The sequence below is a fragment of the Medicago sativa genome, chromosome 2 (assembly GCF_051527215.1).
Source record: "Medicago sativa cultivar Bolivia chromosome 2, Bolivia_mono, whole genome shotgun sequence".
In the NCBI taxonomy this organism is placed as follows: Eukaryota; Viridiplantae; Streptophyta; class Magnoliopsida; order Fabales; family Fabaceae; genus Medicago; species Medicago sativa.
The window spans coordinates 22,900,999-22,973,087 of NC_140750.1; the positions used below are offsets into that span (position 1 = coordinate 22,900,999).

Here is a 72,089-nt window from a genome sequence, read left to right on the forward strand (position 1 = left end):
GAATATATTTTACCATTTCATGTTAATGAAAATTAGACATATTTTCTTTTTTTGTCTTCAAATCCTCTCACTAAATGACAAAGAAGAAACAAATTTCTTTTTGTCCAATACAAAGAAAATTCAGAATTAGAGATAGAGAAGTCTCATCACAAAAAAAAAAAAAGAAAAAAAATTACTATAAAATAAAGAGGCCAAAACTAATGATGAATAGTTTTCAAGTTATTACTATACAATGTAGATAGATCGTAATCTCCATTTTTTTTAATTGGGTTGTGTACATTTTTTTTAATTCCCATTTTTTTTTAATTTGTAGTGAACAAAACACTAGTGCAAAATTGACATAAGAATTATTCATATTATACCTATTTTATTAAAAAAAGGTGTGAAATATAAATAAGGTGGCAATTTTGTAAATATATTTTAAATTTTGTTTTAGTGAGTAAGTTTCGAAACCTGATTTTAAGAATAAATGGGGTCAAATATGAAATAAAAACAAGGTGGCAAATTTGTAAATGTTATTTTATATATGATTTTAAGAAAAAAGGTGTGAAATATTATTATATTAACTGTTATGTTATTGTTTTTATTTCTTTGCCAGGATTCGAACCCTCGACCTCTAACTTTTCAATCTTTAGATTATATTTAACAAACTTAGCTACTTATACTCTTAAATATCATTGCAAACCTGATTTTAAGAAAAAAAGGTGTGATATCTTTTCTCCATGTTTTTTTTTTGACAAAATCTGCATATGTTTTTTTTAAAAACAAACAAAACAATCTTTTCCCCATATCACTCCCACTCTAACTAAAAAAGAAACAAAATATATCACAAAAAAACAATCTTTTCCACATATCACTCCCACTCTAACTAAAAAAGAAACAAAATATATCACAAAAAAAATAAAATAATTATTCTCATTATATACGTAAAAAAAAAAAGAAACTAAATAATGTTTTTCATCGTATATGTTTCTGTTTTTCTTCAATATCCATGAGACGATGACTGCTTCCCTTCAGTCTCTCAAACCCCCCTCAATTGAACCTCACCATTCCTCAATCGAATTCTACACTCTCTAGATACACAATTGAACTCTCCCGTCCCCAAGCGATTCGGTTCTGAAAACCTCGCCCAAACCTTCCTATTCATAAACCCTCGAACTGCCTTTCAGTTCTGAACTCACAAACCTCCCATCGCCAAGGGATTCATATTAATGGTTTGAAAAGGGTCTGATTTCAATTCGAATTGCCATTCTTCTTTTTCATCTCTGAGTCTTTGATATTTTCTCTAAGGTATTGTCTCTTACCCTTCTGATTACTGCTTTGTATTAGATGTATTTGTTATTTGGTTAAGAATCATGAAAATCTGAATGTTTGATGAATTTCATTAATTTATTGATGACAATCTTTGATTTTTTTTTTTCATGTTATAATTTTTTAATTCACATATATTTGAATTTAAGTTAACAAATAGAATGCTCCTGAAATTATTGTTATAGTTATTGTTTGAAACTTTGTGATGAGGAGGATAAATATTATTTTTATTCTTTTTGTTTAAATGTTTATCTTTTAGTGTTTTTTTTTTCCTCTTTTGATGTCAGAGAGGGTAGTCACTCAATTATCTCTCCAAAAAAAATATTCTCACTTATTTGCACGAGGGAGGAAGAAAACAAATGTTGCAACACGAGGGAGGAAGTTGTTAATTAATATACTATCACGTGTAGTATCTACACCTCCGATCACATTTCATGATCACTTATTTACTCATTAGATAAGGCTTGGGTTAATTGTTGATTCAAAATGTTGGTGATCTGGTCTTGTTAAGTATTCTACTTGTTGATTAATTTTTTTTTAAAAAATGTGTATATGTATTGCTATTTGGTGATTTATTTTGAGATCAATTCTAGTCTATATTTTTGAATATTTCCGTCTATATTGAACTTGTACTGGAATTGATAAAAAAAAAAATAGAGTATGAATAATCTACTAGCAACTTCAGAACATACACTTGCGCTAATGTTATAATTTATTCATTTTATTTTTCTGAAGGATTTGAGTGAATGCAGAGTTTAGTTATTTATTTTTCTGATAAATAACTATGTTGTGTGAATTCCTTTTACTATCATATTTGCCTTTGTATTCCACCTAGTAGGGATGGTGAGTTTATTTCTCACAAAATATCTGATTGTTAAGGGTCATGTTTTCTTGTGTTTTTTCGTGTTCCTTCATGGTTACTAAATTTAAATTTGTTATTAGGCTTTGGTTGGGAATCATATGTGGACTTTGGTGAAGATATACTGCAAGATATTGGATCCTAGAGATTACAAGAAATTAGGTGTCAAGATTGAGGTACTAGATAACTAGCTTTATTTGACTTCTTGTAGTTTTCCTCTTTTTATCTTTTTGCTGGACCCAAATAATTTTGATACTTGTACTATATAAATGTTAATAGCAAAAAGTCTAAGTAGATGAAGCCTACATGTTGGTTAGAGGGGAGTATACAAATTTTACTTTTTTAGGCTTGTGGGTTAAAAACAATTATCCTTCTACTACATGAATGTTTTCATGAATTAGGATATATTTTGGTTATGCTATTGTTGTAGTCTAACACATGTTATTCTTATTTCTTTTCTAATCATAGAAAGATTGCATTATGTGCAGGTAGCTTGGAATGAGGAACAAGAGGATCATCTAGTTCTAGGAATGTTTCATGTTTTTATTTGTTCCTTTTAGTATAAAAATATGAAATTTTGTGGTACAAGCAAGAAGTTTTTGCCTATTGTGTCACTGTTTGTATGTGAGGAATTATGCGGTGTGAATTTACTGCCGTAGGTGTTGTTCTGCTATAGGCCGTAAGTTAAGGAAGGTGTTATCGAGTCAATTTTAATTTATGTTTGATCAGATTTGTTGTATTTTATTGTAAACTTGTCTTGAACAGTTTTTACCATAAATTTGTTGTTACGATTATATTTTGGACCATAAATATATATTTTTTTTACCAAAAAATGTGCAATTATGGTAGTTGAAACTGCCATAATTTACTTTTTTTTTATAAAAAAAATCCGCATTTCACACCGGTTTTTTGCTTAAAAATAGGGGTTATATGATAGTTTTCACACCCGTTTATTTGTTAAAGAGGTGTGATATATATACAGATTACACCTTTTTTTTTTTCTAAAAAAGGTTAGGAAAGGTTCTTTTCACACCGGATAGAAAACAGGTGTTGTTTGTCAAACTTACAACACCTGGTGATATAACCCCGGTAAAAAATAGGTCTTAAATCTCTAAAAAACAGGTCTTGTATCCCCGATTTGCACTAGTGAAAACCTTAGAGATAGAGGCCAAAACTACAAAGAATCAAATTATTACGGCTCAATTTAATGAAAAATTCAGAAAACCCAATTTGGCTTGTTAAAAAAAGATAGATGATTCTATAAGTGTAGCTCAGTTGGTAGCTACCAGTGATATTATGTGCATGGATCAGGGTTCAAACTCCGGATTCCCCACTTCTTCACACATAATGTGTGTGAATATAACCACTAGGCTACCTGACAAAAAAAATAGAGAAATCTATAAACATGACAAATACGTCTAATGAACTTGTAGAATGTAGAGGAAAAAGTTTTTTTTTTTTTAAATAAAGAATATAGAGCCACCATTCTACAAGTTCTACATTCTACATGTTTCAGACGTTGATAGTCTACCTTGCACAATTTTAGACAGTGTCACGAAATATCTTAAACATAGTGACATAATCGTGACTCAACTCAGTAATAACTTCGATAGATGAAAATTCTTTTTCAAAATAGACTTTGGAAATCCGAATATAGCAGTTTGAAAATCCAAAAACCAACAACTCTAAGATTGAGCAATTGCAATTCCAACAATTTTAAGACGTTTCCTTTTGCCATGTCTAGCAAAGAAATTATTGGCTTAGGCTCTATTGTCTCTGAATACAACAAGGATAAAAAAGGCTATAGAAATATATCTTTCGATAGAACACAATGAATTGATTGTTGTTTCAAACAATAACACTAAGAAATTCACATACGCCACTCTGAATCCATTTGAAATTTGTTTTCAAAATCAGAACTGCATTGTGAATAATAACTTCAACTGGCAAGACAATAGTAACCCCCAAAAGGATCTTATAATAGAACTCAATAGCCACCATCAAGAAATGGAACTGGGTCACAATTTACATACTACAATTGTGAGAAACCAGGTCATATGTCCTGCAAGTATAAGAGCAGGTCAAGTGCCACTTCGCAGCCTAACTTGACTGGAGAAAAAAAAATTCACTTCTATGATTAGTAAAATCAACCTGGTTGGTGGATCAAGTGAATGGTGGATAAACATTAGTGCCTCACGCCATGTTTGATATGATTATGTTATGTACAAAACATATGCTACTTTCGAAAATAAGAAAGTGTTATAATATTCTTACACCATTAAAGTTGTTGGCATTCGAGATATGGAGTTACAATTCATGTCCGAAAAGGAAATTATACTCTAGGACGTGATGTATGTTCCAAAGATAAGAAAAAATCTGCATTTCAGATTTTGATTAAATAAGACTAAGTTTACTCAGACTTAAAGAGAGACTTGTCACCATGTATTCTTGTTGGGAAAGACTATGTCGTTGATGGTATGTTCAAAATTAAAATTCTCCTTTTGTGTTATAAGTTGTGTGATTGTAATATTTGATATGTTAAAATTTATCATGTGAATAAGCGTTTAAGTTTAAACTTGAGTAACTTTAATTTAATTCCAAAGATATATGTAAATGATTCTCGAAAAAAAAATTGTGATTTATGAAGTAGTCAAGCTAAAAGAACCAAAAAGTTCATATAAATCGGTGTTTAGAGAATTTGAATTGATAGACATAAAAATTCTTATATATGTGAACTTGATCACAAATTAACAAGAAATGGTAAAATATATTTTCTCATATTTATTTATGATTTCAATTTTGAAAAATAAGGATTTTTAACATTTTGGATGATGGAGATGAAAATGCTCTGGCGATTTTTTAGGTGATTTTTTCACTGTTTACCTTTACCAAACCCACCTACTAAGCAACACTGTTCACCATCTCACCGCCTTACTTTCACCATGACCACCGCTCAAAACACCACCCAACACCCACCAAAATTTCTTGTTCCTTGGCCTTGTCTCCTCTCAGATGATGTTCCACCAACCAAACCAATCTTCAAACCACCTACCACCAATCTACAACAGAAAACCTTTGCTCAAGCTCTTAGCAATGTGTGCGATATACCCCTCAATCAGCTTCCTCAGCCTTGCATGAAAGGGGATCAGCGTGCTATAGAGATACCTGAAGATGAATATCTTGCTGGAATAGAGGAATGTAAGTTCAGCTTGCAGGGACGCATCATTTGGCCAAAAGGGTCAACACCGGTATCTATTGAGGTATTGCGCTCTAAGCTGTCTGTCTTGTGGAAATCTTTAAGGAAATGGGGGATTACATCTATTGGAAGAGGATTTTTTGAATTCACATTCTCATCCCTAAAAGATATGAAAAGGGTCAGATCGGTTGGATCTTGGACTTTGAATCCTGGTGTCCTCAAGCTTTTTGCATGGTCCAAAGAATTCAACTCTAGCATGCAACAACAGACAACTTCTCAGGTATGGTTACGTATCTATGGCTTATCGCAAGAATACTGGAGGAAAAAAAATTTATTTGCTATTGCTTCTAGTGTTGGGACACCAATATGCACTGATGCCATTACAAACAAACCTAGAATGGAAAGATCATTTGGTCATTTTGCATGTATTTTGGTTGATATGGACCTGACTCAAGAATTGAGATACAGGTGCTGGTTGAAAGGAAAGGATACGCTTTTTTTTTTTGTAGATTTTGAGTATGAAAACTTACCTGAATTCTGTTCACACTGCAATCTACCTGGTCATTCTTTGGAGAATTGTAAAAGATTGAAAGAGAGTAAGGGAAAACAGCCCTCTGTTCCTAACCCTAAACCTATCCCTAAACCTAACTCTCAACCTAGACAGGTGTTTGTGCAGAAAAACAATGCTCCTGAGGTTGTTCATGTGGATGCTAGCCCGAACAGATGCAAGGAAGATGTTGAATTAGAGGATGAAATCAATCAAGAGATTGAGGCTCAAGTGGCTCGTGATATGGAAACTGTTGGAAATAACAACTTTGAAACATTTGCAGATGATGAGGAAATTCATAGTAATGATGGCTCTGAATTTGTTGCAGCTACTCAACTAGTTTCTAATGATGAGGGTAATACAAGCTCCAGCACTAAACAACCTGTAGATTTGGTTCAACAGGACATGGATTTTTAAAAAAAATCTTGGGCGAACTTGGCAGACATGGAAGAAAACAGTGTCGGATCTGAACCTTCACCAAATATCAGGCAAGTTTCTAACCCTTTACTGTATCACAATGTCGAAAATCCAGCTCTCCCTGTTGAAGATATGGGACTGAAGAATATTGATCAGGATGGTTTCCAACCAGTTTTATCCAGAAGTGCCAAAAAACAACAAAAATCTGTTGCACCCAAGAGCAATTACCCTATTAGATCAAGGGCTGGTACATCCAAATCCTTGAAATGAAGTGTGTTTTTTGGAACTTGAGGGGAATAGCCAACTCCCCCACTAAGTTGGCCCTTAAGAAGTTGTTAACTACTAACAAACCTGATTTTCTGTTTATTACTGAACCCTGGACCGATATTTCAAAATATTCCACATTTTGGCTTCATAAGCTTGGCTATAAATCGTTTTGTGTTAATAATAGAGGAACCCTCCTTCCAAACCTTTGGTGTTTTTGTACCAGCAACCTTAACCCTGTTATCCTTCACACTGATGACCAACTTGTTGCGCTCCAAACCATTTACAATGGTAAACCATTTTCTCTAACTGCTGTATACGCTTCCACCTGTCACATAAAAAGAAGAATTCTATAGGAAACCCTATCTCAGCACCTATCTAACCACCAGCTCCCTTGGTGTATGATTGGTGATTTCAACTCTATCTTAGGCGCACATGAACAAAGAAGCAATTATAGGCCTCAAGCTGCTCCTATTTTGGATTTCCAAGCTTGGTCAAACAACAATAACCTCATTCATATTCCAACTAGAGGTGCTGCCTACACATGGTCAAATGGCAGAAGAAGCAGATACCATGTTCAAAGAAGGTTGGACAGGGCCGTGTGCAATCAAGAGTGGTTCAATTCTTGCAATTTTGTAACCTGTTCCACCCTTACAAAAGTCAGGTCTGATCATTTCCCACTGCTTTTTGAATTCAAAAATGAGGACATACACTTTGTTTCGCAATTTAAATTCTTAAAAATGTGGGTAGCTCATGAAGATTGCATCAATGTTGTGAAAAATAGCTGGAATACCCCTTTTATAGGCTGCCCTATGTATGTTCTGAACCAAAAACTTAAACACCTCAAGTCAGCCCTGAAACTTTGGAACTCTGATGTGTTTGGTAATGTCCACGACCAAGTAAAAGAAGCAAAGCTGAAAGTTGATCAAATTCAAGCAGAAATTGATAATCAGGGGCATTCTGACATCCTGATGCAACAAGAAAAAAATGCTCAACTGATTTTGGAGCAGGCCCTGAACATTGAAGAACTTTTTTGGCAACAGAAATCAAGAACTCAATGGCATTGTGAGGGGGACAGAAATACAACCTTTTTTCATAGAGTAGCCAAAATTAAACAAGCTTCCAACCTGATAACCTCCCTGAACCATGGTGATACAGTGTTAAATGATCCTAAAGATATCTCAGAGCATATAGTCAATCACTTTACTTCCACATTCAACTCTAGCTCTCCAACATTTGATAATGGTTTTATTGATGAGACGATTCCCTCTCTCATTACTGATAGAATAAACAACCTGCTTACCACTCTTCCTACTGATGATGAGATATATCAAGCTGTTTTTTCTTTAAACAAAGATAGTGCCCCAGGTCCTGATGGATTTGGAGCAATATTTTATCAAACTTTTTGGGATATCATCAAGAGTGATGTCTCAAAAGCTGTTTTACAATTTTTCACTTCTGGTTGGATACTGCCCAATTATAACTCTAATAATATTGTGCTTATTCCCAAGACTAACCATGCAGCTTCAATAGGTGACTACAGACCAATTGCCATAGCCAACTTCAAGTTCAAAGTCATCTCCAAAATTCTTGCAGATAGGCTTGCTAAGATCATGCCAACTATCACTTCTGTTCAGCAGAGATGCTTCATCAAAGGAAGAAGTATCAAAGATTGCATTTGTCTCACCTCAGAAGCAATAAATTTACTCAACAAGAAGACATTTGGAGGAAACTTGGCCCTAAAAGTGGACATAGCAAAAGCTTTTGACACTCTTGACTGGACTTTTCTTCTTAAGGTTCTGAAGAAGTTTGGTTTCAATGATTTATTTTGCAAATGGATCCATACCATTCTTATGTCTGCAAAGCTATCCGTCTCCATCAATGGCAAATCACATGGCTACTTTTCTTGTTCAAGAGGAGTCAGACAAGGAGATCCATTATCTCCCCTTCTATTCTGCCTTGCTGACGAAGTTATCAGTAGAAGCTTGACAAAGAATGTTATCAATGGAAAGCTCAAACTTATTCAAGGCACTAGAGACACTGCAATCTGATGTAGATTTTCTACATGTCATATAACTATGTACACGTGAGTATATATAGGATCGTTTTCCGCAGGGAGTTGCGTTAAATTATAAGCGTTTTCGCAATCTTTCACATTAAGGTATCCTTTATAAAATGTTTGTTTGTAACACTATATCCAAAGATGACAAAAAAGTAAAAACGAGAGTAGATCGAACTATTTCGCTTGCGGTATAAGATAACGAGCAAGCATAACAGCAGCAATCTCTCGATCGATTAACAGACTATAGCTTTATAACCAATATTATTACAATCATTTCTACAACATCCTTTGTGTCCAAAGCGACATCGTTATTTCTAAGTTAGCGTTTAAACATTAGTGTCCAAATCCCTTAAACGATAACAAATTCGATCGGATAACTTAATTGACCGTGTCCAGCCTGATTAAGTATCCGAAAGCATTAAATTCTTGATTAAAAGTAATTATCAAAGGTTTACAAACTTGTCAAGAGTGATATAACATAAGATAGATTGTTATTCTAGTTCTAGATTCAAGAGTTCGTGTCCAAATCATCTTGAATCTCATTGAAAGCATTAAACATAAGAATAACAACAATATTGAATCATTAAGCTAGAACCTTATATACTAAAAGATCAAAAGATTACATAATAGCTTGTTTGTTACCTCAATACTACAAAGAAGATGATAGCTACACATAGACATGTATACTATGCAGCTCTTAGTAACAATGGAATGGCATCTTGTGGGGGTCTATTTCAAAATTCTAGCTCTAATTTTCTAGGAGCTTTTGCTATTAACCTTGGAAGAACTTCTGCTTTATGCGCTGAGCACATTGGTGCTATGGTGGCCATTGAAATTGCTCATCACAAAAACTGGACTAGCCTTTGGTTGGAAACGGATTCAATGTTGGTTTTCTCAGCTTTCAAATCTCGTAAAATTGTGCCCTGGCATCTTCAAAACAGATGGAGCAATTTCTTACACTTGATCTCTTCTATGCTTTTTTTTATTTCTCATGTATATAGAGAAGGAAATCACTGCGCGGATATTCTCGCGAATCTTGGTTTAAATCTGCAATCTCACTGTTGGTATACTCAGCCTCCTCCTTCTATTAGGGCAGACTTAGTCACCAACAGATTAGGTTTACCTAATTTTAGAATTTCCTAACTTTTGAGGGTTTGGTTTTATGTCCCCCCTCTCTTTTGCTTTGTATATTCTCATTTTCATATATATATATATATTTGAGGCCTGAGCCATAATGGCTGCAGCCTCCTTTTTGTTTAAAACAAAAATTTCAAAAATAAAATTGATAAGCTTGACATATTCAATTTTTGTAACAAAAATTGAAATTTATGTTAAATAGAGTACTCAAGTGTAAGAACAAAATTTCTACTTATAAAATTTTGAAAAAATGACATCCCAACTTATCTTATTTTCGAACTTAGGGGTTGTCTGGTCTATGTTCGGATTCCGGATCCCAAGAGAGTTAAACTCTCTAGTAGAGCCTATTAATGTGTGGCCATTTTTGTACTCCCTCCGGTCCTATATATAAGATTTTTTTTTAAAAAAAACAAATTGGTCATATTTATAAGAAAATGTCATAACTTTTAAGGTGTAGTTATTGTTTAAAAGATTTTTCTACCCCATGTTTGTCTTTTTAATATTAGTTGGTGTATTAATTAATGCTTCACAATTTTTTATGAGGGTATATTTGTAAAAATATTCAAAAGGTTACACTTATTAATAATTGCATTATTGGTTTTGATGTTTTTTGATTTTTCTTCTTATAATAAGGACCGGAGGGCGTATATTATATATGTTTTATGACCTAAATGCTAAAGTGATCATATAATCAAAGGTTGCAGATTTCAATGAATTATGGCAAGAAGGTAAAAACGTTGAAATGAATTCTCTTGAGTCTAACTGAAAATGACACTTAGTATAATTGCCTCCTAGTCGAAAACCAATCGGTTGTACTTCGATGTTTAAAAAGAAACTAAAACATGATGGTTATGTTGCTAAATGCAAGGCTCGCCATGTAGCAAAAGATTTTAGCCAAAGAGAAAAATATAGATTTCCTTGACACTTATTCACCAGTCCCTATAATCACATTCGTAAGGGTACTAATTTTTCTAGTTTCCATTCATAACACGACAGAAAACCAAATGAATGTGAAAACTTCGTTTTTAAACGGTGAACTAAAAGATAAATCTATACAGAACAACCAGAAGGTTTTGTGATTCATGGACAATAAAACAAGATCTGTAAGTTAGATAAATCTTTTTATAGTCTAAAGCAAACTCTTAAGCAATGAGATGGAAAATTTGACAACCTAAAGATATCGAATGAGTATAAAGTGAATGAAAGTGACAAAGTGTATTTACTACAAATATGGAAACAACATTTGCACGATCATATGTCTATGTACACGATTTGCTCATAGTTGGTTCAAACATTCATGTCATAAAAGTTGTGAAATCATTGTTTAACAACATCATTGATATGAAACATTGGAGAAACTAATGTAATTCTTGATATCAAGATTACTAGAGCAGAAAAAAGAGATTTTCCTTGGATAAATCTCTATATTTTCAGAAGATCAAGGAAATATAATTATTTTGATTGTAAACATGCAAGCACATTTTATAATCCAAGTGAAACTCTTCAAGAACACTGGATATGGTGTTAAATAAACAAAATATGTGAGAATCATAAGAAGCCTCTGGTATGCAACTTGATGTACTAGACCCGACATTGCCTACATCATGGGCCTCTTGTGCAACTTTGCCTGTAGATCGAGTGAGAAACATTGAATGCTACTGGAAGAGTCATAAGATGCCTTAAAAAGACTATGACTATAAGATTATATTATTAGTGGCATCCTATTGTACTTGAAGGGTACAATGATGCAAATAGAAACACCTTATCAGATGATTCCTAAGCTACCAGTGGATACACACTGAGTATCACTGGAGGAGATGTTTCTTGGAAAAATAAAGAAACAGACGATATTGACTCAATCCAATATTGAATGAACATGAGATGAGAGCACTACAGAAAACTAGTGAAGAATCAAGTTGATAAGATGTTTGCTAGTTGAGAACCCCTTGTCGGAAAACCTTGCCACCTGGGTTAATTCTTTGTGATAGTACTGTAGCTATTACAAAATTAAGAATCATTACTACAATGGTAAGAGAATATAATAAAGGAATGAACATGTTAATATTAGAGAGCTAGCTCCTATCTCAAGGAACAATTAATGTATATCATTTACGTACTGATGACAATTTAGTTGATTCTTTGACTAAACACATCCAATAGGATGAGACTAATGACTGAAGATCCCAAGAAATAGGTTCAATGAGTAACAACAAGTCATGGAGTAATAGAATATGTTATGATAAAAGTAGAGAAGCATGATTCTTGCATCAATAAGAGGATGAGATAATAAAAACTCATAATGTGATGTATACTTTATGTAGAGTGGATTACATAGTTACAAGAGTTCTGTTGATAGACTCACATATATGAATGAACTGAGGTCGGTTCCTATATGATTTTGAGGAAGAATACCTAGAGCGTTAGTCAAATTGGGATAAACGTGCATGGTTATAAACGCACAGGATTTTAGAATATATACACCTTAGGAAAAAGGTTGTCAACGGGTTCTATGTCGAAGATTGAGGTCATTGCTACCAGCAACTCTTGTATATCGGAATTTTACTCGCTATACAAAGGTTCAAGTTATTGACGACACCTTTGATTATTAGCAAACTTAAAGAAACATTTTGATGTTAATCTTAAAACCATTTTTTAAATTCAAGTGGGGGATTGTTGGAACATTGATGTGAAGTTGAACAAAATAGGAAGATTGAAAAATTAAACACAAAGTAATAAAACTTCGAGTTAGTGTAATGTGAATTGAAAAAATACAGTGTGTGAGTCCCACATAAAATAGAACGCAGTTCAAAATCTTTTGTGTGTTAGTTTCCTTTTATCATTAGAAAAATACTTGTTTATGTGTGTGTGACCAAACACTATTTGTTTGGTTTTGTGACCATGTTAGAATTTCTCTTCCAACTGTACAAAGTTTGCTCGCATTTTTCTACCAATTTATTTTTTTATGAGAACTTTTATTTATAGAGAACTGAAACCAAATAACTTCGAATTCAATGACATTGAGTCTTATTTATACACCCATAACATAAGCTGAATTAACATCACAATACAACAGTAACCAAAAAAAAAAAAAACATCACAATACAACAATGACAAATAAACTGTGAATCCTTAACAAATTAAACAAATTTTTAACAAAAGCTGAAATAATATTACAACACGACTCCTACAAACAATCAGTGAATCTGTAACAAACAATAGAATCTGCTGCTGTAAATTTCCTTCCCATGTCAAATTTCCAAAAGCAGAAGATCCTGAAAATTTTAAACAAAAATGATGAATGTGTCCATCCAAAATATAAGGGTTTAATAATTAAATAAATTTTCAAACAAAAATACATCATGAGTGAATCTTTGAATCTTGTAAAAATGTATAGTCGAGCCTTTGGGAAAAAAATATATAATTACATTTGGTTTAAACCAATCAAATTAGGCCGTTTATTTAAAGATTTTTTTTATCCTTTAATTATATTTGTAGGTATTTTTTGTTTTTTTTTACTTTATTGTTAAAATATGATTTTTATCCTAAAACTATTTTAATTATATTTGTAGGTATTTTTTGTTTTTTTACTTTTTTGTTAAAATATGATTTTTATCCTAAAACTATTTTAATAAAGTTTTTGAAGAAAATCATTTTTAATAATAAAAAAAGACAAATAAATCCATCTTTTGAAGTTTTTGTGTTGCGTCTTACCCACCTCTTAATTATTTTGAATATTAGTGAGACTTCTAATTGATTTAACAAAATTATTTCTAAAAATTATTAGAGGCAACTTTACAGTAATTAATTTGTCAGGGGTAATGAGATTTGTTAATAGCAAATCGAAACACAGATGTCACCACTTCGTTAAGGACTCATTTTCAAAACATTATAATATTGTGAGATTTTTAAATTCAAACTTTTAATATAAAAAAATAAAACATGAAAAAAAAAATCTATATAAATATTATGGTAATAAATCATGTATCATTAGATCAATAAATCATTTTATTGGATCGAATGAGATATGATAAGACTTATTAATTCGACGGTAAAAAATGTATTATGCATGATGAATACTATTTTATTTGTGCACATTAAACAAAACCTCGAAATGTATATATAGGAGAGAAAAATCATATACATGTTGGCCATATCAAGTGCTATAAGACTGATTTGTAGCACTTGGTGTCTGAGTTCTCTTAGAAGTAGATTTTTTCTCAGGAGGAGCATCCGAATAGCTCATTCCTTTCTGGTTTGAGACTGGGTTTTCCTTAGTATCCTTAGTTTTCGTATTTGCTGGCGCAGGAGCCGAATAGCCCATACCTATCATCTGGGCTGAGATTTGGTTTTTCTTTGCATCATTGGACTTCATTTTTGTATGCTAATACAAAAAATATGTTCAAGCAAAAGTGCTAGATAATGGTTTATGTTTTCTATTTCGTTCATCTTGGGTGGTATTTATAACACCCTTGCGATGCTGGCTGCATTATATACAGGCAATGTACCATGTAATTCATGGTGATTTAAGCTGTGACTGGGTTGTATGCCAATACAAATATTAGGTTCAAGCAAAATTACTAGATAATAAATGTATGTTTTCTATGTCTTTCATGTATTTCTGGGTGGTATTTATAAAACCTTGCAATGCTGGCTGCATTACGCAGGTAATGTACCATGTAATTCATAGTAATTTAAGCTGTGACTGGGTTGTATATACACAGGTTATGTTCAAGCAAAAGTGCTAGACAGTACTATATTTTTTCTATGTCTTTCATGTAATGCTAGGTGTGTACTTATAAACCCTTACGATGCTGGCAATATTATACAGGTAATGTACACCATGCAATTGATGGTTATTTAAGGTTTTACTAGGTTATAGGACAGTTCACATATCATATAATGAATGACCCGTGTGTACTTTAAACAAAAACGAGGGGTATTTTATATATATGCAATCCAGCATATTTATTCAGGTGTAAAATTGTGGTCCATGTTTTAAGTTTGACAGTTGTTATAAATTCATGCATATTGCAGAAATAGGTTGAAGATTTGGAGTTATTTTTTAAGATATGGTAGAAGTAGAACTAGCTAGACAGGGGAAAAAGTTATGGATCGCCAGAATTTCACAGCTTGCTCTTATGTTCCTTCATGCAAGGCTGGCTGCGGTATTCATATGTTACTGGAGATTGAAATCTGTGCACAATTTATTTAAGATATACCTCTACTTGTTACTCAAGAAATATATGTGAAGATATTTTGTTTTTTTGTGGGGATAGAAGAGGGAACGTATGTACAGGAAGCTGGGGGGTGTTGAGTTTTGAAGGAGCCAGCTCGATTTGGGAGATGGAAGAGAGAAGGTGGGCCTGGCTCACGTGGGTGGCAAAGGTAAGGCTTGTTGTGGAAGATTGTGTGGATTTTTTGGGAGGTCTAGATAGCAAGGGGGCACAACTTTTGGTAGACCGGGTTACTGGTTAAATAACACTAATGGGCCTCTTCAGCATTTAAATAGTGAAGCAACGGTTCAGAATGTTACAGGGGGTGAATAGCAAACAGGGAGGAGGTTCTAATTTAAGGAATTCGCAGGAGGGGAGAGTAGCTGTTGATTCCTAGAATGTAGAATGGGTGGTGAAGGGTAAGAGTAAAAATAAGAAGAAACAGTCGAAGAGGAAAACCAATACGTTGGGTTTCCAAGGTGTGTTCGAATGATGGAAGTGGCACGTGAAGGAAAGGGAGGTAAAGGGGGATGTAAAACAAAAGGTGGCGAGTGAGGTGCAGAATGTTGTGTGTGGCAGTGATTTGGTTATACAGGATGTTAGTGGGGGAGATAACCTAGTTTCATTTTGGTGGTGGTTTTGCCAAATTGTCCGGTAACTACACTATCGGGTCAAAGGTTGCTCGTGGATGATAATGGGTCATTTGTGCAAGACACACCACTCGAAATTGAGTGATCGACTAGAAATGAGTTAGATGCATCAAGGATTTTTAGTTTGCAAAAGAATTCCGACTACTCCTTTAAAATAGAGGACAACGATTTACTTAAGGAATTGGTTGAAGTTGCAGGGCGTTAAATGGTGGTTAGTGCAAGAAGGGAAGAGTCGAGGCTTGATCAATGATTATGTCCTCTTTTATTGTTAGAGGCTTGCGGAGTAAGGTGAAAAGAAGAAAGATTAATGAGTTGGTGTCTCAACAAAGGATTGATTTTCGGGCAATATAAGAAACTAAGATAGAGATTATTTCAGAGTCGTTGTGTCATAATTTATGGGATGGTGATGATTGCAATTGGACAAACATACCTTCAGTAGGTAATAGTAGAGGTATTCTCTCTTTGTGGCGGAAGTCCAACTCTAAACTTATTTTTTCGGTAGTACGTGATATGTAATGTATTTTTCTAAATAGAAGGCAACCCATTAGTTATTTTTGTTACATTGGCCGGTTTCAAGACATAAACAAGCGTTGAATGAAAGACAATCCATAATGTTTAGATTTCATGTCAGAAACAGTTACTTCTTTTTTTCTGCTACTCCTCATTATTATTTTTAAATTTAAATCTTTGCATTACACATATAACCTTTTCATTTCAAGCTTAAAATTGTTTTAATTTCATAGAGTTGTTTCAAAACATTTGCAGCTGATGGCTAGCTTACCCCTAAAGTTGAAGAGCACAATAAATATTGGAGCTTTCTGTGGAAGATACTCATCACAATCACCACCTCTTTTTGTATAGCATAATCAGTGAGACATTAAGTCAAATATTCAATCGAATCTTCTACTATAATTTTTTTTTATATTGAGTGTTTCATACGAATGCTATTTTTGCTCGAATTTGCGGTCGTTCTCTATGAACTATCGATCATGTTATATTACACATGAGGCAATTTTTTTGGTACCTTGAGCCTTTGTAGCCATTATTATTGTTGATATCATCATCATCATCGTCGTCGTCGTCGTCGTTGTCGTTATTCTTTGCTAAACCCTTTGAGCCTTCGTGCAATAAATTCTTCTGTTGTTACTAAGTGATGAGCCATGTCACTAGTTTTCAACCCTAAATGTCATCTATTTGATTTCTTTTGGAGTTAGATAGAATATTTTTAATAACTTGGTATGATTTGAAACTATGTTTGAGGTTGCTATTTGGAATTTGTAGCATCTTAAATTTGAGGTGGGGTACCAGTAGAACTTATTCATCAAAAATGAAAAAAGAAATATAGGTAAAACCTTATAAAAATTTGGGTCTACACAAAAACAAATATACAACAACAACAACAATCAAGCCTTATTCCACTAAGTGGGGTCGGATCAAATGATGTCATAGTGTTATATCAAAAACCATATTTGGATCCAACTCATTGACCTCTAAATCCTTTCTAATGGTTTCTCTAATGGTTTTCTTAGGTCTTCCTCTACCTCTTTTAACCTGACTCTCCTCCATTTGATCTACTCTTCTAACAACGACATCTATGGGTCTTCTCTCTACATGTCCAAACCATCAAAGCCTGTTTTCTACCAACTTTTCTACTATAGGTGCTACCCCCACTCTCTCTCTAATGGTGTCATTTGTAATCCTATCATGTCTAGTCTTACCACTCATCCAGCGCAACATGCTCATCTCCGCTACACTTACTTTACTCTTGTGTTAGCTCTTAACCGCCCAGCACTCCGTACCATACAAGATTGTCGGTCTGATTGTCGTCCGATAGAACTTTTCCTTTCAGATTAAGTGGTACTTTCTTATCGCACAAAACACCTGAGGCCAGGGGCGGACCTGAGCAGGGCAGGGTGTGGCAATAGCCACACCAGCCCAGGCCCAGCCCATATTTTTTTTTATTACAAAGCCTAATTTAAATAATATATATCTTCTATTTCATATCATAAACAACTCTATGGTTGTAGCTTGGTGGCATGAGTTTTGTGTACAAACTTGAATGTCCTAGGTTCAACTCTCACCTAGGTTCAACTCTCACTTTTTGCATTTTTGCTTAATTTTTTTCAAGTTCAGCTTTCCTCTCGTTTGCAATTTTCTTAATTTTTTCAGATAATAATATAAACAATATAAATTGTATATGAATATATATTAAGATTTTATTTTGCAACTTATGTCATGCATTATCTAATCTAATTTTTTATATGAATATATATTAAGATTTTATTTTGCAACTTATGTCATGCATTATCTAATCTATAAAAAAATATATATAAAGGAGAGACCCATTTTTGGATTGAAATTTTTTACTCTGAATTTATTTTATCATTTTTAATGATGTCATTTAAATTATAATTAAAAAGTTAAATTCACTAAAATATAAACAACTTTACTATACAAGGAACAAAATGATTGACGATTTGTTACGATTAGTACAAACATTATTATTTGTATAATTTATTTCGTAAAAATTTTAGTCATACTTCTTTAAAAAAAAAAAAAATTTAGCCCCACTAATAATTTAATCCCAGATCCGCCCCTGCCTGAGGCTCTTCTCCATTTCAACCACCCAGCTTGAATACAATGATTTACATCTGCTTCTATTTCTCCGTCAATTTGTATTATGAACCCAAGATATTTAAACCGTGTAACTTGGGGTATGATATGATTTACGTCTGCTTCTATTTCTCCGCAATGATGAACAAGGTTGTCAATTTTGCTTCAGGTCGAAAGAGAATAATAAAATCAAAAATCGTAAAATCGTAATCAAAATCGAAGGATTTTATTCAACTACTTTTTTAGAATCGAAATAGAATAACAAAATCGAAAATCGTAAAATCGCACTCAAAAATCGATGGATTCTACCAAACCAAAAATAATGTTAAATACATGTGTTATAAATTGCATATAGTCATAAATGACTCAAAGTTGTCCACAGCGTACTTATACATAAATGAAACAAAGCCTTGATGTCAAATATTATTTAGTAATCATAATAATGCTAAACAATCTAGACAAAATACTCAAAACAAATCCAGATGTCTGACAAAACACTTAAAGGCAAAGCCTAATGCAATTGCCAATTATATGGATTATCCGCCATCATATCAACATGTTCATCTTCATCAATCACTTACGGTGAAGAGGCAGTGTGGTGTGAAAGAATAAAAAAACTTGATCTTTTATGTATTTATAGTAGTGGGTCACGGAGTACAAACCATGTCAATTTACGAACTGGGTCAAATTTGACCCGTATAAGAAATGGACATAATCCTTTAAAATCATGCAATTTTGCATGAGTTTTACAAATTTAATGTGATTTTACTATGATTTTTCATGTTTTGGAGTTTTGTTATGAATTGGAATTGTTGAAGGTGAGTAAAGTCGCAAAGTCCTGAATTTTAAGATGTAAGTTATGATTTTAACAACAACGATAATGATAGCCTTTGTTGTTGTAACCATCTCAGATTGTTGAGGTTCTCATTCATTTTTAACCTGCACTATTTCTAATTTATAGTTATCTTTATTCTTGAAACTCAGATTGTATCATAGAGCAACATAGGATGAGGAGATAAAAGTTTAAAATATATTCACACCATTTAAATAGACTAATGCTCCCTTATAAGGAAGAACAAGTAAATAGAAGCTACATTATTCCATAATGTTATATAACATTATCACTTCTAGAAACAATTCAAATAATACATTACCACTTTAATTTAATAAAAAAAAATTCATGATAGGATATTTGACCAATCAGATTCTGCTGACCATACAAGAAAGATTGAGTGATTATAATTTGTAAGTGTTGCATGCTGCCACATAAGATTCTTGTGTTTCTTGTCAAACTTCTCTCATAACAATAACCATTTTCCTTGCAATAATATTCCTCTACTCCTCTATCACATAGATCATATTTTTACCAGGTTTAAACAGAGTCCTCCAATAGTAGGTTGAGTAAATGATATCTGAAAACAATGAAAATTGCAAACCTATGTACAAAAGTATTGGGAGGAAAGAAAATATTGAAATGCAAATAGGAATCCTTATCGAACCATGGTAGTATGTTATGAAGAAAGAACTGCTAAGTGCTACCATCATGCTTGTTATGGAGATGAATAATGCGATCAATCCAAATATTAGCTTTAAAGGTAGTGATTTATAGAAGTCACGCTCTCCATAACGTGAGACAAGAATAGACAAGAAAATCAATATGGCGGTCGAAGATGAAATGAACGCAGATGCATCTGATATTGCAAACCCCAAAAATGATGGTTTCTTCAAAAAGTTTGGTTTTCCTGTGTTATCGATACCACCTGGTAAAGTAACTGCAGCAGCGAACACTCCGGTAGCAATGACTGTTGAAATTAGCATACACGACTCCGCAGTTTTTTTCATCCAAGACTCTGCATCTTCCCTTAGTTTTTCATGCTCCTTTGAGAATAACTCTTGTGCAGTCAAGCCTTCAGAGTTTTTCATCTTTATTTGTGCTGGCAACATTATCTTCTTAACATTCTATCATATGAAAAATGTATACATGTTAGATATAATATAGATATGTAAAAATAAATGAGAGTTAAATTTATTAAGTAAAATAGGATAATTGTGTATCCACACAAGAAATAAAACCTTGTAGAGTTGTCAAATTAGAGTTAAATGTATACATATATAATATAGATATAAAAAAATAAATTAGAGATAAATTTATTAAGTAAATTAAGTAGGATAATTGTGTATGCACACAATGAATAAAACCTTCTAGAGTTGTCAAATTAGTCCAGGAGTGCGTCCCTTTTATTTTTTTGGTCCATAGACGAAGTGATAAAGACCACTGAAACTCACACGCACCGCAAACTCATAAAGATATGAAAAAATAAACGCTGGAGTTTTTTTGGACATATTAAAAGTACCGAGGCCAACCTAGTCTAAAATAAGTACTCTAGTGCAAATGCAAAGACATGAGATAAAAGGGTTGCATTATACCTCAAACCATAATAACTCAACACACATTTGAAAAGCAGCTCCAGAAACCAATTCAAGTTGACTTCGTGGTGCTAATTTTGCAGCCAAGTGCAATAAAGTGTTTCTGTCATCATCATTTTCATATGTCACTATGATACCCTTAATATGCCCCATTTGATGTACGACATTGAAGATACTAGCATGCCGATGCAAAACAGCTATGTGTAATATAGTTTGATTTTTGCTATTCACATCCCATATCAAGCTAGGATGGGCACTAATAAGCTCTGATAAGAACCCAAAATTTCCAACTTCAGCAGCATCAAATATTAGTTGAGAAGGTTCATTTCTGATTTTATTTAACTCCTCGTTTGATGAGTAGTGTCTGTCTAGAATCGTGGTCCAAAGAAATTTAACCAATTGTAAAACCACATGATTTTTCATGCCTGCAGTATGAAAGTTGATGACTTCAGTTAATGAAACCAATGTAAATGAATTAATGAAATATAAAAGTTATTGTAAAGATTTACCAGGATTGGTCATGATGCGATTATGATCATTATCTGGACAATGACAAAAAGAATCCGATGGCATTTTATTTTTAGCCAAGAGATGTAAAGCCGTCTCTTCATTCACATCACGTGCAAAAGCTAGTTCGCTCCTGTCTCTTACCATTTTGAAGGCTAAGTCTGCAATTGACAGATAATACTATGATCAATATTCTTGCAATTGATTAGTTTTTGTAAAATCCCATATGCTCTACGGGGGACCGAGGATGGAAAATCACTCAAAACTTTGATGACGGCTAAAGTTGCAACTTTTAATTAAAAGTTTAGAGACCTCGACGTCCTTGCAGCTGAAACTATGATTTGATCAGTGTTGATTCGATAAAAACAAATATCAAATGAATATAAGTTGTGTATTAAAGCATTAATACTTGCTTAACTTGTTGTCAAAGTGACACTGATCAATTGAGCATTGGTACCCTATAGTTAGTAATAGAACACATAAACTACTTAAAATTGTCTATCTAGAGACGGTTTTAATCGTTGAATTGTTGGAATCTCTGAAACAATCTATTTAGGGACCAGATTATTTAATTGGTCTCTAATTATTTTGTTTTCACACTTGCAGTATTCAATATTTAAGATGAAAAAAATTACACAGGAATGAAATGCAAGTGAGCAATGAGTTGTGCCGTTAATCCTTTTTGAATGACAAAATCAATGCTCTGAAAAACTACATTGAAAGACCTAGGAGACACCTTTTGAATCAAATCAAAGATCGATTTGTAAAATGTCGCTAAACCATTAGTGGAAATATGCTAATGTTAATAATGAATTACAACTATTAATGATGCTTACCATAGATGCCAGTGTAGATACAAGAAAAGAACAATTTTTTCCAGTCCTCATCTTGGAAACGATGTATGGTTTTATCATATAGATGCCATGTCATTTTGTATCTTCCTTGCAAAGCAGCATAGTGAATAGGAGTATTTCCATTTCCACCTGTTATAATTGGTAAATTGATGTTTCTTTTCAGCATTAAGTCAACAATTTCAATGTTTCCAGCAGCAGCAGCAATACAGAAAGCAGTGTTTCCGTTCATATCTTGCAATGCTATATCTTTGTCATCAAGCATCTCCAATAGCTCCTTCACAAATTGAATGTGGTTAGCACCTGCAGCAATATGCAATAGTGTAGGCCACCCAAATGCTATGGCAGCATTTTTGAGCTCATTCTCTATGTCTAAGATGCGCTTGGCTGCTGGCCAGTTTCCGTTTAGAGCATGCTTGTGAATGGGAACACAAAGCTTGAGGAACCTTTTCCTTGGATCATCACCTAAAACAAAGGTTTCAATTGCAGTTAAAGAGAGTATTTCTATTGCGTTAACATTAAAACCCACCTAAACGTACAATGCAAGTAATTAAAAGATCAAAGCGATATTGACATCATCGCCATGTAAATGAGTGGTTTAAAAGTTCGGCAATATTTTACTAATGTTATTTGGTTTTCGTGTGTTTGGGTAATTTGGAAAGAGTAGAATAAGAGAAAATTTAGCCCTAATGAAGACTATATTGCATGGATGTTCCCTTTTGGTTGGGCTTAGCCCTTTCTTTTGTTTGGGCGTTGACTAACAACCCTCTTTCCTTTTGTCAATTATTGGGCAGTGGCTAAATTTGATAGTTTTTTTAGAGACTTAAAATAAAATTTAAACTCTAGTAATTAACTAAATTAATTACTAATATTCACCATACAAAAATACCAAGTTAATGTCAACACAGTTTGATATCCTTACTGCTAATTTTATTTTAACGTTTCTTGAATTTTTCTAATCCATACCTCCTGTAATTTCAACCTTATTGTCCGTATATCTTCTTCACTCTCCTCTACATCTTTCTAGTTACTTTTCATCTCTCTTAATCTGTTCTTTTTTTTTTTTTAGGGAATCTCTCTTAATCTTACTCTCTATATTTTTTCTTTTCGATAAAAGAGAGTAAAATTAAGATGGAGATAGAAATTAAATATTTTTTAGAGAAGAAAGTAAAGAGAGATGTAGAGGAGAGCAAAGAAGATAGGTCCAGATTCATCTTGTAGGACCAAGGTTAAAAGTCATCATATTGAAATTAAATACATTATTTTAGTTAAATAAAAAATGATGTTCAAATGATGCATTGTTGTTGTTTCATTTTTTTATGGGTTGTTTTTCTTTGCCTCATCATTTGGTTATGCAGGTCTATTGGTGGTGGGGTGTTGATTTCTTTTCTTGTAGCCCCCTGGTGTGTTGTATCATAACTAGTGCAATTTTGTGCAGATTTCAAAAAAGAACAAAAATATAGTCTTATTCATGCTGAAAAATTCAAAAATGGATTATCTCAATTTTATTCCAAATGAGAGAATTCAATCTGATAAATCCGCAGGGTGGCAAGACTTCTCAAGAAGTAACTTAGCTCTTTCCTTGATCCTTTTTTTTTTTTTTTTTTTTTTTTTAAGGATTCATTCCTTGAACCTTGACGCCCTACTTATATGACACGAGTTTATTTATTAGTTTATAACTCCTTTACTTTGTATTTTCTACAACGTTTACACATTTTAAAAAGACACTCAAAGATCAAAGATATTTGATATATCAAATTTTTTCAAAAAATTATTTACATTAACTTTGCTTATATGGATTTATGAATTTATTTTAGTATGAACTAATATTAATATTTCTTAAATGTTATATATGTAACGACGATATACGATAAAGTTTTTTTTTTTTTTTTTGTTTCTCCAGGGAATATTTCTAACTCTAAAGTGTTTAATCTAGTAGTTTAAAGATAAACATTTGACTTGGAAGTTCGGAAATTGAGCACTGTCATCTTTACCTTGGACTATGACATGACAGCCTTCCTTCTCCTTAAATTTTTATTAGCAAAAAAGAAAAAAAAAAGACTAGGCATGTTGAGAGAGAATCATACTTGTTTCCTCTAAAAACTTAGGATTAGGCGCGTTGTATAGGTCTGATGTCGGAGTTTGTTGTGATACTGGAGGTGTAGAATTGACGTTGGAGGTTGTCACTCTCCTGTAAAAGACAATATATATATTAAAATATTTAATCGGAGAAAATATGGTTATAACATTTATTTAACATTAATAAATGCTTCCCTCAAAATAAAAAAACATTAATATATATGCTAGCCATTTTGGATAAATATATGCACTATTAAGCAAACTTAAGATCGACGCAGCTGGAACTTTTGTCTCTCGAGAATAGTTCTTAGTTTTTCTTGCTTTTCCTGTTTCCTTTTCTTTTTTGTTTTGATTAGCTTTGCAACAAGAAAAAAAAAAAAAAACCAATCAGATTTTGAACAAAACTTGAATGTATGAAACACTTACTTGTCAAGCTTCTCCCACATTTCCTTTGCAGTCTGACAACTTAAAATTCTCTTAAGATCATCTGGATTTATGGCACAACATAATATATATTTAGCTTTTGCTTCTAATTCCATGATCTTCCTATCTTCATCATTGAATTCATCTATCGACTTCAGCACTTCTTCACCATTTATTATTTTTTTTGGAAGTTTTGATCCATTCTCAATCACAAGCCAAACTTCGAAGTCAACAGATTGTATGAATATCTTCATAAGTTCCCTCCACTCAGTTAAATCTGTACCATCAAAGTATGGTGGCTTTGAAATGGATCTTCCTTCAACCATCGTTGCGTTCATAATTTTTTTAGTTGGTATTACCTGCAATGTATGTTTCCTTGTTAAACCCAATTTTTTGTTATTTTAATAAATCTTAAAAAAATCTGGCACATATGATCTAGCAGAAATTAGGAGTGGCCCTTCTAATTACAAATTACAATCAATATTTCAAAAACTAGATTGGAGGTTGAATTTGTGAGGGCTTCAAGTCAATGCAATTTTTTTCATTCGGTTCAATTAGGGTTCAACCACACTATAATGTAACCAATCAAATCAAACTAATTAGCAAAATGGTCGGAAAGATTGATCACAACTTGCAAGTGTCATTTAATTGAAAGGGTGCAAGTGGTGCTATTGTTTGAGCTCTTACAATCTTTAGAGTGTAAGGTCTATGGAATAATATTAAACCTTTTTTTTAATCGAGAGTTTTTTTCATTAAAAAAACTTGAATTTAGAGTTTGTTGAGCGAAACAAATTTGTTTATAGAAAGCGAAGGAAAAATAACATTGTTTTACCAAAAGCCAAGAAGATAGCTCAATTTTGTCTCATGCCCTTATCTTGTTTGTCTAGTTAAGATTCTATCATGAGGTGTGGTTTCTTTTTGTTTTTTTGTTTGTACGACAAGGTAATTAACAAGCGAGAAAATAAATCTCCTCTCAATTTCATTTTTATTTTTTGGTGGTGGCCGGGGTTTGAACCCCGGACCTTGCATATATTATGCATCCTCTCAATTTCATTTAAGATACCATTATGAGTTAAATTTGTCAAGCAGTCAATAATATATTAAAATATAAATATTCAAAATCTTAATTATTATTTCAATTACATAACTTAATTTTAGAGTATGAAAATATTGATTATTTCAAATATTATTTGCTGTTCTGTCACACATGTGATTTTGTCATTTTTGTAATAATTTTATAAACAACGAAAGTTATAAGAATAAAAGTTCAAGGGTAACAAATTTTAATTAAAAAAAATAATATTAATTCTTAAGAAAATCTTATAGTTTTAACTAATTTTTAAAAATTATACATTGTAATAGGTTAATTTAAAAAATAATAAAACATATATTTAAAATTGTGAATGAATTTGAATTTATAATTTAACTTTGAAGGGAGACTTGTTAAAAAAAGGCGTTTGGACTTTGGACCACATATGTTCGTATGATTCCTTAGTAGTAGTGGATGTTCCAGTAACATGTCTTCCTTTTATGACAATATAGTATGACTTCCCTAAAAAAGACAATATTGTACCGTAAAGAAGAAGAAAATATCCATGGCTATAAAAAAAAAGAGAAAAAGTGTTAGTCACTTTGTCCATAGTTAACGTTGTTTTGATAGTTTAAAAAGACAATCTGCCAATTATATCATTTTTCAACTACTCATACTTAGTCATTTTTAATAAAAGTAATTGTTTTATGTAGAATTAAAATTTTATAAATAAAATCAAATAATGTTAAAAATTACAAGTAAAAAATAGAAGAACAATTTTGATGGAAAAACAAAAAACACCATGAATTTTAAAATAGAAGAAAGAGTAGAAGAGAGAGGGTTCATCAATTTTATTGAAGAGATAAAGTGTGTAGAAAAAGGATTTTCATATTAGAAAAAAAAAATATTGGAGAGTGAAAGTGTATTGCAATTTTTTGTTATAGAAAAAGAGATGGCACATCAATTTTATTGGAAAGAAAGAGAATGAATTAAAAAAAATAAGAATTTATTGATAAATTAAAATGATGGTACAATAGAAGAAGAAAAACTTCAAAAATTCACTTTATTTATTCGAGTAGACTATTCTAAAATAATATTTAAAAGAAACGGAGGGGTAAAAGAGAAAAGAAAAACAATTCTTTTACAAATTAAACATTCGTAGAAAATATTAAATATTGAAATGAGTTTTTTTTTTTTTTTTTTGAAGTAAAACATTGAAATGTTTTTCTTTGGTTGTCAAGAAATATTGAAATGTTTTAAATGTAGTGAATATTACTTTTAACTAAATAATGATAAAATTAACTGCATTTTTTTTGAAGTAATAAAATTTAACCGCATTATGAAGTAAGTTGAAATAGTGTTTATAGCTAAAGAAATTGAATGCATAAACAATCATATATATATTTTACCTAAATGCAAAACATATATTTTCTTGACCTGCAAATACGTTAATTGCTTAAATGCATCAAATTTTTACCTACAGAATACAATGTTAAACATCATGTACTGGACATAACAACACAAGACAGAACATCACAAAACAAGGTAAAATAACACATGACATACTTTGATATTAAATAATTTTTGGTATAATATGATTTTATTGTGGACAAAAAGTTATTTTTGTATGGAAAAAGCTATTTATAGCGAGAAGTTTTCCGCGACAACACCACGATGCGTACTGCATGCAAGCCAAATTATTATTCACACACCCATGCATTTTGCCCACCACCTTTGAATTGTGCCAAAATGCAGATATAACGGTGCTAGTACTTTCGTGGGTTATTCGTGAACTTGGCTTCGCTATATATAGCAAAGCTCTTTTTGTATTTTTGATAACTTGTATGTGGACAAAAAGTTATGATGTGGTTTAATGAATGACAAAAATTTATGTTTTTATTCCGTCACTCGACTCCAGTTTGTCATGTCTCAGAAACAGTTTTGCAAACAAACGTTTTACAAAAGTTGTCATGTCTTGTTTTTCATTTTTAAGCAGATCAAACACACACATTGACTGTTGTCCGAAAGAAAAGTTTTGAAAAATTTGAATGTATTAAACACTTAACTTGTCAAGCTCCTCCCATATTTCCTTTGCGGTCTAACATCTTAAATTCTTTTAAGATCATTTGAATTTAAGGCACAACATAAAATGTTTTTGGCTTTTGCTTCTAGTTCCATGTTCTTCTTATCTTCAGCATTGAATTCATCTTCAGATTTCACCGATTCTATACCATCTATCATTATTTTAGGAATATTTGGTCCATTCTTAATCACAAGCCAAAGTTTGTAGTCAACTGATTGTATGAATATCTTTGTACGCTCTTTCCATTCAGTACAGTTTGTACCATCGAAGTATGGTGGCTTTGAAATGGATCTTCCTTCAATGATGGTTGTGTCCATATTTTTTTAATTGTGTTACCTGCAAATGATGGTACGTTTCCTCGTTAAGTATAGGTTTTGTAACTTTTTATTTTAATATATTTATTTTTTTAGCTTAAATAATGTTTTGTCGTTGGGCTCAATAATATGATTTTTAATGAGAAAGATTCCCACCCCATGGATTGATCATTACCAATTTTTCAAAGAGCAAAGCTATCGATAAAATTTGATTTTAGAAAATGAAGAAAAACTTTAGTATAGAGTTTGTTGAGCCAATAACATTGTTTTTAGCAAAAGCTAAGAAGATAACTTTTTCTTTTAACATCAATGACAAACATTATTTGATAGAAGTGAAAAAATTACAAATAGTGCTCAATTTTAATAAAAATACTATAGGTTTAAAATATTTTTTTAAGGGAAGTTTTGAAAAGCATTTGTAATTTTGTAATAAGGGTACTTTAACATTTTATACGATTAAAAATAATATTTATACAAAATTAAATTAAATAAAATAACATACAAAAATGAAAAAAATTTACATTTCATTTTAAGATTTATTAAAGAAATATGTAATTTCATATTAAATAAAAAAAATTGTGAATGAAAATTAACTGACAAATTAACTTGGAAGAGTATATGGAAGACTTGTTAGATTAATTTTGTCCAAAAAATATAATAAAGTGTCTGATTGTTAAAGACGCTTGGAGACAAATTACTCCAAGGACCACCTATGATTCCTTATTAGTGGATGTCCCATTAACATGTCTCCCTGCATAATATTATTTGTATTATTTAATTTTTTTTTTTTTAAGGATTGTCTTTCTTTTCTTTTGATTACGACTTAAAAAATAATGTTAGTCAATGTAGTACCACTATTAAATAATTATATTTTTGTCGGTTAGTATTATTCATATCAGTGGTCCGTAAGAGTAAAGAAAATATCTGTGCCAAGATAGAGAAATGTTGATTTTTTTACAGTTCTTTTTTTTTTTTTTTTTTTGAGGAAAAATGTTGATTTTTTTTTTTTTTTACAGTTCTATTACAAATTAAACATTAGTATAAGTATCCAATTATGAAATGTTTTCCATCATAGTGATTAGTGAATATTATTGGTGAATGAATAATGAAAAAATTTAACCGAGTTATGCAGTAAGCTAAAATAGTTTTTATTTATAGAAAAAGAAGTTTCTCTCAAAAAATAAAAAACATTATAGAAAAAGAAGTTGAATGCATAAACAATGAGCTTCATATAAACTAGAGGACTGAAAGATATAAAAAGGCCCCCCTCAAAAAAAAATATAAAAAGTTTGATTTATGGCAAGTATTAATAAAAAAAATAATCTCTAAAATTTTAATAATTTATTTTTTTTTTTTTACAGTAACACAACTTTATTTTAATATCAAAATTCATATTTTTAAAAAAATACACATAAATCGAGACTATATATATAGAAGGAATCAAAATATACATATTGCATTTGTGTGATATTAGTTTTTGGTGACATTATATTGTTCTTATCTCTATCTTAATCAACCATCATCTCTCATCTAAATAATTTATTTTAATCATTCATCTATAATTCTCTCACCTAAAATGCGCTATCCACCAATCTCATAAACTCAATGTCACCCAAGCAAAACCACAAATTATACAAACTAAAACTACATTCATATATGTTAGCTAAGTCAGCTTGACTTAGTTGATAGAGACGGCATAATATATGTTAGGGTGGAGATCAAAACCGGCCAATACATCTCACTTATTTACTTTGATGTGAATTTCTAATCACTGCGTTATCTCGAAAAAGAAGAAAAATACAAGTAAGTTCACAGTACTCTCCGTGGCTAAGACACCGATGTGGATGTCGTAGATGTCCTACGTCTACATCCGGGTAGCTTAAACAGTAAAAACGACACTAGTTATACCATTTGCCTTAGCCGTCAGTAGTCAGAACTAGGAGAATCGAAGGTTCTACTTTGCTAACTTTTAGATGAATTCGAACGTACACTTTATAAGTAGCAGTTCATATATTCGAACACTTTGTAAGTAGCGGTCCATGTATATATGTATATATATAGTATTCTAGTATAACCAAAAATTTGCGGCTAAGATTTCAACCCGACAAAGAAATGTTAAAGCACCATACCTGGAGGAAATACGTAAAGAGGGCTTTAATTTTCTCCTACACTTATCTGTACAATTATGACAAACAATATGATCAGTATATGTAGTTTTGACTTATGAGAAACATTGTAAAAAAATAAATTAATACAGTAATAAATTAGTAAATATATAGGGAAATTACTCAGATTTTTAGAGCAATAAACTTGTTGTTGGTGTAGTGGCACAACACAAAAAAATTATAAACGGAAGTATATTGAGATTGAAATCATAAAGGAATGGAAAATTAAGGGAAGAGTAAGGAAAGTGTTGAGCTTGAAGAATTATTGGTGGTTGAAACTATATACACACAACTAAAAGGAGAAACAGTAATATAGAGAAAAAGAAGATTGTGATAAATGAAGGAGAGAAGAAGGGGGTAGTGTGGAAAAATGGTGGATCCCTTTGGCAATAAAAAGTTAGAAATGCAAGTCAAGTAATATAGTCAAGAACCGACCATTATTATATCTTGTTATGCATTAGTGCTGTTTGCTTTGTTTCTTTGTTCTAGAACTTTAGTTGTTTACAGTAATTTTGTATTATGGAATATTCCCTCCTTCCCAAAATGTTAGGGTTGATGTATCTCTATCTCTTATCTCTATTATATATATTTGCGCTATTTTATTTTTAAAGTACACGTGGCAATCTATTGGTGAAAGGCGCATTTAATGTTATTTCTCATGTACATTTAATGTTATTCTCATGTACACACAAGATATGATGGAGTTTATAATAGAAAAAAACAAACAAAATTGGAATCCAAATTAGGTAACCGAAAACGTTGTGCAAAAAGTCAGAATTTGAAATTGTTGTTTAATGCACCAATGTTTTCTTTTATGTACACAATAAATATGAAAAAAGTTTATAATAGAAACAACAATCATAATTTGATGAATTATCCTAAAATGTTATCTCTATTTTATAAGAGTATTTAATGCACATGATTTCAATCAAAAGTGATCAGAATTTTACGGAAAAAATTAACAGTATTTTACGGAAATAATGAAAAAAGAGGATTATTGTTATTTCCTTAACAGAATTTTATAGGAGTATGTTATGCATATAGTGCTTATTTCCTAATTCCCTAATTTCCTAATAGTACATATCGTCTAACACCTCTGTCGCAAAAAAAAATTATTAAAATTAATTCATGTCATTGGTGTCATTTGTAAATATTCGTCCAATATTACATTGACATGTGTCAATGTCATTCTTTTAAACCAATCATGTTGCAACTATTTGATGTTATTTTTTATTTTCACATTGCTCCCACTAATATTTTATTTGTGCAATTAGCATATTTATACCAATGTTTTCTTCTGTTAAATCATATGTCTACTTCTCTTCCCTCTCAACCTAGAAAAAAAGGTATATTCAAATGGCTCCAAGATCAGATAACATATCTGAGATCAGTCTGGTGAAGGAATCTTCACTACTAAAAAAACAGTGTTTTCGGACGGAATTTTCGGACGGATGAGTTTTTGTATGATTTTTTCAGACGGATTTGGGACAGTTTTAAAGGAGCGAAATTTTCGTCCCAAATCCGTCCCAAAATCGTGTGAAATTTTTATGGCATGTTCAAACAAGGTTTTTTCCTACAAATTTCGCACGAATTTCATTAAAAAAACAAATCCGTCCCAAAACCGTGTGAAATATTGAGACGGATTTCGGACGGCCGCTATTTTTATTTTATTTTATTATTATTAAACCTACAAAATTTGAAGAACAAATTCTTTTCATTTGAGCGGGTCAGCTAAAAAATTTCCCCCCTTTTGATGTTTTCATCAAAATTGAAAGCCAAAAACTTCCCTCTTCAATAAATTTTCCTTCATCTTTTCATCAAAAATTAAACCCTAACATTACTCCCTTTCATCTTTTTCCCTTTTTCACTTGAACTCAAAACAACACTAACCCTAAACACAACAACAAAAATTTCCAATTTTCATTGAAATCAAAATCAATCATCATGAAATTGAAACCCATCATCAACGAAATTGAACCCCATTAGTTAAGTTCCAGCTTTTCCATCGTGTTGGCCCTATTCCAGTTTTCCACCGAGTTGTTCATGTTTCAGATTTTGTTGATTATCGCGTTTGTGTACCAGGTTTTCTCATCGCCTTTGTTGTTCCTGTTCCAGTTCTTGTTCTTGAAATCGGATTCAACTGTTACTGCTCTCATCTCATAAGGTTTGTTCCTCTTTTCATCATGTTTGTTCATGTTCGTTCAATCACAAATGGGTCACTTTTGTTCCTCGTCTCATCAGAATTATTTTACTGGATTTATTATATTTAGGAGATAGAATGAAGGTGATTCTTGTGTTTTGGGAGGGTATGAGTAAAAATGGGTATTAAGTTAGAATGTCAATAGTTAACCGTAAGTATATGAGATTAACCAACAAGAATTTGGCATCCAACATGGCTTAAGATCCTTGAAAAGATGCTTAAGAAGTGTAATTATGAAGGTTTGTTTCTTAAATTGTGATGATTATCGATGTCGGCGAAGTTAGTTCGGAAATATTCAACGCTAATGTTATCATTGCTGGTGTCGGTGTTGCTGGTATTGCTCTGGTTGTACTCTCGGGAAGGTATTGTAATTTAGTCAAACCATTGGATCCAAGTTCATCTCTTGTTGCATGTGTTTAGAAGTTTTGATTTGATTTATTTGGTGATTGAACTAGAGAAATTTTGAATAATAAGTGTTAGTTAGTTGCTGCTTGTGAATTCAGTTTCAGTTGAATTGTGTTTTTAGCAATCCTTGATTGAATTTGCTGCTTGTAATTTGATTTGATTAGCTTGCTGACCTATTTTCTTGTTTGTTTCATTTCCGTGTGTTTTGTTTATATGTAAAATTTGAGTTTTTTTTTTTTAGATTTCTGCTTGTTAGTTTTCTGTTAACACTTAAAATTATTTGATTCTTTTCTATAGATTGATTTTATATTTGGGTAATTGTAATTTATGCAGTTATCAACATCTTCGTTGGCATTTGTGTATCTGCATTTCCCTCATCAACATATCGGCATCAGGTCAACATGGTAACACATTTTCGCCACTTTTGTCTTTCACATTCCTTTTCTTTATTATTCTCACTTTTGGTTAAATGCAGGTGAACAAGCTTAAAAGAGAACTTGAAACCCAAAACGTTGAGAAAGTGAACTGGGAAACTTGGATAGGTGAGTTAGACAGAACGATTCATGATTTCAATTCAACTTAAAATTTGAGTATGTAATTTGTACATTTAACATGATTTTCAATTCTGTTTTACAGGTTGTGTAAGTATTTTAGTTGTAATCTCAAGAGTTTGTTACTGTAAATAGCGGCAGCTTGTATCTTTATGTCTGATTTTCTGCTATATCTTTACATGCTTTTTTATATTTTCTTTACTTGTTTGCTTCATTTTAGGGTTCTCTTGGTTGCAGTTTCTGCAGTCTGATTAGAGTTACTCATGAGATGGTTTCCTATGATATGGTGTATTGAGATTTAGTGTTCTGGTGCAAATCAGGTATGTTTCCTGCAATTTTTTATGCATATTTTTTTTGTGCATATGGTATACTTATTTGAGTAGGAATGTTGTGTGTAGGGAGCTGCTCTATTTTTCTGTATCTTCTTGAACTCTTGTATCCATTTGCACCTACACTCCTGGTTTTGCACCTACAATTTCATTATGGCAAGTGACAAGATCAGGAAATGAAACATTGTTCTAAAGGTTAGTAACAATATGCATAATGATCTTCTCTTTTGTTAACATTGTTCTAGTTCCTTTATCTTTTAATAGGCCTAGTTATTTTTAATGCAAACTACTTGATCATTAGTTAAGATTAGCTTAGTTAGTATGTTACATAACTTATGATTTTGCTGAGTTTTACTTAATACGTGTTTGCTCCATTAGTACCATTAAGTCAGTCTTGGTCACATTCTATTGGTTTCATTATCTGAAATAGAATCCATAGGAATTAAGAATGTCTATTTGGAAGAAAGTGTTGAAGGAAAGTGGAAAAAAAAGAAGTGAAAGTGAGTAGCTTTTGATGTGAAGTAATGTCTGTTACATTTCAAATGAGAGATATAATAAACATCCATGGTTAAAAGCTTAAGCTAACATAGCTCTAAAGAAATGTCAACACATATATCCCTCAGAAGACGTAGCAGGCTCTTGTGTAGGGCAGACAATTATGTTTATTTTACTTCCAAACATAGCCTAACCATACTGTTGATGGGGAAAATTTTCTGAACTTTCAATGCCAGCTAGTGTTTGTCTCTTTTCATTTTGTCAAATGTGATGTAGAAGGCATATTGTGTTGTTGCTTATTGTATTATGTGCTTCTGTGATTAAATATCTTTGTTGATGATTTTGACATTGAATGGTTAACATAATTAAAGTGTATCAGTTTTTTTTACTATTCTACAGGCATAAGCAAGTGATGTAGGCTGCCAATGATTGCCAATGTGATGAAGCCTCAAGAATATCTCCTGAATACAATAAAAGTCATTGTTACTCTTATGTATTGTTTAATTAAGTTGATGTATGAATCAATGTTTTTTTTTAAGAGGTGTATGTGTATTGATTGATGTTACTCTTGAATGAATTATATGAATGAGACAAGATTTAATTATGCATAGTTATATATTTTGCATCCTAGTTTGAAAAGTGTTGAGCATAGAAATTTTAAAGTCATCATTGAATATAAGGGTTTGCTTAATTCCGTTTGAAAACCATTGGAATATTTAATTTAAATCTGTCCGAAAATTGTAGAAAGTTTTAACTGTATTCCGTCTGAATTGCGTAGGAAATTTTAACTTAATTCCGTCCGAAATCTGTAGGAAATTAAATTTAATTCCGTCCGAAATCCGTCCCAATTTTAGTCCAATATCCCACAAACTTAAATTCCATAGTTAGTGTGAAAACCGTGCGAAATCCGTCTGAAAGATATTTGGGACGGAATTTGGGACGGAACTATTATTTGCGACGCGGTCTTTTCGGACAACGCCCTTTCTGTCCGAAATCCGTCCGAAAACATAATTTCGTCCGAAATCCGTGGGAAATATCCGTAAATTTCGTCCCAAATCCGTCTGAAATTCCGTTCGAAAATGACATTTTTTTAGTAGTGCTTGGAGCATAGTTGTACGGATTGTTCGTGCTTGGTTTGTTCGTGATGTCAATCGCGATGCTCATCCATTTTCTCTCAACATGGTTCTCATGGATGCATCTGTGAGCATATTACATTGCTTTTTTTTATTATTAATGTTTTGTTTTGTGTTGTGTTGTTGATTATATATTGATTGTTTTATTCTTTGCGTTTTCAGGGAAGCAAGATTCACGCCACTGTACGAAGAACTCTGATCTACAAATTTGAGAAGGACCTGCAGGAGGGAAAGGTTTACTCTATGAGTGGCTTTGGTGTTGCTGCGAATCTTGGATCTTATCGCACCACAAAGCACGAGTACAAACTCAATTTCCAGTTTAACACCAAAGTGAAATTGTGTGGCAAAAATGGTGTGCCTTCCGATATCTATCCGATATCAAATCCTATTGATGTTTTCAATTCTGAATACGACACTGATTACTTAGTCGGTATGAAATTTAAAATTTAATTGTCTGTAATTTTTTTTAATATATATTGTTTATTAATTGATTACATTTTATTTGTACGTAGATGTCATGGGTATGTTGACCGGTGTTGGTACGCAGAGGGAATATGAACGAAATGGAACCAAAACTAAGATGGTGGCCATGGAATTGGATTACGATGGGTTGGTGTTTTTCATAATTTTTTGTAAATGTGTTGGTTTTATCGTGAATATTTAATTTTAAGGGTTAATTTGTTTTGGTTTTTTTTGTCAGGTTTAAATTTAAGGTCACTCTATTTGGACAATATGCTGAGGAACTTAATGCTTTTGTTGCTGCCGGGGAGACCGATAACGTCATTGTGGTTGTCCTGCTGGCTAAAGTTAAGATCTGGCAAGGTAACAATTTTTTTTTGTCACCCTAAATTTCCTTTTTTTTCTTTTCTTAATAAATATATGTGATCTATAAACTGTTAAAATACTTTGATATGTAGAACTTTTTTTTTTCCGTATAACCTTCTTTATTGATACTATAATCCTCTTTTTCGGCGTAATTAATTTTTTACATAAGTCACTAATGACATTAATTTTCATTTTAATACTATAGAATTGATTCAATAAGTGAACCCGTAATCATTGGCAGATGAATGAGTTATTTTAGTATGTATGGGCTGATTTTTTTCAATATTATTTTTTTTATCAATGATTAGTTATTATTTTAGATCGTCGATATAATTTTAACTTATCAATGATTATTACTTCCCTTTAACAAAAAAACGTAATACATTAAGAGAAATACGTAATACATAGTGTTTTTTTTTGGGAACGTAAAACATAATGTTAGATACGTTTCTTTCAAAATAAATAAGCTTGGATACCTTTTAGAAATTAAATATCCACTGTTCGTTCTATTTTTTTTATGTAGGTTTATTATTTATTAATATTAATTGTTGGTAACACATCGGTTATTTCACCTGACAATGTTTGAAATTATTTGTACAGGAGCTGCTACTGTCCAGAACACAATCTACTCTACTAAGTTGATTTTTAACCCTGATTTGATTGCTGCTCATGATCTAAAGAAAAGGTGATTATATGCAATTTTAATTTTGTAATTTACACCGATCCTAGGGTTAATAATTTTTATATGTACCGATAATTTTAGGATGGTTGGGAAGAACGGTGTTCCATCTCCTGGAATAGCTATCCTTCAGGATCCATTGAGGATCACCGAAGAGGATGATTTTCCATAGATCACACCGAGGAAGACTGTCGAGGACTTGAAGGAGTGTACCATGGTTTGTTACTTTTTTTGTTTATTTAAAATCATTTGTGATTTCTTTTTTTATTTGGATGTAATTTTTATTAAATTTACTCATATGGTTATACGTTATTCTTTGCAGGAGTCTTGCTTTGTTGTGAAGGCTACGGTGAAATTTGTTATAGATACGGATGAGTGGTGGTACACTGCATGTGTTTGTAACAAGAAAGTAGTGCCGGATGAGAAAATGTAATTCTGCGGCAAGTGTGATAAGCATGTTATGTTTGTCCTAGGTGCGTAACACGGTTTTCATATTCTTTTGACATATATGTGTGTATATTTATTTTTTATTTTTTAATTTGAGTAGGTACATGATCAAAGTCCGCGTCATCGATGAGACTGACTCTGCTACATTTGTTATCTTTGATCGTGATGCTGCTCTTTTGCTGAAAAAAACCACAGTTGATATGATCGAGACTCGAGAGCATGGGGGTAAATTACATTCATTATTCGAATATAAAAACATCAGTTTGCTTTTTATTTTTTACTTATTTATATTTTAATTATATGTATCATATTTTTTTTATATCTTATGTAATTGTTGTTTGTATGACCAGTCTGATGAGAGCGGAACGTTGCCTAAAGAAATTAGCTCCTTGGTTGAATCCACCTTTCTGTTTAAGGTGGAAACTAACATAAGCACCAATGCGAGGTTTGAAAAAATCTTATCGGGTTCGCAGGATATCGAACAATGTAGAATTGCTAAAAAAGTTCACTGAGGTTCCCACTGTATGTGCATTATTATGGTTGAAGTTATTCATAATTTCATTTGATTTGCACCATCGTTTTTTTTATGGTGTCTTTGTACTAAATTAATTTTTGGCAATTTTTTTTGCAGGAGGCTACAGTGGTTGAAGGCTCTTTTGAAGCAGTTGAAAATGCTGAAAATGATTCCTCTGTCAATCAGGTAGCGTAATTCATTTGCATGATGTTCATTTGCATGATAAGTTACCAACCTTATATTCTAAATAGTTTACACATAATTAATTATTGGACTATGCCTTTTTTTTTTAATAGAACATGCTCAAGAAGTTCGGTGATTCGGAAGTGGTTTGGACTAAGGATGTTGATGCTAAGAATGCCGATGATCTTACCAATGATGAGGTTGATGTGACTCCTGCGAAGCGTTCATGCCCATTTGATGGTGAAGGCAGCGGTGGCAATGGACCGGTCAAATTGTTGAAGAACATCAAAGTGGAGAAGGACTAGAAGTTTTGTTTTTATTTTGTTTTCATGGCCTGGTTGTTTTGAATTTCGTCAGTGAACCTTTCAGTTTTTTTTAATGCGTTGCTTTGTTATGTTCCGTCGTGCTCCTGATTGCATGACCTTTGGATAATTCACACTTGATTTTAATGTCAATTTGCATTTGAATGTAGCTTTATAGTTTGTTACCCGTGTCTAAGAATTTTTTCTGCTGTATTAAGATTTTATTTTAATCGACAGATCAATTCTAATTTATGCAGTGTTGATTATTTATTGCTGCCTAAATAATTATTGTTTGTGGAAATTGTATGACTAAATGTGTATGGGTTTCTGAATGTTACATTAATTCCTTTAAAATTACTTTAAACGTGTGTACTACAATCTCATAATCTACTTATTTGTCAGCATAAAATATTGGACTTGAATCGGAGACAATATAACGGTCAAAAGTATTACCTCAGATTAGGTTACGAGGAGACAACTTTTTAATTCAATGGTTTTCGCATACTTATCGAATAGCTTCAAATTTCGTTTTTATAAATCCTGCTAATAATTCGTTTGACAAACGTTGTGTAGAACATATATATATATATATATATATATATATATATATATATATATATATATATATATATATATATATATATATATATATGCCGGTATTGAGACTATAATTGATACAAATTTATATTGTTGTAATTTTCTAGCATGAAGTTCTAAATTCTTTTGACGAATAATAAGGTTCACATTTCTTTTATTTTTTGTAGAATGAACTTCATGGTTCTTATAATAATTATGACTATGACTATCTCGTGCATTTGTTGTTGAGCTCCATATTGTGCAGTGGAAAGTAAGCAGGCCTGATCGTGATGAATTCCAATGAGATTTTTAATGCTTTTCAATTTTACATGAATGATGTTGCCTTTTTTTGAAGAAAATTAATTTCCAGCATGAATGTTGTTGCCTTTTTTGTCAAGCTAAATCAATGATGTTTCCTTTTTAATTTTGGACTGCGTTTTTGCATTTAAGTCGTATGTACAGTTTTATATTTTCTAATCGTCGAATTAATTGCCTTAATTATCAACTTAAAAAATTACGCTTAGATGACGTAATAAAACACTAATGATATAATGTTTTTTGGGCACTAATCATGATATTAATTACCAAATTAAGTATTTAATGAGTTTTTTAATGTGGGATTTCATCAAACTAAAGTTTCGTAAAAATATAAGCAGGGTCCTTAAAAAAAAATGTACAGTTTGTCAAAAAAAAAATGTACTGAAAATACGATGACATGCTGCTTAGTGTATAAAACATGTAATATTGACAATTATGATCAACTTTAAAAATTGCTGGTTTGTTATTAGAAAATTTTAATATTTATGAAATTTTCGTTTCATTGTATAAAATTTTTAGTAGTAGAGTTTATATTTTGACGCCACGATATTTGATAATCACAAGGATTCATTTTAAGGAATATTTTTTATTTTGTAGGAAGAATTATTTGCCTTAACTACTCAGGAAGCATTGAAAAAGAGATTAACAATTATTTAGAATTCATTGGTATGTTGTGTTTGCTTTAACTGCGGTGGAGATTTTGATAATCAACCGAGTGAGCACAATTCATTTTTTTTTATTAAGGAAAATAATTGGAATTCAAGCATCCTCATTTGAACATGGGAGAAACATTAAGGTGAAAAATATGTAATGTGTGTTTTGTCCGTGAGAGTATAAAAAATAGATTGAATTATCGGTAATTATGTGGTTTTGTTGAAGGAGTTGAAGATTTTTGGGTCATTATTACCAAAAAAAGATGGACTTAATTAAAAAAACATTGTATCATTTTAAAATGTCTAATAAACATGTATTTTGCCAATTCATCATTACACATGTACATTTTCCATTGTCACACCCCATCATATATCATATGCGAAGGAGTTTGAAAAAAAAAGTTTGAATACAAAAATAGAATGAAAGTGAATGACGTCCAAAAACAAAGTTTTACGGTAAAAAATGGTTAATTAAGTAAATATTCCCTAAAAATATTATGATTTTTTTTCAGTCCCTTGAAAAAAAAAATTGTATATCTGGATTTTTTTGCAAAACATGAAGATCTTGGATTTTTTTTCAAGAGCGGGGGATACTTTCTCCCACACTGGACGCAATTGAGCATGTAAACGAATTCCTTCTATCATTGGTTCCTGGAGATGAAAAGGAATATATCAGTTTTGATTCAGTTTGCAAATCAGACGAGAACAGTGAGGTACAAAGTGTCAAGTTGTGGATTTGATAAAGAGAGCGACAAAACTGCTATGTTCAAAAAAGAAAAATTAATAATATGGGATGAGGCACCGATAATGCATCGTTGTTGTTTTGAGGCGTTTGACCAAACCATGCACGATATAATGTCTTATGATGGTGTCGATAATACAGACAAACCATTTGGGGGTCTTTCTGTGGTTTTGGTCGGTGATTTCAGACAAATTTTGCTAGTGATAAGAAAAGGATGAAAACAAGACATACTTGCTTCATCCATCAACTCATCAAAGTTATGAGTCACTGTAAGGTTCTCACACTTATAAAAAATATGTGTTTACATGCTTCAACCGTTTGTGCCGAGCAAGATGAGATAAGAAAGTTTGTCGATTGGATGGTTTCAATTGGAGATGGAATAGGATCCGCCAACAATAGTGGATAAATTAACGTACCCATTCCTGATGAGAGTTGCTGATAAAAGATTCCTCTGATCCGTTGCGTTCTCAGGTTGATTTTGTATATCCGGATTTTTTGCAAAACATGAAGATCTCAGATTTTTTCGAAGAGCGTGGGATACTTGCTTCCACACTAGACGCAGATGAGCACGTAAACAAATTCCTTCTATCATTGGTTCTAGGAGACGAAAAGGAATATGCCAGTTCTGATTCGGTTTGCAAATCAAATGAGAATAGTAAGGTATAAAGCGAATGGTTTACCACCAAATTCTTAAACAATATCAAGTTTTCCGGTATTCCAAACCACAAGTTGAGATTTAAAGTTGGAAGTCCAGTTATTTTGATGAGGAACATTGACCAAGCAAATGAATTGTGCAATGGGACTAGGTTGACTGTAGACAATCTTGGGAAGAACTTTATCGGTGCAACTGTTATTACCAGAAAAAAATGCTGGTGAAAAAGTCAGGGTCAGTCGTTGTCTCATGTTGGAATCTATCTTTCCAAACTGGTTCTTACTCATGGACAGTTGTACGTCGCTGTGTCGAGAGTCACTTCCAAAAAGGGATTGAAAATGCTTATACTGGATGAAGAAAATCGCGTGTGTACTGAGACCACTAATGTTGTGTACCGTGATGTTTTTCGGAATGTTTAACCGATCGTTCCTGATGACGCAGGTGGGTATGAGTTTTTTTTCTCTTTTAAACTTCGTTGTAATATATATATTTTATTTGGATATGAATTGGTTGCTACTTGCAACCATTCTAATAGTTGCATAAAGAAAGAGTAATGGATTGGTCACGTAGATAAACTACAATTCTGCAACTAACAATTGAGATCACACTTCTTATTTTTTTGTATAAAAGCCAATGACATTTATTGTTGTGCCAAGAACAGGTTGAGTGATCAATTTGTTATAGGGACTAATATATGTTATATGGATTAATATTTTTGATCTCTTTTTGACAATATTTTTGGTCTCATGTATCTTCAAGTGCTGGTTTTGTGCTTCAGGTGACGTGATATAATTTAGATGTACATAGGCTGACGTTAATGGAATTTCTATGGCATTGAAATATCATTGACCAATTGCAATATGTGCAATGTCTTATCTTCGGCTCCGAAATTAACACTGCCTGATACATTAAGGTGTTTATCTACTGAGACTTGGGTTTTTCTATTATCTGATAAAGCAACTCCAATATTCTCATACTCAGTTTAATTTTATTTATAATGTCAGTATCCTTCTGATCTTTCTCATTTTCCTAATGTAAGCCGTACTCTTTCAGTGACCATATTATCAACTATATGTTCAGCTTCATTTTTTATCAATCAGCTATATATCCGTTTTTTTTCTTTGTTCTTTGGAGCGTCTATGTCTATGTGGATGCACATGATAATTTTATAGTCCCTTTTATAAGCCTTTTCTATTGTGTTTTTGTTGATGGGTTATTTTATAATATGCTTAGTTAAAAAAATGCGATAGATAGCTAATGTCTTTGTCGTTGTTTGTTATACTTATTTGTTACACGATTGAATAATTACAAGATGTTAAGATGAATCAAGTGTATGCATGATATTAACTTTGTATATATAAGGGTATCTGCTATAGAAAACATGGAATTTGAAAGAAACTATATATAAGGGCATCTGATAGAGACGATTCGTTGGGTAGGGACAATTAATTGTATATGCAGTGGTAGGCCTCGAGACTCCAACATCCTCAGTTATATGCAGAACATAAAATAAAATAAAAAGACTCATGTCTCCGTGATTAATTTTAGTCATCCGTGTAAAATATTCCGGCATTAAATACTAATATTTCGACGTTACTTCCGTTAAATCATTCATGTTTAACGATATGAAAATCCAAATAACTATACACGTTGATATTTGTATATAATATGAAATCGAAAATACGATAATGATGCATTTTATTTATATATTGTGTATAAAATAATGAATTTGCTGTTTAATTAGATTTTATAAAATAAAAAAATAGTCGTAATTCTAGCCCGTGCTTGGCACGGGTTTCCAAGCTAGTTATAAACATTTGCAATATTTTTTTTAAAAGTACACGTGGCAACCTATTAGTGAAAGACTCATTTAATGCTATCTCTCATGTACACACAAGATATGAAAGAGTTTATAATAGAAAAAAAAAACGGAATTGGAATTTGATGAGTTAACCGAAAATGTTGTGTGTAAACAGTCAGAATTTGAGAGGAGTATTTAATGCACCAATGTTTTCTTTAACGTACGCAATAAATATGAAAAAGTTTATAATAGAAACAACAATCATAATTTGGTGAATTAACCTACTCCCTCCGTCCCTATATGTAACCACTAATTTGATTTTATTTTTGTCCCTAAATCTAAACCCCTTTTCAAATTACTAGATGCATTTATTATTTTTTTCCTATACATACCTTAATTAATACTACTAAGTTGTCTTGAAATATGAAGAGTCAAATTTAATACACATACAAACAAAAGACAATTTGGTAATATTAACACACAAAACAGACACATTAATTACACAGACAACTTTTTTTAAGAAATGTGAAAAATGCAAAGAGGGGTTACATTAAGGGACGGAGGGAGTAAAATGTTATCTCTATTTGATAGGAGTATTTAATGCACCATGATTTCAATCAAAAGTTTACATATGAAATTAGTTTGATTTGCTAAAATTCGAAGTAGGGATGCATTGACAGAAAAATAAAAAATAATTAGAATTCATTAATATGTTTAATTCATGTTTTATTTGCCTTAACTACTAAAAATATCCCCATAACTTTTTTTTTGAGGGAATGGTATCCCCATAACTTAATAGTAGGGATGCATTGACAGAAAAATAAAAATAAAAATTAGAATTTATTGTTATGTTTAATTCACGTCAGTTGTAAAAATTACTCCAATATTACATTAACATGGGTCAATGTCCTTTTTTTGAACCAATCATATTACAACAATTTGATCTTATTGTGTCATAATTTTTATTTTTTCATTACTTCCAATAATATTCTATATGCAATTAGCCTATATATACCCAATGTTTTCTTCTGTTCAATCATCTGCCTACTTCTCTTCTCTGTCAACATAAAAAAGACGTTATAATGACACCAAGATATGATAACATCCCTGTGATCAACGCTGTGAAGGAATCTTGGAGCATAGTTGTGCATAAAGCTTGAAATTTTAGTTTTTTGTTTCAAATTGGGTTTCTCCTTTGGGACTTTGATCGAAAGATAATTTCTTTGAAGTAATGCTTTTATATTTTTTAGCACTCTAACTTCTAAAGTGTTGTTTGTAGTTTTCTTTTGTTCTTTTTCTTTCCCCTTATAGCCTTAATGTAATATTACCAACAAATCCACATTTTTTTTCTTGTGAGTTCAAGTATAATGATTATGAAAGAATGTTTTTGTTTTCCCTTTTGTGTTTTGTTTCCGTTGTTATACTATGCCTACATATCCTACCTTGATCATATCTCAAGATGTTGTAAATTTAGACAAGGAGTTTGATGATTCAAGATATTATGAAGAAATTTTTTATGCTTAATGATGAAGCATGTGTATATTCTAATGTCCAAGAACTGTGTTATTATTAAAGATAATCTAAATAGAGAATGAAAAAAATTCATACAACTCTTTTTTTCTTGCATCTAAATAAGAACCAATTTTCGCTTGAATTTTCTCAGTTTTCACCTAAGTTACAATGGTCTTATGACAATCTAAAATTCAATCATGAAATACACACATGCTTGACATTGCTCCGACATTGCATTTGATGGTTTCAATAAAAAAATATATACATCATTTAACAAAAAATTCTAATGGATCACACATAAAAAGGAATGTCTCTTTTTACCCGAACTTTTAAATTAGGCCAAAAAAATTTTATTGAAAGTTTTCTCTAAAATTTTATTTTTTTCTCTTTGTTACATTGTCGTTTTTAGGGACACAAGATTCACGCCACTGTGAGAAGAACTTTGATTTACAAATTTGAGAAGGACCTGCATAAGGGAAAGGTCTACTCAATGAGTAACTTTGGTGTTGCTACGAATCTTGGATCTTATCGGACCACAAAGCACGAGTACAAACTCAATTTATTTGTACTATAAGGACATCTTTATTATATACAAATGTGTTCCTAAAAATCAAAAGTACAGCTTGCATCTTCACATTCTAAAGACCATTAAAGTCTAATTCACCTCATAAAAAGTTTACACATGTGATTTTTTTGACAAGAAAATGTGTCTATGTAAACATACATTAGTATTTTTTTTTTTATTAATTACCTTATTTATAAGCGGAAAGTTGTAAAAGTCTTATAATGACAAAATTAATTGAATTTTTTATCACTTATTAATCATGTTTCAAAGGCTACCATCAAATTATCATCATAGTTTGATTTCTCAACCAACATGGAGTCATGTACTATTGGCCTTAATTTTCTACCAATTAGAATAACTAAAACATCATAGGCTTCAATTATACACTTATTTGTTGACAAGTAAGCCAAATATATATATTTTTTTTTACAACAAATATAACTTCCTAACAAGCAAAATCTTAAATGTTTTTCCGCTCAACTTTCAACTAGCATGTTGACGTGACATTTTTCCTTGAGCTTTAATTTTCATTTTTTTTTTCGTTTCTCAAATCTGAAACGTACCATTGATGTCATTGCAAGGACGATTGGATTACTTCTAAAATGCAAGGACCATAATGAGTATGAATATATGTCATTGCAAGGACCTTTGAATTGCTTCTAAAGTTGAATTAATTCAAATTATTTCTGATCAATTTGTTTAGATAAAATAAACCGAATCCTAAAAATATGTCAGATTATATAATTGATTTAATTATAATGCTATGAACAGTCTCATTTTATTTTTCTACAAAAGATGCAAAATCACGTTAGCATTTAATGTAATATTAATTGTCTAATTCAATGTATTTATTGGTTTCTTTTGATTGCGTTTTTCCATAATGTTAGAGGTTTTTAGTACAAACTCAGATGAAGAAGAAAAAAATTAATTTTGTTCTGAGAAAGAAAGAAAAATTAATCTAACAACTAATTACTAAATTTTGCCATTAAAAAAAGCTTTTGTTTAATAGGATCTCTTTTTTCTTAATTAAATACATTACATATATATAACTTTTAACATATGATGACCAATAAAATCTTATGTCTTTTGTTTTAAATAGTATTCTAGACATTATTTAAATTAAAAATAGAAAATAATTGATATTTTACGTATCTTTTCTAACAAGTTTTCTTAAGATAAAAATTTATGGAGAAAAAACAACAAAAAAACTAGGAGACGTAAACCTAATCTGATAAAAAGTTACGGACATAAATCGAATCCAAGATAAAAGCTAGCATGAACTAAGTTGTATGATCATATTAGGTTAAGAACAACCGCATTTTTCTGATTGACGCTACATCTTCGACCAAATCCTTGAGACATTAGATATATGGATCGTCTCCCTTATATGCTTCTCTTCATCTTTTGATACATTTAGTATGGAATTTTAACTCATATGACAGATTAACATCACTCTCTGTAATATCCCGCCTTTTCAAGTTATGAGATAATACCTGTTAACGATTAAATGCGCACTTTTAAGGTTGAGGGAAATTTTGGAATTTGAGCGAGGGGAGTATTTAAGGACCTTAGGTCCCAAAATATTCATTTGTCTCAAGTTTTCTTCTCTCTAGGTTTTGGTGCAAAGGCTTAAGCTCTTTTCCCTCTCTAGAAATCGATCCCCATCCTTTCTTTAATCCATCATCATCTAGTGTTTTCTTCTTCAAGCAAGCAATTATGCAAGGAATAAGTGGTTTTGATGGAAACAACTAGGAGTAATTGAAGCAAGCTTCTCCAACTAGGTTCCTCTCATCTAAAGATTTTCTTACTAGGGTTTGGTGTCAAGGTCTAAAGATTTTGAGCTCAACTGCAGATTATTCAAGGTGAGTTCTTAGATAGAATCCACCCTTGGGGTTGTGTGATTTATGAGTGAGAAAACATGATTTTATTGAATTATAATTTTTCCCCTTTCTCATGCCATGTCCACTAATCATGTTAATCCGTGCCTCCTTAATGTTATTTTAAGTGTCTATGTGATTTTTAGGGTTGAAATATGCATTGGGTCATTGAAATTGGAGGTTTTTTTTAGAGAAAATTGTTGTTTTGCACGTTCTGTTCTGTCATGGCTCGCCGGGCACGCCATTTGGCGCCACGACAACAGGCTGAAAATCAGAAAGCATGTCTTTCTGCCATTTTGCCGCCATGGCGGGAAATGTGTCGCCACAGTTACAAGCTGAAAAATAGAAAGCCTGACTTTTTGCCATTATGTCGCCACGGCGGGAAATGTGTCGCCACAGCGGGAAATGTGTCACCACGGCGACAATAACAGAACAGAGACATGAAAATTGTATTGTTCCGAGCAAACAGCGGCAGTATTCTGTTTCATTTTTCAAGATTACATATAAATATAAATCCCTCCATTCCAATGGTTCCTTGTCAAGGTTTCAAGCCATTTTATAAGAAATTAAGAAGCAAGTATTAAGATAGATTGTGAGGCATGACGCATGAGGATAAGATGACAAGTAATACGTTGGGGTAGCAATGAACTAAGAAAGGGGAGGAACATAGAGCCTCGGCTTAGATTGTCGAGAACTAGAATGTTAAGCATGAACTTATGCATGCTAAGATGTGAAGCGATTAGTTTAATCTAATCACAAGAATGGTTAAGCAAGTAAGTTTTAAGATAAGTATCATATATGGTCAAGACCATTAAGCAAGATGTAGGTGTCGTGTCTTTCTGTTATCCATGCCAAGGGGGAGGTTCTCCAAGGGGAACGGGATACGCTCCGCAAGGTAGGCCCGCACGTCACTGAGGGAGTCCGATGTACCTTAGCTAGGTTTTCATCAGTCAAGTAAGGGATTAACTTCCAGGTTACTCCACTCGGGATTAATCCGTAAAATGAACCAAGATAATGTTGTTTGTTACACGCTAACTGTTAACATAAGAATGAACAGGAATATGATTATGTAGGATACGATATGATGTTAGCCGTGAACAAGTTATGAAATAGAAAAATATATGAATGTTAAATCGATGACGATCTTAGGTTTCTCTAATCGTCCGGTTTAGGACCGTGTCATGACTATGTTATGTTTAGGCCTCGACGCGTTTAGCGAATCTTGTCATATCGGTTTTAGGTTCCCATAAACCGCCATGACACGTATGATGATAGTAAGACCCATATTAAGTTAAGATTAACCTATGACGGTTCTAGTTTGCACTACCGTCTAGGCCAGCATGATCACACACATATAATCAACCGTCAGGTTGTATTGTAGACACGTGATAATCATAGGATTCCCCGAGGTTATCTATAGCCTAGGATTAGGTAGAACTCACTGAGACATTATGTCTCATCCCTTTCCTTATTTGTTCAGGTTCACATGTTTCTCGTGGAAAAGGTAAAGAGAAAGCTTTGGATTGATCGTGCGATCAGGATACCGACCTTGTGTCTTCCTACTTGATGCATATGCTATATTATATGATGTGCTGTAAAGAACTTTGTACCAAGTTTTTGTTCGACTATCGTGTGAAAATAATGTAACATAAGACTCAAGTTGTCTTGTATCTAAACTCTCGACTGACGTCGTTTCTGTATTGTATAATTATTGTATATAATATTAGTTTTAACGCACTTATTGAATATTCTAGACACTTTCAATTTGGGCGTTATAATTTGGTATCAGAGCAGGTCGTTTCAGATCGTGCCTTGGGTCATTAAGATTACAATCCAAGTACTCGTTCATTTTGAGTTTAGGATGTTTATTCCTATTGTTATATTTGGTTGAGATTTATCACTTTGACTTGAATATGACAGTTAGAGTAAAATGTCTGGAGCACAAAGAGGACGAGGCCGGCCAAGAGGTAATCGGAATGTTGAGGAGAATGTTAACCCTGATGCTAACATGTGGGCACAGATGATGCAACAGAATCAACAAATGATGCAGTTGATGCAACAACAGATCCAACAAAATGCTCAGTCTCAACAGCAGTGGGCTGCAGCTATGGAACAAGGTCCAGGAGTTCATCAACAGCATCCACCACCTCCAGTTGTTGGGAATCCAGCTTTCCGAGAGTACAATCAGAATCATCCTCCAGAATTCAATGGTCGTGGTGAACAACAAGAGGCTAAGAGGTGGATTAAACACATGGAGACGATTTTTCGTATGGCTGATTGTACTAAGGAAGAAAAAGTAATCTTTGCAACCAATCAATTCCGTGGCGCAGCGGAAGACTGGTGGGAGACTGCTCAACACTGTATGAGAACCAGTGGCATGGAGATGAACTGGGATAATTTCAAACAAGTAATGTTAGAGAAGTACCTCTCTGTGACATACAAATTCAGAAAGGAGCAAGAATTTCTTCATCTGAAGCAAGGCAATATGTCAGTGACAGAATTCACCAAGAAGTTCGAAGAGTTGTCCCATTACCCTACTCACAATGAGTATGCAGGTAATGAAATGTGGAAGGTTAATCAGTATAAGCATGTTCTGAGGGGTGAACTATATGCGGTGGTTAGTCAGCAGAGGTTGACAAACTTTGATGAAATGGTGCACAACAGTCTAGAAGCTGAAAGAGGTTTTGACAAAGCGGTTAGAGAGGGTACCACGGCTTTTGATAGAAGGAAGGGCAATTTTGTTGATAGGCATCACGAAAAACTAAAACCAAAGGGTTCTCCTCAGAAAGGGAAGCAGATAGGTTCATCCAAATCCTTTCCAACTTGCAAGAAATGTGGAAGGACCCATCCCAGGGAATGCAAGATGGGTACCGACTCTTGTTGTGCTTGTGGTCAGAGATAACATTTTATAGCAGATTGTCCAAATAAGCATAACAGAAGAAAACGAAGGAGACATCAACGTTGTTCATACTTGAAACATCTTCAGTGGTTTATACTTTCACCATTTTAGTTGCATCTTTGACATGATAACATTACATATTGATATAGAAGAAGAAGAGGAATAATAGAATGAGAAAGGGAAAAGTCACACGCATAAAGGGATAGAGAGAGATGGAGAAAGTGTTTGATTAATTTTTTTTAAAGAATGTAAAGCTAATTAGTTGAAGAGATGTGCATTGACAATATTGTATAGAGCAGTGTGTATTTCTTGGAAGTTGTAACTAAGCATATTCTTTGAAAGTTCCAGAGCAATAGTAGTCTGTACCGTCTACAATTACTTATGTTTTAAATTTTTTAACTATAAACTAATTTTTCCTTAAAAAAAAACTCTAAACTAATTTTTTTTAGGAGGGATTAACTCTAAAATAATGTGAATCTCATTTGAAAAAAATAAAATAAAATGCGTCTCATCAAAACATACTATGATACTACCATGTGTAAGATGGCTTTTTGCTTAAAAAAAATACATGCAAGGTGGCTTTCATGTGATTTGTTTTATTAAAATGTAAATAAATATTTGTGACATTTTTAAGTTTTTTAAAATAATAGACATTGATTTATCTGGTTTAGTCTAGTTTAATACATAAACAATTTTATTTATAAACCGAGTTGAATATCGAGTCAATCGGTCTAATCCGGTTCAGTCATGCGGTTCAACCAATGACTCAGTGACCCAGTAACATTACCGAGTCAATCACCGAGCCGAGTTTTAAAACTATGCATGAGACCTTACGCTTATTTGAAATATGTGTTGTTTCTCCTGTTGCACTTCAAGGACTTCAGGCTTTGAGCCACTTGGACATAAGCCCCTAGGCTTCTTTTTGTGTTTCTTCGGCTTCACTTTAGCGAGGTTGTCCACAGGTTGAATTTCTACAATAAGCCAAAAATTAAAAAAATACGTGAGTGATTTAACAAAGTGAAACTATGCACTATGAAAACTAGTTTGAATTACCCTTCTCACGTAGCTTTTTAGGAGCAATTTCTTCTTTTCCTTCTTTGGTCTCAACAAAAGAACGAGCATTGCTTGCACATCATTTGTCTTTTAAATGCTAAACAAGGATGGAAACACTATTTTCAGTTAACATTGGTGTATCTGAGTTAAAACAATGTTTAAACTGCCTAATGACTTTCCTTTAAAAGCTTCTAACTGCTCTTTTAATTTCACTTCCATTTCCTTTTGCAATCTTTCTTGCAGAAATTGTATCTCAATGTGATCATTCCTTTTAACTTCCTCAATAGTTTTTTGGATTTCAACTTGAGACTTAGTTCCCCATAAGTCAGAAGCTACAACACCTTTTCCATAGGTGCGCACATAACCATGTCGGTCTTTACCCAGGACTTGGGACAATATATCGTCTTGAGATGAGTTTTTTTCTGATGCATTTGGAAGTAAAGATTGAAACTCTTCAAGCTCTGACTGAAAATCAAAGTCAACAATCAAAATCAAAATCAAAGTCAATAATATTATGAATAATTTTTAAGCAGCAAATTTGAGAAACTTATAAAGATACATAAATATGCATGAATGAAACAAGTGCAATAAAGATGTTATGTTGTCACTTAGAAATATTTTAAGTAGACCTTAATATAATTTTGTGGCACTTGTTAAACTCATGAGATATATATTAAGATACACCGTAGAATATTGGTGTGATATTGTGGATTATCCATTGTATTAAAATAATGCAATAATGTTTGATTTATCTATGTGTGGATTTATTTTTCCCAATGTGGGGGGCGTCGTCACTTGAAAAATAATTCAAGCAGACTTAATAAAAATCCACATGAGTTTATATTTACCCAATGTGGGGGTGTTGTCGCTTAGTATTATCTTGTTGATGAACATGTTGTCGCTTAGTAGACAACGACTTGTATTAATTTATTGTGTAATCCAAGTTTATTTTTATAAACTTGATGAAATATGAGGTTAATTGACTTAGAGACGTCTTAGTCAATATTTGTGAATTAAGCGGATCCGTGTATATAAAACCCATTGGGAAGAAATTTAGGGAAATGAGACTTTGCCACTCGAATACGACATGTAATATCCCGCGTAATTTTAAATAAATTGTCATATCAGTTACATGTCAGAACGGAAATAATTTTCAAATGATTAATTACTTATTGAGAAATCGACGATATTTGGTAAGTTTCTCGTATTACTATTCCAACGGACATGAGAAATTAAATGGGTGTTACACGACAGGTAATGGGAATCCAACCTTTGTGATTGGAGATCCCATGAAGAAGGTTCAATGGGTAAAAACAAGTTACTTGTTAGTTCTGTTAGCACTAAATTAATGTTGTCTCTTTCCTATAGTGTATGATAATGGATGAGATGTGCTAAATAATATAAAATTGATGGATAAGCTTTAAAAGCTTTTAATGATTACCATAAGCCCTTATGGGTGGTGTGTGGTTGGATCATACACTAGATGGAATCACCTATATGAGTGTCAAGTGGGGCCGCTTGCATGAGATCGTGGCGGGTCTCTAGAGCACTCATGAATATCAGGCACGCGCACGGCCTATTCGCGCACAACCGCGTAACAGTAAGAATTGTGGGGGTGTAATGTGATTGTGAGACCTCTTGCATACAACAAGTGTCTTGGGTTCCATAGCTTGCTAAACCAATTCACTGTGTGTTAAGTCTCATTAGTCTGTTAAGTCTCATTAGTCTAGGACGGGTTCCATAGCTTGCTACACCGTTCCGATGCATTATATCTACGATGTTTACCCAAGAAAACTCTTTTTAACCTTTTTAGTTTAACTTTTGAAATATGTGGGGGATTGTTGTAAATTTTGATTATATTTCAAAAGTTTCAAATATTTTGTGTTCCATATTTTTAATTGAGAAATATAGAAAATTATTTTAACAGAAAATTATTTTCATATTATTAATTATAATGTTTGACTTGGTCTTATACCTATGTTTTAATTCCAAGTTTTTGTAACCTTTTTCCTTTATTCCTCTTGAATGTGTCAATAATATAGCTTTCTCTAAAATAACGGTCACTTAACTAGCTTGCTCCTATTTATATGGAATTAGTGGCCATGCTATAACAATGATTTAATCACACCTATCCTTTCACAAATATAATATACCATTTTCTTTACTCCTGGTTTTTTGACTGGAAATTCACGTACAAAAGAAAAAGAAAGAATAGTTTCATCTCTCTTAAAATTCATTTTTCTCTCCTCCACTATCGAGTTCCTGGGTTTCATCATTCCTGTGATTATCAAATTCAAGCTGTTCTGTCGCCTTTGATGTGATTCACATCAAGGAAGAACATGTTGTATCCTGGGAGGATATTCGCTTATGAGGCGGATAAATCCTTAAGGACAGTGACTTTGTCACGCCTCATGTTATTTAACGGTTTACAATTCTAGTGCTCATCGCCGTCATCGCCGTTCATGGCACCGTTGCCGAGTTCAAATCACCGCAATTTCAAGAACAGATATGTTTCCTTGAAATCTCCCTTGATTATTCTTTTTAATATTTAATTGATACTTTTATTCATATGATATTATTATTTATATGGATTATTTGTTCCTAATTTTACAACAGTATTTGCGTGGTTGATAACCGCCTCAACAATGATTTGGCAGTAGTTTTCAACTGTCATAAATAATACAAAGTTTGCTCGCATTTTTCTACCAATTTTTTTTTTTTTCAACAATGATTTGGCAGTAGTTTTCAACTGTCATAAATAATACAAAGTTTGCTCGCATTTTTCTACCAATTTTTTTTTTTTTATGAGAACTATTATTTATAGAGAACGGAAACTAAAAAACTTCGAATTCAATGAGTCATTGAGTCTTATTTATACACCCACAACATAAGCTGGATTAACATCACAATACAACAATGACAAGAGTAATGATATTTTGACATCTATTTGATGACAACTTTGTTGACAACCTTGTTTTTCTCACTTCTTATTGGTCAAAAACAATGGAGAGAGAAAAAGGAAGAGAGAGGATAACAACATCATGTGAGTATGAGAGAGAAAATTGTCCAAAAGTTGTCAAAAAGTGGTTGTCAAAATATCATTTCTCTAATGACAAATAAACTGTGAATCCTTAACAAATTAAACAAATTTTTAACAAAAGCTGAAATAATATTACAACACGACTCCTACAAAGATTCACTGAATCTGTAACAAACAATAGAATCCGCTGCTGTAAATTTCCTTCCCAAGTCAAATTTCCAAAAGCAGAAGATCCTGAAAATTTTAAACAAAAATGATGGATGTGTTCAGGGACGGATCCAGACTTTAGGTACATGTGGAACTAAAATTTCAAATAAATAATCCTCCCTCTGTCTCATAATAACTGAACCATTTGCAAAAAAAATGTCCCAAAATAACTGACCCATTTCATTTTTCAATATTAATTATTTTTTTCCCTTTATAACTCTAATTAATACTGCTTTCATCATTCTAATTCAATACTCCCTCCGTCCTAAATTATAAACAAAAAAAAACTCTTTTTTTTGTCCCAAATTATAAGCAAAAAAGATCAACTTTTATCATATTTAATTACGTTTTTTCAAAACATTTTCTTTTCCAAAGAAAAATTAAATGCAAAGTGCATTCAATTTGCTCTCTTTTTCATTTTCTCTATAATCAACTACCAATGAAAATTGTTTTTACACCTTCCTATAAAACTTATTTCAAAGATAACACAAAAAAACTATGTTACAAACTACTATGTTTTAGTTTTCCTAATAAGTGTTATTTTTTTTTTGTTGCTTATAATATGGGACGGAGGGAGTATATTCCACTTTACATTTATGATAGTGGAAAATACACCAATACTTAACAAGTGCACTTAAAACTATTTTTCTCTCTCCTTCATTTATACATTTTTCTTAATACATGTGAAATGAGCTTTTGACTCAGTTAATCCGGGACGGAGGGAGTAATACAAATATTATTACCTTATTGTTTGATACAATACATTACAATGAAAATCATCACCTATCCATTTGTTGAAAATGAGATAAAATGACATCATTGCTAATTGTTAATAGAACATCTCTTAGCCATTGATTACTGTAACATCACGTCTGTCAGTTTCAGTAAGATTTGTTATTGGAACGGGTTTATGATATTCTGGAATGTCAAAACAAGGCTACAAGAAAGTGAGAGGTCGACATATGTTGACGGAGTCAGCGGGCTCTCAGGAATAGCAATATGTGAATGAAGTTAAGGACATGTATGTTCGGAAAGTTGCGTAAGTGGCAACGTAATGAGGTAAGCTATTCGTAGTGGAGGAAGTTAAGGATTCAAGAGAAAGTTTTATGTTATCAGGATTAAGGCATTGATTTCCGACGTGCCAAGAATTGTATCGAAAAAGGTTGATGTTGTCATGCATATGTTATAGAATATTTCACGACGATAGGTATGAATGATGTGCATTGTATACTTGAGATTAAAAATTTCACGCAAAGAATGTTTTTTGAAAAATAGAGTTGGAGAAGCTCACCAATAGCAAGCCTGGGACGAAACTTTCCGTTTTTATGAAACCTACTAGTTCGTTCCTATGGTTTGCAATGACTAATGGGGAGATGTCTTCACAATAATCCTTTATGTGACGAAAATCTTTTATGACATCAAGTAATGAATGCATATCATACCTGGAGATTTCCAAGGAAAAAGGCATGGGCAACCATCAACGAAATCAATACAGTTTAAGGTAGCTTTGGAAGTTAATGTGTTAAGAGTCAAGAACGAGCCAAGATCAATAGTATAGAAGTTCCGGCATTTAGAAGGAAAGTCACAGATGTTTATGCATGAGGTATGAAGTAAGAAGTTAAAGCGGTGGAAAGTTATCAGAAATCGCAAGGTTCTCGGATTCTGTGGAATTATGACGTATCTCTCGAACCTATGTTTTGCTTAACGGACTTGCTAGACTTTCTAGATACGTCTGGTATGGGTGTTATAATTACCCATTTTATTACATAGGTTACTCTTCACAACTTTCATAGCTAAAAAAGCACGTTCAACACTTGCAGTTGCTACCGTGCTTGTGTGTTATATGTGTTTTATCTATTAAAAATAAACAAAAATAGGGAAAAGCATGTGGAGCTATAGTCCCACATAGCTCCAACATGCATCCATCCCTGGATGTGTCAATGCAACATATAATTGTTTAATAATTAAATAAATTTTCAAACAAAAATACATTGTGTCTAACCAAATGTTATTTCTAAACTCTTCACTCTATACAAAAATTACTCCATAACAGTAAACCTCTCAAAACGGGTTACCCGATCCATTTAGGGTCAATCTTAACGGATTTTGGGCTTTACCGAACCAGGTCAAATAACCTGTTAAAACATGGGCTCGAAAATAACTACTTGAACTCGGCCCTACACAGGAAGCTGACTAAACGAGTCGGTCCTTATAGATTAGCCCATTTTGACAGCTCTATATTAACCGAGAGGATTAGAGAATGAAATATGTTTAACGACCTGAAATTAAAAGGGACTGAATGATCTCTGAAATTTTAGTGAAAAAATATTGAAATGCACACTTTAAAACAATAGGTTGAGTTTTATTTATACACATGTAAAAACAATACATTGAGTTTTATTTATACACATGTAACTTAAGCTGGATTAATATCCCAATACAACCATTACAAACAACGGTGATCTTTAACAAACAAATTTATACATCAATAACAAAAGATGAAATAAAAACAGAATACAACTATTACAAACAAACAGTAAATCTTTAACAAACAATAGAATCTGTTGCTGTAAACTTTCTTCCATGCGTAATTTTCTCAAGCAAAAGATCCTGCAAAGTTTAGGAAATGATCAACGATGAATGTGTCGATGCGAAATATAAAGGATAAATAAATAAGTAATATGACACTCTTTAAATTAATTGAGAATTTATTAAAAAAAATTCAAACTAAAATGCATTATGACTGAATCCTTGAACATGTTAAAAAATGTTCAGTTGAGTCTTTTAATTTTTTCAATAGAACTTTCTTTTTTTGAAGGAAAGTTTTTTCAATAGAACTTGAATTTTTATTAGATTACTCAACTTAAAATAAATAAATAAATTATAACTGGTTGGTGAACATATAATTACTTTTTTTTATTACTCAAAAAAAATATTACTTTTTTTTGTTTAAATCGATCAAATTTAGTCCATTTGTGTAAAAATATTTTTGATCTTTTAGTTATATTTATGTGTATGTTTTTTAACTAATTTGTTAGAAAATATATTTTATCCTAAACACTGCAATTCACAATGGGCAAAAAAGAGAAATACCTTGTGTGAAGTCTTTGTGTCACTTCACCCTCCTCTTTTCCAAAAATTATTGAGATGTCAAATTCATTTACAATTTTTTTTTTTAAAGATTATTCGAAGAAAATTTTCATAAATTAATTTGTAAGGATAAATGTGATTTGTTAGTAGCAAACGAATCGAAACTTAGACGTTACTACTTTCATCGCGGACACATTTTCAAAACATTTAAGTTTGTAAGATTTTTAAGTTCAATCTTTTAATAAAATAACTAAAACATCTAAAACACATGTAAACTCTATACTGCACAAATGTTATTAGTCTTGCATCATGCACAAGAATTAGTTTATATTATTGGATTAATAAATCCTACTATTGGATCAAGTAGATATTATGAGCGATAAAAACACTTGTGCATGACACAAAACTATTTTACTTTTGCACGTTAGACAAAACCTCAAAATATCAACATAAGAGAAAAATCGAACTCAATTGTAGTGTCTTGATATACCTGTAAGCCATAAGACTATTTTTCCTTAGGAGGAGGAGGCGAATAGCCTTTCTGGTTTGAGAGTGGGTTTTTCATATCCTTCGGCTTCGTATTTTCAGGAGGAAGACCCGAATAGCCCTCAATTTTCAACACATTTTCCTTATTATCTCTCGAATTCATGGTATGTGCAGGAGTAGGATCAGAGTGGCCCATACCAGTTTCGAACACATTTTTTTCCTTACCCATTTTAGTATGCTGATACAAATGTTAGGTTCAAGCAAAACGTTTTAGATGATAATATATTATGTTTCTGTCTTTCTTTGGAAATATGTGATTTATGGCCTGGTATTTATAAAACCTTGATTGTAGTTGAGGTTTGAAAGCCATAAGCTGAGTCAAAATGATGTAAATTAGGGTTAAATTGCACCGTTTCTCTTCATTTCATCATATATTTAGTTCGTAGTGCATTTTATTTTAGAAAATGCTTTGGAAATTATCAGCTCTATTCATAAGGAATTTCTCTGCTTTGTTTTAATTTTGTTATCCATTACAAGTCAGCCATTTTGAAATGTTCAAATATTAGAAGTAAGAAAATAGGAATAGATTAGAGAGATTTTGTAGGTAAGATGTAAGAAAAAAGATTGGAAACGAATAGCCAATTTCGATACACGATTTTTCATTTTTTTTTTTTTTTGATATGAAAGAGACAAAAATATAAAAGAAAGATGTTTTCTTTCTTTTATTAACGAGGCATGCTAGACTAGTTTGTTGAGAGAGATAATTTGTTACTCGTAGAGATAGAATATTCGATCCGATGTACTATAAATGCGCGTCAGTTGATAGTTTTTTGGACATTGAAATACAAGGGTCGTGGTTTAAACTCTGTATTTTCTATTTCTCCATACTTATAATGTGTAAGTCTAGCAATTAGGCTAACATTATCTAATTGCTTAAAAGGCTTAAATCTCTTACCACTTAGGCTAATTCAATGTTGGTATGATATAATTTTTTTAAGAAATTATTTCCATGTTTAATGGATATGCTTTGTCAATGTAAATTAATTTCACAATAACATCAAATTCAGCTATTTCCCCTTTTAAAAAAACAAGAACCAGCTATTTGTCCATGTTATTTCTTTAAAGTTGGATGTAGTGGGATAATTTGGGGGAATAAACAATTTCAGTTCGTTGACGATGTATAATTATTTTACAATTGATGGTTTGTATCCTAATTATTAAAAATTGTGGTTGGTTTACTACAATCCCACAAAACCGGTTTGTGAGTTGAGGACTATAAACATGTTTTCAAGTCATCTTTTGTTCGATATGGTGTGTTAAAGAGTGTCATATTGGACAAAAGATTGTCTAACATGTGTTTATATGTGAGGGCAATCATCATCTCACAAACCAGTTTTGTGGAGTTGTGTTAAGCTCAACCATAATTTCTAAGATAGTATTAGAGCATCTCCAAGATCAATTAGGTAATCTTCTATCAGATTTTTGCTATCGGGTCACCCACCATTTATGTCCACGAACCAAGCGTAATAGTATTGGTCGTGAGGGGGTTCCTGAACATGTGTTTATAAGTAAGGATAATCCTCATTTTATAAACCGGTTTTGTGAAGTTGTGTTAGATCCAACCACAATTTCTAAAACCTGTTTTTATTTTATTTCCATAATTTATATTTATATTTAAATTTACTTGATAAACAAGGAAGTTAATTTAGTTTTTTCATTTGAGAAAAAAAAAGAGTTAGCAATTTGAAAGTTGGCCATAAATTTGCATATACCGGTGAGTGAAATTGAATTATTGACCATATTGCCACCGTGGACGGGTAAAGCGTGTAGCAACCGCGGATTGTGAAATTCATGTTACGTTCTTCTTTTCTCTTTTTAAAAACTCAATTTCATGCAAATATGCAATAACCAACCACCACATTTCATAACTTTGACAGTTTCTCATTTTAATTTCTGAAGCCAAACTATAGGGAAATTTAACATTTCGTAACACCCAAGCATCTTCTGAAAAATATTTCATAAATAATAAAACTGAAATTTTGCAGAAATTTTACAGAAATTTACAATGGCTTTCTCTCTGAAATTGCCTATATATAGGTTAGTTTCTTTGGCCATTATAAATATCCATAACATCGTGAATCTTATTCAATACTCATCAATTCCAAAAACACAAGCTTTAAGAATATTTGTGTTAATTTTCTCTCATAAACAAACTTTTCTACAATTCATCTCTCTCATTTCAAACTTGAAATATATAAATTATTGCTGAATTGCACCATGAGTTCTAAACAGCCAAGCATTCAGCAAGTTCTTTACCCAACTACAAGGCCATCATCATCATCAACATCAACTGCCTCTAAACCCTCCGGGCCTAAACGTCCAACCATGGACAAGATCTTTGGAATTAGAAATTAGAAAATATCATATTTAATTGCACTTTTGGTCTTCCAATGATCGCGATTGTGCGATTTTAACCCCCGATAATTGTTTAGAGATTTTGGCATCTATATAAGTGGGGAGTTAAAGTTCCACAATCACAATACTTTGGAGGATTAAAATTGCAACTATCACATAATATTTTTACAAGTATGTTTAATAGTATCGTCAAAGAAAGTCTGTTTAGTCTACGTTTTTATTAATTACAGCAGATATATCTATGTAACTTCCATTATTCATTGATTTCAATTTGTTTCTGAAATGTATATTCTTTTGTATTTGAAGTTATAAGAAAGTTTATTGTCTATTTGCTTTGTAATATTTTTATTTTTATTTCGTAAAAATTATGTCAATTTACATCAGTTGTGCATTCTCATTTAGAGATCAAGAAAAAAGGGAATGAAGATTCTTAAAATAAAGAATATATTAATTCCCATAAACAAAGAAAATGGCAAAAGAACTATTTCTATTATTTAAAAAAAAAAATGAATGGTTACTTCTAATTTTAGTTTTTTTATCTATTTATTATTCGTTAACTATGAACCAAAGTAAACAGAAACATTAGACAATCTTCGAATTTTATATATCTGTTGAAATTTAATGAAAGTTAGACAAATTTTTCTTTTTTTTCTTCAACCTCTTACTAAATGACAAAGATGGAAACTAATTTCTTTTTGTCCACTACAAAGAAAAAACAGATTTTTTTTTTTTTTTAGCAATGCTATATCTTTAGAAAAATAACATAAAAAATTCTTCAAGAATAAAGAGCAGCCAATCATAATGCACTATTTACCACAATTCAAGAAGGTGTGGCTGAAAAATAGGAAGTGAACAAATAAATCATGCAATTAAAACTTGTTAGTTGAGTCTTAAAAAATTCTTGATGCTATTTTTCTAGAGAAATAACATTTTTTTTTTTTTAAGCTAGCGAGCAGCAATATGCTAGATCACCCAAAATATATTAAGGAAGACTGGTAGAATAAGACCTCCTCAAGTAACAAAGAAGGGAAATAAGGTGAGGATCGCCACATTCACACCTTACGGCGGCGTGTAAAGAAATGCCATGCAGCTATACATATGTTCCTTCATGCAACATACATATATTTTCCTCCAAAAAAAAAAAAAAATGCTGCACAATTTGTTTATTTATTTATGATCTTTGACGGTTTCTCTGATTCTCGTTCAACTCACAAACCAGTTTTTAGTTATTACGCGGCTATACCTTAATACCTCTACAGTCTACATGTCTCAAGAAACATCTTGCGCACGCTACCTTTATCTGTTTATTTTCAACAATCCATAAGCCTAACTTAATAATAATAATATGAAAATATGAAATATTAGAAATGTTACAGAAAATTATCACCATTATTACATTTGCCTAGCTTTTGCTTCGAAACTACATATAGCTAGATTTTCAACTTTGACTATTCTCATTTAATATAGTTATAACCACCCTAAAAAATGTACTTGTGATTATTCTTGACATTAAATTTGTTAACACTTTAAAGTATATCTCATTGGAAAATATATAAGAAAAGGGACTGAAATGTTTTAGTAGTTTCCAACTGTCACAAATAATACGAAACCAGTACAAAGTTTTCTCGCATTTTTCTACCAATTTGATTTTTTATGAGAACTATTATTTATAGAGAACGGAAACTAAATAACTTAGACTTCAATGACATTAAGTCTTATTTATACACCCATATCACAATACAACAATGACAAATAAACTGTGAATCCTTAACAAATTAAACAAATTTTTAACAAAAGCTGAAACAATCACTGAATCTGTAACAAACAATAGAATCCGCTGCTGTAAATTTCCTTCCCATGTCAAATTTCCAAAAGAAGAAAATTCTGAAAATTTTAAACAAAAATGATGAATGTGTCAATGCAAAATATGAAAGTTTAATAATTCAATAAATGTTCAAACAAAAATACATTATGAGTGAATCCTTGAACTTATAAGAATGTATAGTCGAGCCTTTGGGAAAAAAAAATAATTACATTTTGTTTAAGACAATCAAATTTAGGCCGTTTATTTAAAGATTTTTTTTTTTTTTTTTAACTTTTAGTCATATATTTGTAGGTATTATTTTTTTTTACTTTTTTGGTAAAAAATGATTTTTATCCTAAAACTATTTTAGTAAAGTTTTGAAGAAAATCATTTTTAATAATAAAAAAAGACAAACAAATCCATCTTTTGAAGTTTTTGTGTTGCGTCTTACCCATCTCTTAATTATTTCTAAATATTAGTGAGACTTCTAATTGATTTAACAAAATTATTTCTAAAAATTATTAGAGGCAACTTTACAGTAATTAATTTGTCAGGGGTAATGAGATTTGTTAATAGCAAATCGAAACACAGATGTCACCACTTCGTTAAGGACTCATTTTCAAAACATTATAATTTTGTGAGATTTTTAAATTCAAACTTTTAATATAAAAAAATAAAACATGAAAAAAAAATCTATATAAATATTATGGTAATAAATCATGCATCATTAGATCAATAAATCATTTTATTGGATCGAATGAGATATGATAAGACTTATTGATATAAAAAATGTATTATGGTAATAAATCATGCATCATTAGATCAATAAATCATTTTATTGGATCGAATGAGATTTTAATTAGACTTATTGATTCGACTGTAAAAAATGTATTATGCATGATGAATACTATTTTATTTGTGCACATTAAACGAAACCTCGAAATGTATATATAGGAGAGAAAAATCATATACCTGTTGGCCATATCAAGTGTTGCTATAAGACTGATCTGTAGCATTTAGTGTCTGAGTTCCCTGAGAAGTAGAGTTTTTCTCAGGAGGAGCATCCGAATAGCTCATACTTTTCTGGTATCCTTAGTTTTCGTATTTGCTGGCGGAGGACCCGAATAGCCCATACGTATCATCTGGGCTGAGATTTGGTTTTTCATTGTATCATTGGACTTCATTTTTGTATGCTAACACAAAAATTATGTTCAAGCAAAAGCCCTAGCTAGATAATACTGTATTTTTTCTATGTCTTTCATGTAATGCTAGGTGTGTATTTATAACACCCTTGCGATGCTGCGGGCTGCATTATATACAGCCAACGTACCATGTAATTCATAGTAATGTAAGCTGTGACTGGGTTGTATGCCAATACAAATATTATGTTCAAGCAAAATTGCTGGATAATAATGTATGTTTTCTATGTCTTTCATGTATTTCTGGGTGGTATTTATAAAACCTTGCAATGCTGGCTGCATTACACAGGTAATGTACAATGTAATTCATAGTAATTTAAGCTGTGACTGGGTTGTATATACACAGGTTATGTTCAAGCAAAAGTGCTAGACAATACTGTATTTTTTCTATGTCTTTCATGTAATCCTAGGTGTGTACTTATAAACCCTTACGATGCTGGCAATATTATATACAGGTAATGTACACCATGCAATTCATGGTTATTTAAGGTTTTACTAGGTTATAGGACAGTTCAGATATCATATAATGAATGATCCATGTGTATTTTAAACAAAAATGAGGGGTATTAATAAGCAATCCAGCATATTTATTCAGGTGTAAGTGTAAAATTGTGGTCCATGTTTTAAGTTTGACAGTTGTTATAAATTCATGCATATTGTAGAAATCGGTTAAAGATTTGGAGTTGTGTTTTTAAGATATGGTAGAAGTAGAACTAGCTAGATAGCTAGGGAGAAGAGTTATGGATCGCCAGAGTTTCACAGCTTGCTCCAATGTTCCTTCATGCAAGGCTGGCTACAATATTCATATGTTACTGGAAATTGGAATCCGTGTACAATTTATTTAAGATATACCTCTACTTGTTACTCAACAAATATATGTGAAGAAATTTTGTTTTTTTTATGGGGATAGAAGAGGGAAGGGATAGGTGTGTTACGTGTGTGCAGGAAGCTGGGGAGTGTTGAGTTTTGAAGGAGCCAGCACGAGTTGGGAGATGGAAGAGAGAAGGTGGGCCTGCTCACGTGGTGATATATAGGTGCCAATGGTAAGGCTTGCTGTGGAAGATTGTGTGGATCTTTTGGGAGGTCTAGATAGCAAGGGGACACGACTTTTGGTAGACCGGGTCACTGGTTAAATAACACTAGTGGGCCTATTCAGCATTTAAATAGTGAAGCAATGGTTCAGAATGTTACAGGGGGTGAATAGCAAACAAGGAGGAGGTTCTAATTTAATAGGAGGGGCGAGTAGTTGTTGATTCCTAGAATGTAGAGGGGGTTGTGAAGGGAAAGAGTAAAAATAAGAAGAAACAGCCGAAACCAAAGATCAATACGTTAGGGTTTTCAAGGTGTGTTCGAATGATGGAAGTGGCACATGAAGGAAAGGGAGGTAAAGGGGGATGTAAAACAAAAGGTGGCGGGTGAGGTGCAGAATGTTGTGTGTGGCAGTGATTTGGTTATGCAAGATGTTGGTGATAGGCCAAACCGCAAGTGCACGGTCTATCGAAGTAATAGTAGTAAGAGAGTATCGTTCCGCTAGGGAGTTGTGAATTCAATTAACTTTTAGAGAATGATTAGAAGAGAAGAAAGATTATAAAATAGGGGGTTTTTAAATAAGAGAAAATAACAATAATAAAATAAAAGGAGCCTTGGGACCATTGGTTCGTCATAACAACGAATCCTTCACAATCAAGCCTTAAACTTATAATTCTATGTTATTCTTAATTTCTAAAGACAAGTTTCTCTTTAGCGTATCAAAGCTTCTCTTGAAGTCAGTGAGTGTATCCCTCCAACAACCACACCTATTCTCATGGGTGATTACCTTTGGGATCCTTGAAGATCGAAACTTTATATGTCTCAAGGTTTGCTAGACTATTCTCATGTTTTGCAAACCTTGTCTAAATTCACTTGTTCGAATATCAAAGCTCCGCGTTCTCTTTATGAATTGATATTTGAGATGATGAATTCACGATTATCAAACCCTCCGTGTTCGCTTCCACAGTTTGATAATAGTTAATTCACGTTGCGGTGAATTTAGATTAGGAATTAAGGTAACATATAATTAGGGTTTAAGGCTTGGATTGATTCGGATTATGTCATTAGACTTATCCAACAATCCCAAGACGAGAAGAGTCTACTCACTAACGTTCATTGTAGACAAAGAAGAGAAGAAGAAGAAGAACGTAAAATAAAAGAACAATAAAATAAAAGTGAACTTTTATTCAAAGAAACAATTGTCACATATTATTTCCAAGAACAAAAGATGAATGTTTATGATGGAGAGCTACTCTATTTATAGCTTTACAATTGACTTAAAATCTAAGCAACTATAAGGGCTAATTAGTAAAACTACAAGAGAGTAACTTGGGCCCGAAGAAAAAGCAGCAAAAGAGTATCTGGGGGTGGCACGGCCGTGTCACATGTTGACACGGGCCATGCCAAGGTTCTGACTTGTGGGAGACATATTTTTGTCTCCGTATCTTCGTATTTTTGCACTGTATTTGCTCCAGACCTCTTTCTTTTGCTCCAAGACACCTTCCACCATATATTCATTCCTGAAATAAAATAAAATGCAATTTAAAGTAAAAGATTCAAAAAGGAAATAAATTTGCAATAAAATAAAATCAAATCTAAATAAAACTAAACTAAATAATGCATTAAAATAGACTAAATTATGACTCATCAAACTCCCCCACACTTGAATCCTTGCTTGTCCTTAAGCAAAAGGCAATAGACATAGTAGCAACAAGAAAGCTTAAACATGGCAACACAGTTGAAATACTCGTGCCTCTCCTAAGGTTTTGTTTCAAGTACACAAATCACGACCTCAAGCATTCCTTGTGAACCTATTCAACCCAACAACAAGTCTTAAGTGAGTGTTTGTGTGCAGTCCAACCCTTTTCTTGCTCCTATATAAGACATATATTATGAGGAACAGGTTCTATCCCTAATGCTAAAGTAACCGAGAAAAGTCATTTCTTCATTTCATATAAGAGTGATGGGAATTTAGTTAAAATTAAATTAGATTAACAATTTAAGCACAAGGGGCTGCAGGTGCTTAGGGGCTATCCATCCTCATAGGAAGTCTTTTTGGATGTAATTGTCCTTTCCCCCTAGATTCAAAATCACCCCAAGCAGTGCTGCAAAATTTTTATTTCATCTCCGCGTAGGAAGTCTTTTTGGATGTAATTGTCCTTTCCCCCTAGCATTGATGAATTTATTTTCCTCATTTGAGGGATTTGGAACTTAAGTTCAATTAGGGAGTCACCACCACAATTAGGAAGTTAGAGAGGGAGTGTCCTTTCCCCCACATGTTGGTGCCATTCTCCCGCCCCATTTAACTTTAACAATTAAGAGAATATAACAATAAATCACAATTGATTATTTTCCCACACAAACTTATACTACTTTTACTCTAAAGACTTTTAAGGGTCTAAGTTAACACTAAAGATAGAACGTGCTCCTTAAAATACCTACTCATACACTTGCTCAAAGATTGCAACTGGGTGCTTTTCTCGTTGGAGATCTTTCACAATAAAACAAGATGTGGGTATAGCAAGAACACAAAAAACACAAGAAACTACTTTCATGTACAAGAAACAACCTTTAAAGAAGAGGCAAAACAAAAAAATTTATGCCATATTTTACATTAAAAACAAGCTGCTAATCATGCCTTTCGCCATAAAAACAAAACAAAAGAATAAAGTTCAAGGGAGTTTGGAAACACTACGACTCTAGACACTTTATTAGCCCCCCCCCCCCCCCCCCCCCCCACCCACACACACACTTAGGGGAAGCATTGTCCTCAATGATTCAAAAGAAAAAGAAATTAAAAGAGAAGAAGAAGAATTAGTGAGAGAAGAAGAAGAAGAAGAAGAAGAAGGGAAGAGAGGAAGAGGAAAGCTCACATGTTCTTATGGAGGTCCATAAGGAGGACCTTGAAGTTGGAGGTGTTGCATCATCCGACGGAGCATCTCATTATTTTCATCATTGACACGGTTGCCCCTTCGAACTTCATTGCATCATTGACACGGTTGCATCATTGACACTTTATTAGGCCCCCCTCACACTTAGGGGAAGCATTGTCCTCAATGATTCAAAAGAAAAGAAAAAATTTAAAAGAGAAGAAGAAGAAAATGGAGTAGAAGAAGAAGAAGTAGGAAAAGAAGAAGGAGAAGAAGGGAAGAGAGGAAGAGGAAAGCTCACAATTGTTTATTGAGGTCCGTAAGGAGGACCTTGGAGATGAAAGTGTTGCATCATCCGACGGAGCATCTCATTATTTTCTTCATTGATGCGGTTTCCCCTTTGAACTTCATTGTAAAGCCCGGAGATTTCAACACCTTGCCTTTGTTGCTCGGTGCTCATCCTCTCGATCTCATTGTGCATCATACCCATCTTTGATTTTCATTAAGCTCTCCGGCTTCATGGTCATGGTGCTCTTCCTCTTGGTGCAAGTTAGCACCTTCTCCTACATCATGGTGCAAGTTAGCACCGTCTTCATCATCTTGCTCACCGAGAACCTGCATATCATCAACATACAACAAATTTGCTTCCACCTCGGTGGTAGTCCGAGATGGGTTAGGAAGTAAAATACATGATTGGCACATTTAGCTTGAGTTGGTGATGGAGGGGTGGACGAGGTTTAATGAAATTCATAGCTGTTTTATCTTGGTTTTTCGGGTGTCAAACATTGATTACGTTTGAACCTTTTAAACCGGTGATATCTTATTTTTTCTTGGGAAGGGAAAAAAGTAAGCAAAACCCTTGAGAATCGAGGTCCGGGAGTTGTTTTCGCTACGGGAAGGTGTTAGGCACCCATAACGACTATAGTAACCTATAGGAACCGTCTTTAATTTCTACGCGCGCGCTTTATTTTTAAATGCTATTTGAAAAGATGTTATTAAACCTAAGAGTATTCTAGGTGAAGAATTGGAGGGAGAAGAATGTTTTTGGATTTTTATTTTAGTTGAATTGAAGGAATTTTTGTTCCTTGCCTACGTACCCGATTAAGGGATCAAATCCACCGTAGTTCTCTTCCAAAAAATGTTTTTTTTTTTTGTTGGTTGATTTTAAGTTTGAAAATGAATTTGAAGAATAGAAAGAGGCCTCAAGGGCATGAGATTTAGAAAAGGTGAGGTGGGATTAGTTATTTGCAAAATAATGGTCTAAGTATGATTAAAATTCTTTGAAATTTGATTAAGAAAATGAAAAGAAGATACAATGGGATTTTGGATCCCAAGGTTTATTTGGAAAATGGTTTGAGTGAAATTTGTTCATATTTGTTTGGAAAATTGGTTTTTTTCTAAGTATAAATCCTAGGCATTCATCTAAACATACAATCCTAAACATACATCTAAACATGCATATTCTAGCTATATAGTGATGTGTGTGCATGTGTCGGTGCTTGTGTCGGTGTACATCATTAGAGTCCATTGTCCTTTACATCATACCCTAGATACATTCTATGGCCTCTTTGCCAAGAAAATTAAAAGTGCGTAAAGGAAAAATATTACAAGAATTCCTAAGTGTTTACATTCTAACTTTTGCATGAAATTGAAACTTAAAGTGCAAGAAATTAAAGTGAATGAGGTGATGAAGTATGGAATGCTCATGATGTATGAAACAATGAACAAATGGTTAGTAGCACAAGATATAAAGCAAGTCAAAGCTATCATAACAAAAGTAATAAAAAAAACAAGCAAAAACAATGTGAAATAGGCCTAAAATCTCATCACCAATGCAAGGCTTGGGTATGACCTATAATTCTCACAATTCAACATACTTTCAAGGCATAAAAATCCAGGTTTTAAAATGAGGACCCAAGTGTCATTGTAAACCTTGCATTTTGATGTGAATTTAGACCTATTTGCACCATTTATTCACAAAACAACACTTGCCAAGCAAGCAACCAATCATCACATGCACATGTCCAGTAAAAAACACATTCAAACAGTAGTAAAAAACCTCATAAAATCATCCATCATGAACCACAAACATTTATCAAGGATTGGAATTGGAAACAAGCAAATTTTCATCAATTTTTAGCACAAAATATCACAAAATAGTAAGAAAATTAACTACATTATTTTTGTCAATTTTTAACATGCAACAATTATCACAAAAATACCACAAAACTATCAAGAAACATGCATGAAAATTTTTGGAGTTTTTAGAGAATTTTTAGACACAAACACATGCAAAATTTCACAATTTTTAACAAAAAATGGTAAACTTTTAACAAGAAAATACTACATATTTTTTAATCAAGATTTAACACATAACAACACAAAAAAAAGTCAAGAAAATAATCAAGAATGCGTAGAAATTTTTTTAGGAATTTTATCAAAGATTTTGAAACATGCGGGGGTGTAGTTAGCAGTTTTTAACAAGAAATGCTGGGAAAGGGGGGGGGGGGGGGTGTACGTAGCAGACTGGAAAACATGCAGCAAGTAAACACCAATGGGCCAAGCAGTTTCGTAATGGGCTAAAAAACAGGTTAGGGAGATGGGTTAATGGATCCTGGGCATGGGCATGGGTTAACAACACATATATAAGGGAGTTTTTGTTAAAAAATCACTTGTTAAAAAAAATGAAGTAAAAACGTGAATGTCCTTCTTCTTTTCTTCAGTCACAGCGCCCTTCCCCCACCTTCTTCTCCGGCCAGAAACAGTTTTCCGACGCGGTGGCCGGCGGTGGCACCACCGCGTCGGAGTTTTTTAAACTCCTCCTTTTTCAAAAACAAACACATATTCGCACATCTCTTTTCGCATAGAACACGAATCCGCCCTCAAAAAATCAAGAACACACACATATAGACATAGATCCAGAGTTTTACGTTTCAAAAACGTTCATACCTCTTAGCTTCGAATCTGAACCGTTCCGCCTTCCTTCTCCTTCAACTCCTACCTTCTGTGCCTTGCTTTTCTTGCAATTCTGACCAGTTTCGAAAATTGCTTGCTGTTTGTGTGCTTGGATGTGCTTGCGGTTCCGTTCACCCTTCCTTCTTGCTTCGATTCTGGCTGTTGTGTGATGAACGTGAATCAAACTGTTACTTGTGCCTGGGATTGATTGCTGGATGAATCTGTGTTCATTGTGTTCATATAATGTTCATGGTGAATTTTGGGGAAATGAGGGTATTTGATCCGAAAATTGTGAGGAGAGGGAGTGTTTGGTGTTTGAGAAGATTCTGTTGTGGTGAATGGAAGTGGATTGAGGTGGTTGAATGGTTTGTTATGGTGGTTTTGGGAGGTTGTTATGGTGGTGGAAGTTGGTTATGGTGGAGGGAAGTGGTTAGAGGTGGTGGAAGAAGAGAAAAAAAAAAAGGTTAGTTATGGTGGTGGAAATTAGCCACGTGAGAGAAAGAAAAGAGGGAAAAAATGAAAAAGTTTTTTTGTGATTTTTTTTGTAAAAAATGATTGTGTGTGACTTTGACTTGGACCTTTGACTTATATAGGGGATGAGAGCGATGCTTGGACCAATGAGACAATGCCATGTGTACTTGGACTTGTAACAAACTCTTAAGAACCAATAACATTTGGACACATGGCACTTGGACTCTAACAAACTTAAAATGGATTAAAACGTAAATAACAAAAGTGCGCGGACTAAAATGAAAATTAAAACTAAAATTGAATTGAAAAAGTAAATTGAAAATTAACGTAAAGCGAGACGATTAAAAACAACAAAGCAGATTAAAATGAAACAGAGGTATTATGTGAAATGACCAAAATGCCCCTAGGGGCTAAAAACGACTAAAAATGACTCAGATGAAATTTTAAAATGGATTTTTAACAGGAAATTAAAGCAAGAACTTATACAAGACTCAGAGACAATTTTTTTAGAATTTAAACAGGGCTTTGACACTTGAAATGACTAAAATGCCCCTAGGGGCAAAACTGGCATAAAAATGACTTCTTATGCAAATTTTGAAATGGATTTTGACATAGAATGAAACAAAGACTTATTCAAACTATTTAAAAGGACTTCAAACAAAATTTTGAAAGACTGAGAGACACTTGACATAGGAAAAGACTAAAATACCCTTGCATGTAATTTTTGCAAATAATATTGAAATAAAATGCAGAGAAAGATGTCATTGATCAGAGACATATCAAATACAAAAAGAGAGGAATTGAGTTAGTATTTTTAGGTCCAAAATTAGGGTATAACAGCTGCCCCTATTTAAGTTTCTTTGTCCGGAGAGTCAAGAGACGAAGTCTTAGAGTTGACGGGACGAAGATACTTAAATATTAACATTTGCACTGCTTTTGGACATAAAAATACGTTTTCCGATTTTCAAAAAAAAACATGAATGCCATGCAATATTTGATTATGAATGCAAGACAAACAACTGGAGTCTATGGAACCTGTCATGTCACTGGGGATTCAGGTAGACATTGACAGGGTAGACAAACCAGGGAGTAGAAAATAAGGTGCAAGTTGTTCTTTGGGTCGAACTAGCCACTTGACCAAGGAATACAAAACAAGAGATAGGTGCAAGCTGTTCTTGGGATTGAACTTGGCACTTGACCGGAAACATAGACATATAGGCAGATACAAGTTGTTCTTGGGATCGAACTTGACACTTGATCGGAAAATACAAACAGATAGACAGACACAAACTGTTCTTTGGATTGAACTGGCCGTTTGGCTGGAGACATAGACAAGGGGGTTGATACAAGTTGTTTCTTTGGATCGAACTTGCTTGTTGGATTATCACCACGTCATGTGGGAAGGTGCAGACTGTTCTCTTAGATCGAACTTGTCGTTTGACCGGTATCAAAGCATAAGCTGGGTACAAACTGTTCTTCAAATCGAACTTGCCATCTGACCGATATCAAAGCATAAGCTGGGTACAAACTGTTCTATCGAACTTTCCGTTTGACCGATAACAGAACATAAGCTGGGTACAAACTGTTCTTCAAATCGAACCTGCCGTTTGTCCAGAAGCATGGGTATACAAGCAGGTACAAGTGGTTCTTTTTTGGATCGAACC

General features: G+C 32.5%; 4 protein-coding genes and 4 long non-coding RNA genes across 17 annotated transcripts; 7 read left to right on the forward strand and 1 right to left on the reverse strand.

Annotated features, from left to right (window-relative positions):
• Positions 1-2,098: 2,098 nt before the first annotated feature.
• Positions 2,099-2,964, forward strand: LOC146945598 (uncharacterized). The gene is made up of 2 exons (XR_015028178.1): positions 2,099-2,346; positions 2,659-2,964. It is a non-coding gene; the product is annotated as an uncharacterized LOC146945598 (long non-coding RNA).
• Positions 2,965-9,316: 6,352 nt separating this feature from the next.
• Positions 9,317-9,799, forward strand: LOC146945599 (uncharacterized). Its single transcript, XM_085748080.1, has 2 exons — positions 9,317-9,540; positions 9,658-9,799. Exons 1-2 carry the CDS (start codon positions 9,317-9,319, stop codon positions 9,797-9,799), a joined length of 366 nt encoding a protein of 121 aa, XP_085604206.1.
• A 9,478-nt stretch (positions 9,800-19,277) lies between these two features.
• LOC146945600 (uncharacterized) lies at positions 19,278-30,564 on the reverse strand. 2 transcript variants are annotated; one of them, XM_085743930.1, is made up of 9 exons: positions 30,272-30,559; positions 30,113-30,158; positions 27,845-28,005; positions 24,560-24,752; positions 24,142-24,245; positions 22,040-22,519; positions 21,206-21,364; positions 20,697-21,121; positions 19,395-20,228 (listed from the first exon to the last, which is right to left on the reverse strand). In XM_085743930.1, the coding sequence occupies exons 3-9, from the start codon at positions 27,984-27,986 to the stop codon at positions 19,605-19,607; spliced, it is 2,127 nt and encodes a 708-aa protein (XP_085600056.1). In that variant the 5' UTR covers positions 27,987-28,005; positions 30,113-30,158; positions 30,272-30,559; the 3' UTR covers positions 19,395-19,604. The 2 variants fall into 2 exon arrangements, with proteins under 2 accessions (XP_085600054.1, XP_085600056.1); XM_085743928.1 differs by lacking the exon at positions 27,845-28,005 and having other exon boundaries at positions 19,278-20,228; positions 24,560-24,915; positions 30,272-30,564.
• A 1,003-nt stretch (positions 30,565-31,567) lies between these two features.
• LOC146945601 (uncharacterized) lies at positions 31,568-34,753 on the forward strand. 9 transcript variants are annotated; one of them, XR_015026441.1, is made up of 6 exons: positions 31,568-32,312; positions 33,087-33,148; positions 33,229-33,295; positions 33,525-33,624; positions 33,703-33,828; positions 34,528-34,753. It is a non-coding gene; the product is annotated as an uncharacterized LOC146945601 (long non-coding RNA). The 9 variants fall into 9 exon arrangements; XR_015026440.1 differs by having other exon boundaries at positions 31,569-32,312; positions 33,087-33,157; positions 33,542-33,624; XR_015026439.1 differs by having other exon boundaries at positions 31,570-32,312; positions 33,087-33,157.
• Positions 34,754-35,232: 479 nt separating this feature from the next.
• LOC146945602 (replication protein A 70 kDa DNA-binding subunit A-like) lies at positions 35,233-36,180 on the forward strand. Its single transcript, XM_085743931.1, has 4 exons — positions 35,233-35,328; positions 35,424-35,691; positions 35,774-35,870; positions 35,962-36,180. Exons 1-4 carry the CDS (start codon positions 35,308-35,310, stop codon positions 36,107-36,109), a joined length of 534 nt encoding a protein of 177 aa, XP_085600057.1. The 5' UTR covers positions 35,233-35,307; the 3' UTR covers positions 36,110-36,180.
• Positions 36,181-36,639: 459 nt separating this feature from the next.
• LOC146945603 (uncharacterized) lies at positions 36,640-37,238 on the forward strand. Its single transcript, XR_015026442.1, has 3 exons — positions 36,640-36,771; positions 36,850-36,982; positions 37,088-37,238. It is a non-coding gene; the product is annotated as an uncharacterized LOC146945603 (long non-coding RNA).
• Positions 37,239-37,842: 604 nt separating this feature from the next.
• Positions 37,843-38,388, forward strand: LOC146945604 (uncharacterized). Its single transcript, XR_015026443.1, has 2 exons — positions 37,843-37,912; positions 38,023-38,388. It is a non-coding gene; the product is annotated as an uncharacterized LOC146945604 (long non-coding RNA).
• Positions 38,389-40,613: 2,225 nt separating this feature from the next.
• Positions 40,614-41,571, forward strand: LOC146945605 (uncharacterized). Its single transcript, XM_085748081.1, has 3 exons — positions 40,614-40,673; positions 40,972-41,160; positions 41,446-41,571. The coding sequence occupies exons 1-3, from the start codon at positions 40,614-40,616 to the stop codon at positions 41,569-41,571; spliced, it is 375 nt and encodes a 124-aa protein (XP_085604207.1).
• The last annotated feature ends 30,518 nt before the right edge of the window (positions 41,572-72,089 follow it).

What these genes read in the sequence shown, in the direction of transcription:
- LOC146945600 (XM_085743928.1), bottom strand. Translation starts at nt 24,894, where the DNA reads ATGAACGCAACGATGGTTGAAGGAAGATCCATTTCAAAGCCACCATAC. An exon ending in TATCTACACTGGCATCTATG is followed by an intron (nt 21,365 to 22,039) that starts GTAAGCATCATT and finishes TGTCAATTGCAG; the next exon opens with ACTTAGCCTTCAAAATGGTA. An exon ending in TCGCATCATGACCAATCCTG is followed by an intron (nt 21,122 to 21,205) that starts GTAAATCTTTAC and finishes TTCATACTGCAG; the next exon opens with GCATGAAAAATCATGTGGTT.
- LOC146945605 (XM_085748081.1), top strand. Translation starts at nt 40,614, where the DNA reads ATGTCTTATGATGGTGTCGATAATACAGACAAACCATTTGGGGGTCTT. An exon ending in GGGGTCTTTCTGTGGTTTTG is followed by an intron (nt 40,674 to 40,971) that starts GTCGGTGATTTC and finishes TTGCGTTCTCAG; the next exon opens with GTTGATTTTGTATATCCGGA. An exon ending in AATCAAATGAGAATAGTAAG is followed by an intron (nt 41,161 to 41,445) that starts GTATAAAGCGAA and finishes ACTCATGGACAG; the next exon opens with TTGTACGTCGCTGTGTCGAG.
- LOC146945602 (XM_085743931.1), top strand. Translation starts at nt 35,308, where the DNA reads ATGGTTCTCATGGATGCATCT. An exon ending in TGGTTCTCATGGATGCATCT is followed by an intron (nt 35,329 to 35,423) that starts GTGAGCATATTA and finishes TTGCGTTTTCAG; the next exon opens with GGAAGCAAGATTCACGCCAC. An exon ending in CGACACTGATTACTTAGTCG is followed by an intron (nt 35,692 to 35,773) that starts GTATGAAATTTA and finishes ATTTGTACGTAG; the next exon opens with ATGTCATGGGTATGTTGACC.
- LOC146945599 (XM_085748080.1), top strand. Translation starts at nt 9,317, where the DNA reads ATGATAGCTACACATAGACATGTATACTATGCAGCTCTTAGTAACAAT. An exon ending in TGGTTGGAAACGGATTCAAT is followed by an intron (nt 9,541 to 9,657) that starts GTTGGTTTTCTC and finishes TCATGTATATAG; the next exon opens with AGAAGGAAATCACTGCGCGG.